This window comes from Elephas maximus, chromosome 16 (assembly GCF_024166365.1).
Source record: "Elephas maximus indicus isolate mEleMax1 chromosome 16, mEleMax1 primary haplotype, whole genome shotgun sequence".
Lineage (NCBI taxonomy): Eukaryota > Metazoa > Chordata > Mammalia > Proboscidea > Elephantidae > Elephas > Elephas maximus.
Window position 1 is genome coordinate 18,927,728 of NC_064834.1, and position 60,948 is coordinate 18,988,675.

At 39.8% G+C, this 60,948-nt stretch overlaps 2 protein-coding genes across 3 annotated transcripts; both read right to left on the reverse strand.

The window, feature by feature from the left end:
- Window positions 1–6,543: 6,543 nt before the first annotated feature.
- KIFBP (kinesin family binding protein) lies at window positions 6,544–29,190 on the reverse strand. 2 transcript variants are annotated; one of them, XM_049855560.1, is made up of 8 exons: window positions 28,709–28,866; window positions 27,807–27,889; window positions 21,838–21,936; window positions 17,090–17,169; window positions 16,583–16,766; window positions 13,732–13,816; window positions 11,948–12,063; window positions 6,544–7,939 (listed from the first exon to the last, which is right to left on the reverse strand). In XM_049855560.1, the coding sequence occupies exons 1-8, from the start codon at window positions 28,773–28,775 to the stop codon at window positions 7,064–7,066; spliced, it is 1,590 nt and encodes a 529-aa protein (XP_049711517.1). In that variant the 5' UTR covers window positions 28,776–28,866; the 3' UTR covers window positions 6,544–7,063. The 2 variants fall into 2 exon arrangements, with proteins under 2 accessions (XP_049711517.1, XP_049711516.1); XM_049855559.1 differs by lacking the exon at window positions 27,807–27,889 and having other exon boundaries at window positions 6,548–7,939; window positions 28,709–29,190.
- Window positions 29,191–34,815: 5,625 nt separating this feature from the next.
- On the reverse strand, window positions 34,816–60,483 carry DDX21 (DExD-box helicase 21). The gene is made up of 15 exons (XM_049855420.1): window positions 60,314–60,483; window positions 57,838–58,287; window positions 56,320–56,395; window positions 55,468–55,646; window positions 53,798–53,915; window positions 49,285–49,470; window positions 48,089–48,234; window positions 47,206–47,355; window positions 46,394–46,555; window positions 44,958–45,077; window positions 43,330–43,403; window positions 41,734–41,893; window positions 40,804–40,938; window positions 38,019–38,063; window positions 34,816–37,426 (listed from the first exon to the last, which is right to left on the reverse strand). Exons 1-15 carry the CDS (start codon window positions 60,398–60,400, stop codon window positions 37,151–37,153), a joined length of 2,364 nt encoding a protein of 787 aa, XP_049711377.1. The 5' UTR covers window positions 60,401–60,483; the 3' UTR covers window positions 34,816–37,150.
- Window positions 60,484–60,948: the final 465 nt, after the last annotated feature.

The following is a 60,948-nucleotide window of genomic DNA, read 5'->3' on the forward strand; positions in this document are numbered from 1 at the left end:
ATATGGATCTCTTCCTGTCAGTTGGCCAGGAAGCTGTCTTCCAAATTTTTTGACGTAGACAAGTGAACACCTCTAGTGCTGTCTCTGTTTGTTGAAACATCTCAGTTGGTATTCTGTCAATGCTTTTGTGTAGTCAATAAAACACAGGTAATTCCTGAATAAACTGAATGCTTTGAAGGCCAGTGTAGCAAGGGCAGGGGTCTGGGGACCATGGTTTCAGGGGACATCTAAGTCAATTGGCATGATAAAATCTATTAACAAAACATTCTGCATCCCACTTTGAAGAGTGGCGTCTGGGGTCTTAAATGCTAGCAAGCAGCAATCTAAGATGCATCATTTGGTCTCAACTCACCTGGATCAAAGGAGAATGAAGAACACCAAGGACACAAGGTGATCACGAGCCCACGAGACAGAAAGGGCCACATGAACCAGAGACTACATCAGCCTGAGACCAGAAGAACTAGATGGTGCCCGGCTACAACTGATGACTGCCCTGACAGGGAACACAACAGAGAACCCCTGAGGGAGCAGGAGATCATTGGGATGCAGACCCCAAATTCTCATAAGACCAGACTTAATGGTCTGAGACTGGAAGGACCCCGGTGGTCATGGCTCCAGACCTTCTGTTGGCCCAGTACAGGAACCACTCCCGAGGCCAACTCTTCAGACATGGATTGGACTGGACAATGGGTTGGAGAGGGATGCTGGTGAGGAGTGAGCTTTTTGGATCAGGTGGACACTTGAGACTATGTTGGCATCTCCTGCCTGGGGGGGAGATGAGAGGGTGGAGGGGGTTAGAAGCTGGCGAAAAGGGCACGAAAAGAGAGAGTGGAGGGAGAGAGTAGGCTTTCTCATTAGGGGGAGAGTAATTGGGCGTGTGTAGCAAGGTGTATATGGGTTTTTGTGTGAAAGACTGACTTGAATTGTAAACTTTCACTTAAAGCATAATAAAAATTATTAAAACAAAAAACACACAGGTAAGTATTTTTCTGGTAGTCTCTTCTTTTGGCCAAGATCCATCTGTCTTCAGCAGTGATATCCCCTGTTCCTTGTCCATTTCTGAATCTAGCCTGAAGTTCTGGCAGTTCTCTGTTGCATTTTTTTAGGCATAATGTGTTTCTGTTGTTTTTTTAAAAGCATAATGCTTCTAGGCCATCATATATTTGATATTTTTGTAGGATAAAATTAAACTAAGATTTGATTTTCCACTGTAAAGGAGCTGTAAATACTGACATATGCATCAAAAAGGTTGGTTTTTATAAGTAAGAAAACTGTCAATGTAGGGTTGCAGTCATTTTTGAATTATCTTCAGCAAAATTTTGCTAGCAAGGTCTGGGCTAGAGGCTGGAACTCTGCATTTTAATAAGTACCTCTTAATGATTCTGATGTAGGTAGTCCTGGCAACTGGCACTATGAAACAATGTCCTAGAGCTTATGCTAATACTATCTATTATTAAAAATGTGATCTTAAGTATAATTATCTCAACTATTCAATAGTCATTAAACATCATCAAATAACTATATAAAAAATGCCAGTCGCGTCAGATTCAGCAACTCAGCATCACTCAGTAGGTTCTGTTTTCCTTAACTTTATTTTTGAACCGTATTTTCAAATACAGCACGAAAAAGGCCTTCTTGTTACTTTCTGTGGACGAAAAATAAACACTGGGTCATGGCCTTCCTGAGAAGGAAGTTACTGGCTTAAAGAGCCTGCTTGGATTACAGCGGTAAAATTTTATGAGAGCTGTACTTTCTCCGGGACTTCTCCTTGACTCAAATCCTGGTTGCTTTCCTGAAATTTTTTCCCATTCCAGGTTTTTTCTAATAATATTACAAATAATAATGAACAATAATAGGAATGGATATAGTGATCCCCAATTGATTTTTTTTTTTTTTTAAAAGATTACATCTCTCTGGAGTGCAAAATAGTCAGACGGCTCATTTGTGTACTACTGCTTATAATATAAATGCATCTATATACATTGGGCCATTTAAAAAGTATTGTTGCCCTAACACATCTCTTCACAACTCACGAGTAGTAACTGATTGTGAAAATAAAAAAGACATGTACTGAAGGGGGCTATGAAAAGTTCAAAAACATCACTACAGCTACTTAGAAACAAAACGAATAATTTTTTAAACATCTATCTGTATAGACCTACAGAGATATAGCTATAAGTATGGTCCGGACGATGTATGATTTTAGGTTAATCTCTTATTGCAGCTTCTGCCTGGCTTACTGGCTTTCCCTTCCTATAATCCATTCAAACTAAAATTGATAAAACCTGGTAGCTTTTTAAGTTTGTGAAAGTTATTTATACTTACCTTGGTTCAAATAATAGCTTTACCACTTCCTAGCTATGTGACCTTGGGCAAGTCACTTAAGTTCTAAGCCTCAGTTTCACATTCTGGAAAACGAGGATAACGGTACCCACTTCATAGGGTTTTTCAGACAATTATATGAGATAACGCATACACCATGTCTAGATACTGCTCAATAATACTAGCTTTTATAATAAGTACCTTACATATAAGGCCTAAACAAACCCCCAAATTAAACCAGTAAAAGCAAGAGTTGGCAAACTATAGCTGGTAGGCCAAATGTGGCCTGCCATTTGTTTTTGTGAGTAAAGGTTCTGGAACACAGTCATTTTCATTCATTTACGTATTACCTATGACTGCTTTCCACAGCTGTCTAATTGTGACAGAGGATGTATGGCCTGCGAAGTGCAAAATATTTACCATCTGGCTCTTTACAGAAAAAGTTCATCAAACCCTGAGTAAAAGAGGAATTTAACTGACCAAAACAAAGAGCATTTGACATGTGGACAAGTCTATTTTCTAATAAAAACAAAAATGTAAAAAGGTATTGCCATGGCTTGAATTGTGTCCCCCCAAAATATGTGTCAATTTGGCTAGACCATGATTCCCAGTATTGTGATTGTCCACCAATGTGATTTTCCTGGGTGTTGTAAATCCTATCACTATGATGGTCCAGGTCCTGGTCCAGGGAACCTTGAGGGGAGGGTCTTCAACATTCTTTCAGGGGATCCATGGAACTATTTTCATAATAATACTAAGGCATTATTTAACTTTTTCACTCTCTTCTTTCACAAATGCACAGTAGAGTTTTTCAAAGGCCATATGACATATCACAACCAAAAAAAAAAATCAAACCCAGTGCCGTCGAGTCGATTCCGACTCATTGTGACCCTATAGGACAGAGTAGAACTGCTCCATATAGTTTCCAAGGAGTGCCTGGTGGATTCAAACTGCTGACCCTTTGGTTAGCAGCTGTAGCACTTAACCACTACACCACCAGGGTTTCCCATATCACAACAGCTGTGAAAATTAAGCTGTCTCCTATTAAACAGACATTAAAGACATTTGCAAAAACGTAAAACAATGCCACTCCTCTATTTTGTTTTTGAAAAATAATTATTTTTCATGTTATTTATATGTCAATGAAATGGGTTTACTATTGTCATTTTAACAAATTAACCTTGTTAAAATTTCTCAATTTTAATTTCAAATAGGGTAAATACATAACTCACATAAACAAAAGCTCTCTGGGGTCCTCAATAATATTAAGTGCAAAGGGGTCCTGAGATTAAGAAGTTTGAGAACTGCTGGCCTAGAACTGCAATGAAGTCCTGGAGGGCAGCTGTCTTTGGGAAGCCATGCACAAAGACAGCAACGTTGGTGGAACGGGCTTTGTGAACAGGGTGTAGGACTGCAAAGCAGCCAGTGAGATGTTCTGCTGATAACTAAAGACAAAGTCTATTTTTTAGAACATAAAGTTTTTTTTGTTTTTTTTTTTTAAAGTGTACTTTAGGTGAAAGTTCACAGCCCAAGCCAGTTTCCCACACAAAAACATATACACACTGCTACGACCCCAACCACCATCCTTACAATGTGACAGCACACTCCCTCCTCCACTCCGGATTTCCTGTGTCCATTCAACCAGCTCCTATCCCCTTCTGCCTCCTCATCTTGCCTCTGGAAAGAAGCTGCCCTTTTAATCTCATGTATCTACTTTAACTAACAAGTACACTCTTCACAAGTATCTTTTTATGTCTTATAGTCCAGGCTAATCTTTGTCTGAAGAGTTGACTTCAGGAATGGTTTTAGCTCTGGGTTACCAGAGAGTCCAGGTGCCATGTCTTCTGGGTTTCCTCTAGTCTCAGTCAGGCCATGAAGTCTGGTCTTTTTACTAGAATTTGAGTTCTGTACCCAACTGTTCTCCTGCTCCGTCAAGGACTCTCTGTTGTGTTCCCTGTCAGAGTGGTCACTGGTGGTAGCCAGGCACCATCTAGTTCTTCTGGTCTAAGGCTGATGGAGTCTCTGGTTTATGTGGCCCTTTTTGTCTCTTGTCCTTGTGTCTTTGGTGTTCTTCATTCTCCTTTGCTCCAGGTGGGTTGGGACCAATTGATGAAGACAAAGTCTTAAAATACGAAAAGTCACCACAGACAGTAAACAACAAATAACTGAGTATGTTGATGGCTATTAGGATAAAGACTGGCTTTAAAAATAGTGCTTGTTATACTTGAATTTTATCTTTTGAACTCAAGTTGAATAACACACAGTTGAGAAGAAAAAAAAACTACCAAGATTTAAGAGAGTATGTCTTACAGATCATATTTTCAGAGCTTAGCACAGTGCCTAACACACAGAAAGAGCTTAGTAGTTCATTAAATGAATGAATATATAAATGAAGTTATGAAGCTAAATAAGGCTGATAGCAAAATGGCTGTATCAAGTAAGTCTTACAACAGGGTGTTTGTTCTAGAATTAGTTTTCAAAGAAAGAGTTGAAGAAATGAGTAGGTGAAATGCAATGCTGTATCATTACCCCACAGAAACCTCCCTTCCCTCTCTGCCTCCTCTTGACCCTTTTTTCTTTCCTTATAAAGTTTGATTATAGGGTCTTATTAGTAATCAATTCACTTCAAGATTAACATTCTAAACTCAACACTATCTAAATAGAACTCTTCATTCTAATTCCATAAACCAAAAAATGAAACCCACTGCCGACTGACGAGTCAATCCTGACTCATATGACCCTTTAGGATTGCGCAGAACCGCCCTGTAGGTTTTTCAAGGAGCGGCAGGTAGATTCAAACTGCCGACCTTTTGATTAACACCTGACCTCTTAACCAGTGCGCCACCAGGGCTCCAACTCTACCTCGTCCATAAAATCGTCCTCCTCCCACAGACTTCCTCAGCATGATTCTTCTTTTCCCTTCATGCTGTACATTTAATCCTTTAGCATGTCCTGTAGTTCTACCTCCAATGCACATAGCAAATGTATCCACTTCTCCCCACCCCTACTCTCCCTCTCTAGCCAAAAACATTTTAATCTCTCACTTGGATTTATCAGAACCTAGCTCATCTCCCTGTTTCCCCACCTCCCCGACAACCTCTACAGTGTACTCTCCTTAGGAGCCAGAGTGGTTTCTTAAAAATGCCAATCAGATCATGCCACCCCCCTTCTTAAAATTCTCAATGTTCCCCACCGCACCTAGAATAAAATCCAAATTCCTTATCCTGATCTATAAAGCTCTCTCCATCTGGACTCCCTTCCCCTACCTCAGCCCACTCCCATCTGCTCCAGCTACACTGGCCTTTCCTACCTTCTAAAACATCAAACTCCTTCCTAAACTCATTCAGCTTGAGGGCCTAGAGTTTCCTGGAACACTCCACCCAAAGACTTGTGCTTGGCTGCCCTTTTTTCCATTTAGTTCCCAGCTCAATGTCATCTCCCACTTCTCTGACCACTATAGCTAAAGCAGCACCCTTTCTCATTAAATGTTTACCATACTACTGTTTTCCTTGTTAACAGCACTTATGTCTAGAAACTATCTTGCTCATTTCTTTACTTGAGCCATGGGAACAGGAACCTTGTTTTTCTTGTTCATCACTGTATCCTCTACGCTTAGAAAACTAGAACAGTGCCTGACCCATAGTGGACACTTAATAAATATTAAATATTGAATAAATTACACATTACTGACACTCAAAAAGATTTTTGTCCTAGCAAGCTGAGGACTATCAAGTATGTAAACATTACAGAATTTTAGAGCTGACCTAGTCCTAAACTTTCAGAAGCAAGTTAATAGGCAAGCCAACACTGAGTTATTTTCCCTACCAAATATAACCATCCTGATGTGTACACTGGATAAGGACTCCATGTCAACTATGTATTTCTTATGATGACTAACATATTATACATTAACAATGTTTAATTATGAAGTACAAAATCATTTTTCATTAGTGCTTACAGGTTTATAAATATACCAGGACCCTGGGATGAGAAACCACAGCCAATAATCATTTCTGGCACACAGTAGTAGCTCAATAAATATTTATTAAATGAAAAGACTTTAATATTTTCTAACAGTGCAATGTTATTGAAGAAATATTCTTCCCTGGCTTCACATAAGTTAATATCTTTGAAGCGTCAAAAAAATAAAACCTATTCTTTCAAGAAAACAAAAAAGAAAACAGAAGTTTTTATTAGTAGAACAAGTCAATTTATTATATTTCCAGCAAGGAATATAATTGAGATAAACTACTCTGCAACACACAAAATAAACATAACTTAGGTTTTATTATTTTCAAAAAGCAAAGATTTCTTTGGGAATTTAGGAAAGTAAGTATTTTGGAAAGAATAACTTCAGAAAGTTACTTTTTCAATTTTAATGTAGTAACAGGCTTGTCTACCAGGTACATTACCCAGCATTTTCCCCTGTAAACTAATCCATTGAGTACTAGCCAACAACATTAGAAACTGAAGCAGTAAAAGTTTATATTTAAATAGGAAACAAGCAATCTGAAACACCAATCACAGTCACTTCATCAAGGCAATTTACATAATTAAGTGTAGATTATTAATTACCTTTACGTTGATTAAGGTCCTAGCAAAGACTCAACTGGTCTGACTGTACCTCAGTTTGAACGCGCTCATCTAAGCTGTAGAGGTAAATGTGACGGGGAATGAGGCCGGTTTGATAAGGGAAAGAAGCGCTTCAATATTGCACATTTCCTTTCTTTAAAAACACAGATTACGTCAGGGCCATCTTGGTTCTGAATCTCTCCATTTTTGTTGGAAGGAGGCTCACCATCTCTTTACTAAGCTCTAGCTCAACTTCTATTTCCTGGGCAGCCTCAGGGTGCCTTTCACAGTAATCAACAATGAATTTGTAATGTTCCAATGATGTTGCCAAATTTTCTAGCTCTTTCTTGGGATCGGCAGTGATGATTTTGCCATAGAGACGGGCAACTCGAAACTTAGCTAGCATGGCAGGGCGAAGAACATCTTCCCCTATATGCTCAGGAAACACTTTATTTGGGTCTCTCAGGGAGTCTAAGAAGAGCTGGTAGTACTTCAGTGCTGACTTATTAAGATTATTAATTTTTTTTACGATGTGTGAATCAGGATCCCTTAACTTGTCCGCAATGGCAACCTTTAAATCCATCATATCATAGTAAGTATGTGCAATTTCAAACTGAATCTGTCTGTTGACCAACAGATAGTACTGTGGATTCAGGTCTACAATTAGGGGCTCTAGCATGGCTATTCTACGTTTATGCATCTTGCATCGTCTCTCCAGGTCAGTTTCAAAGAATGCCAGCACCTTAAACAGAGCACTGTGGTCCTGGACAATTTCAATATGGTCGGTGACATAACCATCAATCTGAAAGAACTCTTTTGCCTCAAAGACATAGTGCTGACCCAGTAAGAAAAGTTCTCTGGCTTCTTCAAAATCTAAAGGTCTCAGATACCTCACTTTCTCTTCCACTGCGGAGATGGCGTCACACAGTTCACCATTTCCAAACTGCACAGCTTTTTTCCTAACACTTTCTTCCTCGTCTAGTTCTTTTTTCCTTAAAGCTCTAAGCTCAGATTGTTTATCAAGATCAAGCTCTCCTATGTTGTCCTGAAAGAAAAAGAAAAAAATTATGGTTTAGTAGGACACTGATCTCCTGCTGGCAAATAATATAAAGCAAGCTTGAAAATAAAGAAAAGAAAGAAAACCCTCTTACTACTTCCCAACCTGGTTTAAAAAAATCAAACTCAATGCCGTCAAGTTGATTCTGATTCACAGCGACCCTACAGAACAGAGTAGAACTGTCCCATATGGTTTCCAAGCACTGGCTGGGAGATTTGAACTGCTGACCTTCTGATTAGCAGCTGAGCTCTTAACCACTGTGCCACCAGTTATAATCTTAAAACATGTTTTAAAACTTCTTACAATTATATTTTTAAAAGGAGGGAAAGTCCTTAAATAAATAAAATGTAAGATAAACTGCTTACGTATTAATCCTCTTTGGAAACTCACACTCACTCACAGTTACTCCTTCAATAAGACAAGTGTATATGGAAGTACTCTGAGAACTGCAAAACATTATCTACATGTAATACTTCATTATTAGCATGTATTCTTTAACATTATAGTAAGAGTGCAATCTTCATCCTAAAAATATTTCACAGGGATGCCACTAAGACTACTAACATGACATTTACGCTATGATAGGTTATTCAGTGCCATACACTACAGAGAAATGCTCTAGGTCTCTTAAAGTCACTAGTGTGGCAAGAGCTACATTTACCATCATTGGTAAGGTTATCAACCCCCTGAGGGGAGGGGCAAAAAAAGAGAGCTGAGATGGTTAAAAAATAGAGTAAGCGCACCTCCCCCTTTCGGGCCAATAAAATTAAACACCAGATCCCTTGACAGTCAGCCCCAAGGCCCTTTTTCCTTCAGCTGACACTGTCTCTCTAGACTTGCACTGTTCAAAATAGTAGCCACCAGCATGCTTGGCTACTGAAGTGTGGGGATTCTAAACAGGTGTGTGCTGTATGTAAAATACACACCCAATTTCAAAGACTTCGTACAAAAAAAATATGAAATGTCTCACTAATAACTTACTGATTACATGTAGAAATGATAATATTTTGGAGATCTTAGGTTAAATACAATGTATAATTAAAATGAATTTCACCTGTTTGTTTTTACCTTTTCTAATGTCTTTTTAATGTGGCCACTAGAAAATGGTCAATTACAGCTGTGGTGGCATTCTCTCTCTATTGGGCAGCACTGCTCTAGACAAGTGATTCCATGCACGCCCATGGCTGCAACGGCTATCCACGGGAAGATGCCTCACAAATCTACAGCTACGGCCCAAGCCCCTCCTCAAGCCCCAGAGCCAAACGGTAACTCCTCTCAGGAGACGCAAAGACACCTCATCCTCAACGTGTCCAAGATGGAACTCCTAGTCTTCTTCAGCAAATCGGCAACTATTCCCGTGGTATTTCAGTGAAGGACAGCCCCATCTATCTGGACAGTCAGCAGTTTAAGAGTTACTGACATGTGATTTCCTCTCCCCTCTTACGCCATATCTCCAACCCATCACCAAGTCCTTTGTGTTGTACTTTCTAAATACCTCTTGAATCCATTCTTTTTCTCTATCTTCCCTGCCACCATCCTAGACCAAGATACCTTCACATCTCATCTGGACTGTTCCAGCTGTCTTCTAACTAATCTCTCTCATCAAATCTTGCCTTCCTTCAATTCATTCTCCATTCTGCTGCCTAAGTGATCTTTCTAAAACCCTTCAAGGCTTCCAACTGCTCTTGGGATAGAGACAACAATCCCTTAAAGACCTCCTTGGTCTAGCCCCTTTCTAACTCTACCTCTATCTTATATCACATTTCCTCTTGCTCTGCTCCAGCCTCTCTGGCCTTTGTTCTCTCTCTTATAATACCATACTCTCTCATGTCAGAGAGCCTTTAAACGTGCTGCTTTTGTTCCTTGGAATGGTGCTTCTCTTCTTCAGTCTCAGTAACTCCTACTCACCCCAGATCTTGCTTTAAATGTTACTTCCTCCTAGTATGCCTTTTCAAGGAGCCCTGCTGGTGCAACGGTTAAGCACTTGGCTGCTAATCGAAAAGTCGGCGGTTCAAACCCAGCCGCTCGAGAAAAAAGACCTGACAATTTGCTCCCATAAAGATTTCAGCTTAGGCAACTCCATGGGGCAGCTCTACTCTGTGAGTTGGAATCGACTCAATGGCACACAACGACAACAACAACATTATGCCTTCTCATACCATGTGTCTCTCCTTTGTGGAATTTACCAAAGTTGTATTTTTACACGAGGTTAAAGATCAGCTCTATTTTTGTTCATCATTGTATCCCTTCCACCTTGTACGATGACAGGCATAGAGTTGGCATTCTGATAAATACATAATTAAACAAAATTGTGTGTTTTTAGGCTTGAATTTAACCAGCCCTTTTAGTCAAACACATAATCAAAGGATGAAGTTAAGGTAACAAAAAGTCAGAAGAAGGAAAATCTGGGTAGTTTAATAGCATGGCAACTCCTTAAGTTTAAACTCAGTAGGTGATAAGTTCTAGTGCCCAGGCTGGAAAACATCAACTAAATGAAGCATAAGAGTTAAACTATAGGGTATTTTGTTTGACACAATTACCTCAAATATGGGTCGTAAGTCTCTAACTCTTGTTTACTTGTTTGCTTCCTGGGCTGCTTGTTTATTTACATTGGTTTCTATCATCAGCCTACTTTTGTGATTCAGTAGTCCCTGCAACCCTCCTTCATAGCCCTCCCTGTCCAATCAAAAGGAAGCCGACAGCTCTCCCCAGCTCCAACTTCTCTAACACATAAAACTCTAGTCCCTTTCCTATTTTGCCTCATCTTTACCTCCTACTACTAAATCCTCTCATCTTTTCAAGACTTATCCTTCTAGAGTTTTGAAGTTTGTCTGTTTAGTAGCATCACAAAGTTCTATTATTATTTATTATTAAAAATGATTATATCTTAATGCATGCAAATAGAAAAAGAAAGCACAATACCTCCTTCAGGAAACAGTCTTCTATGTATCTACACATAGCATACTGCATCCAAATGGTTTATTTTATTTTTCACTTTAGGGGTTAGAAACTAGGATTCAGTATGGATTAGTAACAATAATGATGACAGTGATGATAACATTTATTGAGGACTAATTTGTCTAAGGCACTTTTTTGAGCCCTTCATATATATTAATTTAACCCTCATAACAACACTGTTAAATAGGTATTATTATTATCTCCATCTTACTTGTGAGTAAACTGAGGCACAGAAAGAGTAAGTAAATTGCCATGAATACACAGCTACAAAGTGACAGGGCTGGATTCATACCTAAGCAGTCTGTTTCTAGAGCCCATGCTCTTAACTGCTGTCAGTACTGCTTCTCTACTTGAGCTATTACGTGAGCTATTTCTAAGAAGTCTATCCTTTAAGATTTTATCAAGTTCTTGCTATATGTAAGATAAGCTGCAAAGCAGATAAAAACAAGTAAGAGATATTTCAAGCCTTCTCCATAAAGATTTACAGCCTTGGAAACCCTATGGGGCAGTTCTACTCTGTCCTACAGGGTGCTATGAGTTGGAATTGACTAGCTAGCAAAGGGTTTGGTTTGGGTTTTAGTTACTTACAGTCTAAAAAGAGGCAAAGGAATAAGATAAGAATATGAATATGGATAATACAAAGCAGAGTTTAAATGACTTAGGAAGGGGCAAAAAGTTCTCTGGAGTTTAAAAGGAAGAGACAATATATCTTCGAGGGATAAAGCATTATTCATTCAATAATTATTTACTGAGTACCCTTTATGCCTGGAGATGATATAATATGATATGGATCCCACTTTTAAGAAGCTTATATTCTAGTCAAGGAATGCCTTCAAGGAGAAGGTGGTATTTGAGATAGGCCTTGAATGATGAGTAAATTTTAAAAAGTAGAGGTGGAGAAGACAAATATTTATGAGAGCATTCTGAATGCCATGTATAAGAAGCACTCAGTGAGCCCAGTGAGCATGCTGCCCATTTTAAGCTTCTACTTACATCCTGTTCACTTGAGAAAGAAAAAGGCAACTTTGACGGCATTACCTGCATGGCAAGCTGGGCGTTCTGCATGAGAGTCAAACAGTATTTGATCCAGCATCTTGCTATCTCCCCTTTTCTTTGATGATAAAGCTCTGGTACATCTCCTTCACCTTCAGTAGCTAAAAGTACACATTTGAGTTGTCTCATGTGGTCACAATTGTAATTTTCATTGTGTACTCCACTCTTTTTTTTCTCTTTTTTTTACTGTGGTCAAATGTACACACCAAAACACCCACCAACACAAGAACTTCCACCTTACAATTCAATGACAGATGACATTGTTCACGTTGTGCCACCAGTACTGCTATCCCTGTTCCAAAATATTCTACCACCTTAACATAAACTCGATGCCCCCCAAAAACAAAAACTGCATTCTTTTTTAAATTTCTTTTTCCTGGCTATAAATTTAACAGATCCTCATTGAAGCAGGGGAAACAAAACTCACCCCAAATCTGCCACCCAGAGAGGCACTCACTGCTATTATTTTTGCAGATTTCCTTCTAGTTTTTTCCTATGTATTTTCTGTAGGTAAAAGTTAAAGTCACAATGTATATTCAATTTTAAATCTTGCTTTTTCCTTATGTATTTTACCACTGACATTTTACCCATTATCATTAATAATTCTTCAAAATCATTTTTAAGTATAGCATCATATGCAATTAAATAGATGTTTGATGCTTCATTTAACCATTCTTCTAATACCAGGCATTTGTTTTCCAATTCTTCACTATTACAAACAATTCTAAAAATGAAGATCTCTGTGCATAAATCTTTCTGGATGTTGGGTTATTTCCTTAAGACAGATTCCTAGAAGAGGAATTTACTGGGTCAAAGAGGACACAATTATAAACTTTCGTGACACACACTGCCACATTATTTTCAACAAACACTCCAACCAACAATGTATGATGGTTTTTGATGAAAGCATTTTGAAAACACTGGACATCGTCATTTTTTTTTTCCAGCTTTCTGCTTTAAAGAGCAAAACCAAAATGGATCTCAATGGAGTCTTAATTTTTGTTAATATTTTTTGACTAAATGCCTTTTAGACTTGGGAAAAAAACATTTAACTTGACAATGTACATTCCTCTGACTCTTTATAGCTTCTGTATCCTACAAATCCACAATTAGAGCTTCCACCTGCATAGAAAATGTGATGTTTCAAAATCTAAAGCCTCTTATGTTGGAGACTGCTCAACAGTGAGTGATAGGCTCAAACAGGGAAAGAAAATTGTGAACTTATTACAAACCCCAGTTGATGTGAAATAACTGGCCTGTATTCTTTACAAATGTCTAAGTGATGAAAGAGAAAAAAAAGACCTGGAACTGCTCAGATTAAGAAGACTAAAGAGATGTGACAACAAAATGCAATACACAATCTTGGACAATAATGCCATACTGGAAAAAAATTGCTATAAAGGACATTGTAGGGACACTGGTGAAACAGAAATATGCACTACAGATAAAAGAACTGTTTCAAGGTTATACTTCCTAAAGTTCTAAATTTGATAACAATGCTATGATTGTGTAAGAAAATATTCTAGTTCTTAGGAAATGCCTTTTGAAGTATCGAGGGGCAAAGAGGCCTGATGTATCCAACCTTCTTTCAAATGGTTCAGAAAGAAAAATGAAATGTGATTGCAAATGAGGCAAATATTAAAAAATGGTGAAAGCAGAAGAGCATATGGTAGTTCTTCGTTCTGTTCTTACAACTTTTCTAAAGTTCAAAATTATTTCAAAATAAAATTTTTAAAAAAGCTATATAAACTTGATATATATAAACTTACTGTCTTCTGTGGCTGGGATCTTTCCAGTTTGACCAAAAATGACGTTAGCAGCTGATAAACAGTGCCTGGCCTCCATAAAGCATAGCTGTTGGGGAAATAAACAAGAGTGAATGAGACTATCGACTGCTTTATCTGTAATTAATACTTGCATAAACAGTCATTTAGTATGGGAAAAACTATAAAATCGGGTAAAAAAATGACTACTAAGGAGACCCTGTAGAGTTGCTGAACATTAACAGTGTACAAAAGACATGTTATGGTATTATCTGGTTAAAAGCCATCTCAAAGTTAAAATAACAATGCCCCATTCTCTTAACAACAGTCCAAACTGGCTGAAAGACAAATGTCGATTCAAAGTTAGCTCTCCTCATGTAATCGGTAAGCATAACCCTTTGCCACTGAGTTGACACTGCGACTCATAGTGACCCTATAGGACAGAAGAGAACTGTGGAACAGGGTTTCCAAAGCTATAATCCTCACAGAAGCAGACTACCGTATCTTTCTTCCATGGAGCGTCTAGTGGTTTCGAACCACCGACTTTTTGGTTAGCAGCCAAGCGCTTAACTACTACCCCACCAGGGCTTCTTATCAGTAAGTATACGGCAGTGGTTATCACCCTAGATTCAAACTGCCTCAGGTGGCCCTTTAGGTACAGTCGAAATAGCCGAAGTTTCACGCATGATACATTCTTAGACCATTTACATTCTGTCAGAGGATTTGAAGATTTAATTTTTTTCAAGTTTAGAGACTGCCTTTATAGCCGATAGGAAGAGATTCTGGACTTGTAAAATCTTTGCAATTTACATACAGTGAGCTTCCTATCAAGTTCTGAAGTCAGAAGATCTTCTCTGGTGAACTTTAATGGCATTGCTTTACCAACACACCTGGAGACTTCAAAATTCACATCTGGGCATGAAGATTTTCTCAGACACTTAGAGAGGATCTCCTTATGCATAGAAACACTTTGCATCTGTCATGTAAACTCACAGGGCCACCAGAAGAAGTACAAAGTTAAAGTCCAACTTTTGGTTGGAAGCCACCCTCATTAAACAGAATACTTCATTTTAGTAATATCTGATTTTTCTAAGAAGACGTTAAATGGTTGGCTATGATTTTACACCTCAGCGTGAAATATATCTATCTATTATGGCAAATTCAGAAGGCATCCTGAGAATAGCCAGCTGAGTACCCAGCAGCATCTACAGGTCAAAATGGTGGCGTTAAACCTCCAAAGTCGGAAGTGAGTTACAGTTCACATAAGGAAACCTTAATTGTCTGTCCCTCTACAATCCCTACTCATCATTATCACGTCAGCTTTTCAAAGCTTGGTTCCCTCTGAGCAATCACTGACAGCACAGTGCTTTGTGCCCTCTACGTGGCTGGTAAACGCGAGACTTTACAATCTGACAGGTAAAGACTCACTAAGTATCATTTATGATAATGAGACAAATGATAATTGAATTAAAAAAATCATAGTTCAAACCCCTCTTTTTGCAATGTAACTTAGCAGTTGTAACAAATACCTATAAAACATTTGGGTAAAAAATAAAAATACAGGGTTGGCGAAGGTGTTCATGAAAATTGCTGCATTCTCCATATAAGTAATGCTTAACAACTTTAAATTTTTAATCACACTTTAATATTTAGATATCTTAGTACTATCAATATCTGTGCAGTTTTAAGTGTTAACTCAAATCACAATGAATAAGGAGTTTTCAAGTTGCTAGACAGAATAAACAAGGGGCCTCTGAGGGTTTTTAAAAGGTGCCACAAGCAGAGGCGCTGGCTAACACTCTGTGATGACAACCACGATGAGATGGGTTCATGAGAGTAGATTTAACTGAATGCTCTGATGTACGCAGTGTGTTACTTACACTCTTGATCTTAAACCAAAGTCCTAGACGTGATGCTGTAGTTACTACAGCCCTTTCTCTCCTGCTAATAGCTTTCCTGAATAAATTCTGTGGGACAATACTTTAAACATAGGGTGCATTTACAGAAGCTGCACTGAGAAAAAGCTTAGAAAGGCTACAGGCCCCAACCAAGATAAGGCAGCAGACAACCAGAGAGATGAAAGGAGTAACTCTGATAGGCAAAGAATTACCAACATTTCAGAAAGCCTTCTGAATTAGAAACACGAATAAAAGTAATTTTTATTGCCAGCATCTGGCTGGAAATGATGGCTTAAAGGGCCTTTTAACATTAGAAACTCGTATGGAATAAATGGGTCAATTAAGAGTATTACCAGCATGATTCTGAGCAATTCTGATAAATAACTAAGAAGTTCAAAATTTGTCCCTGTGTAACAGTCCAGAAGTATGCCATAAAGCCCCTAAATTGGAACTGAATAGAAGTACTTCCAACATAGAAAAATTAATATAGAGCATTCTGAAAAATAACTGAAATGTACCATGTGCTTTTATCAAAGCCCACATTTAACAGCCAACTTCCTTAGACAAATTCTCGGTTACCAGATTAACACTGCATAAAGATAAAGTTATATCTACAACAAGATAAAAGCTACGATTTAAGGCAACATCTCACTAAAATGATTTGAGATCGTGTGTCTATGTCAGAAAATAACTGGTTTTAGGAAAAATGAAATTTTACGGGCTATCAACATGTAAGACAATGATAAAACTCAGGACTTTATGATTCAAAAGGACTGATGTCAACAAAAAGCAACCAGGTTTTCATACACTGACAAATTGGACTGCATTTTTCTGTCCAGTTTTATATCATTAAATATAAGCAATTTGTTTTTAAAAAGATGACATTTTCAAAGTAGTATTGGTTCTATTTAAATATTCACTATGAGTACTTGGTTAGATAACTACTTTGAGGAGCTTACCTTATTGATGTAAAATTGTGACAAGGTAGCAGCATTAATGGCCCACTCTACAGGCTGGTAGGCGTTGTGCTCAAGCTGGAGTTTTAGGGTACTGTGGCAATAATGAGCAGCCTTCTCAAATTTTTCCATATGCTGGTAGACTTGAGCCAGGTAATATAAGATATGAGTATAAACCTTCTCAAATCTGTGAAGAAAAAGAATTAATATCTGCATAATAGTTTACAACTTATAAGGAACTTTCATATATATACTTCTCTCAATTGGTCCTTCCACCAACCCTTTGAGTTCGGTATGGCTGTTATATCTACTTACAGATAAGGAAAGTGAGCCTCAGATTTGAAAAAGGTCACATAGCTATGGCAAATGGAGATTTTAATCCACGTCAGAATCCAAATCCCGTACCCTTTTTAAGTACCTCAAAGCAGAAAACTTTGTGCTTTTTAAAATAATCACCCTCTCTACACTAGGTGGAAATCCTTGTAAAGGCTTACTTCTGTACTTACTCACCTTTTTGATCTCTCTTGTTCAGTAAATTTCTCTTCTTCAGGAAGAAAATGCTCACAAGGATCAAGAGGAGGACTCCCAATCTACAATTGAAGAACAAAAGCGTTTTAAAATTTTAAACTGTAAACACCAAGCGCCCTCATCTGGGGGAAAAACGAAAATCAACTTTTAAAGCCCAACACTCTTCATTTTTTACTAGTTAACTTTAATGTCACGCAAGAAGTAAATTTCCTAATCATAAAATCTAAAAGAAACAAAAGGAGACTTCCTACAAGTTCACCTGACAAATTTAAACTGCTATTGCAGTTTGCTGCAAATACATAAAAAAAACTATCCAATGGCTTTAATTAGAGATGTACAATTCTTTAAGTATTGTTAAATCTTAACTTTGGTAAAAAGAGCTCTAATAAGTGTAACAAAGAGGAAAAATGCACACATCTTTAAAGCAATATTGTCCTAAGCTGACCACGAATGAAAATCAAAGTTTTTAATATTTATTCTAATATATTTTTCTCAAGGGAATAAAAAAACCTACAGATTACCTCCTTTCAGTTCAGGGACGTTCAAACCAGTGATTCCACTGTTGATGAACTGATCCCATCTTAAGTCTTCCAAGAGGGCAGAACTGCTTAACTTCTGCATCATTCTACTTCTATGGGGATAGTCCCATCTTCAAGCCTGCTCCTGCTTTAAAGCAAATTCACTAAACTCCAAGTAGCAGCAATGCTTTCTATAAAATATGTGGTCTTCCATTCTGCATACAAACACTAAAAGCATCACGGAGTCAGCTTCCAGAATTGACAGAAAGTAAAAACCACAAACACAGGAAGCCAGGCCCAAGGCAAACACAATAGATAATTCTTCAGAGACCACATTTCCGAAGGCTGTTTAATATTCTTACCCCTGCCTAGAGGAGGAGGATTAGCAATGTACATTTTACTTATTATTATACTTCACTTTATGACTACCACACTGTCAAATCAGCCTCATCTCGAAACTAAAACAGAAATATAATTAAGTGTAGTTTTGCAATGTGTGTTGTTTCCATAAATAAAAAAATGTTTACAGTTGTAATCAATGTGTACGTATCTGTTGTATACATTTTCCATGTATTGATGGTGCAAATATTTACCACTTTAATGATTACATCATATTCTCCTTTATTAGTATGGAAACCCTCATGGCATAGTGGTTAAGAGTTCAGTTGCTAACCAGAAGGTCAGCAGTTTGAATCCACCAGGCGCTCCTTGGAAACCCTATGGGGCAGCTCTATTCTGTCCTATAGAGTCGCTATGAGTCGGAATCGACTCAATGGCAGTGGGTTTGGTTTTTTTTATTAGTGTACCATACTTTACTAACCATTCTCCAGTTATTGGACATGCATACTTTCAGTGACATGTCTGTATTATAGAGATGGCTGAGTTACCCCAGCTTACACATGAGGAGTGGGTGGCACAGAGAATGTGAGTTCCCCCAAGTCGAGCAGTTAGTTATGACTACAAGTGAAGCTAGAATCGTAGGTCTCTTATCTTCATGTTGTGATTTTTTTCCTTTGTTTAGGTCTCTCCTTTACCTAGAACTATATTATCTATAAACACAAAAAACCATCAATGCAATTCAACACCTCCAACTAAACACTATTTTATATTTTTAACTGAAATTCTCCATCAAATTCACAGTGTAATACTGTTGTATTGTTCTTTATGTTGGCTGGGATGGACAAAGTATAATACCATTTGTAATTTCAAGAACTAGGTATGGTTCTAGATGCTCGGGATACAGTAGTAAATAGAGCAGTAAAAAACATTCTTGTCATCAGGGAGCTTACATTCTAGTAGTGGAGATGGGTAATAAACAAAATAAATCGCTAAAATACACAATATGTTAGATAGCGGTAAGTGCTAAAGTGAAAATAAGGCTGGAAAAGCGATAGGAGGTGTTGGGGAAGGGTGGAGAAGTCAGTGCACTGGATGCAGACATTTGAGTCAAGACCTGAAGGAAATGATGGAGTGAGCCATGTAGATTCTAAGTAGGAGAAACAGTAAGTGCAAAGGCCCTGAGTTAGGAGCTTGTCTGGTGTGTTCTAAGAATAGCAAGGAGGCCAGTATAGCTAGAGCAGAGTGGGAGAGCGGAGAATAGTAGAACGTGAAATAACAGAAGTAATGGCAGCCAGATCAGCTAGGAACTTGTAGGTCTTCAAAAGGTCTTTGGAGCCTACTCAGAACGTAGGAAGCCAGTAGATGATTTTCAAGAAAGGAGTGACGTGATGTGATTTACTTCTGAACAGAGTTGAGAACAGACTGAAGGGGGCATGGGAGCAGGAAGACCAGCTGAGAGACTACCGTAATATTTAGGCAAGAGACGATGGTGGGGATGTGAATCAGGATAATAGCAGCAGTCTGAGTCTGGATACAATTTGAAGGTAGAACCAACATGATTTACTGATATATTAGACAGTGCAGGGAAAAGAGAATTCTCCAAGGCTTCTAGCCTCAGAAACTGGAAGAAAGAAGTTCTGTTTACAACACGAAAAACTGAAGACAAGAGGAATTATCAAAGCTCAGTTTTGGACAGTTGTTTCAGAGACACCTACTCCATAAAAAGTGAAAATGTCAAGTCAGCAATCGGACAGATGAGTCTGAGATGAGTTATTTGCAGACAGATGGTATTTACAACAACAGAATGAACGTTTATGAAAGACGAGAGGTCCCAGGACTGAACTCTGGGTGCTCCAGTATTCAGAGGTTGGGGAAGTAAGGGGGAAACACCAAAGACTGATGAGACAGAAAACTAGACAAGCGTGGGATCCTGGAAGCCAAGTAAAAAAAAAAAGGTGTCTGACGGAAGAAAGACTGATCGATTGCATCAAATGGTACTGAGAGATTGTCATGGATTGAATTGTGTTCCCCAAAAATATATGTCAGCTTAGCTGGGTCCTGAGTCCCAGTATTGTGTGACTGTCCACCATTTTATGTGACTTCCCTATGTGTTGTAAATCCTATCACTTCGATGTAATAAGATGGATTAGCAGCAGTTATATTGATAAGGTCTGCAGGATTAGATAGTGTCTTAAGCCAATCTCTTTTGAGATATAAAAGAGAGAAGTGAGCAGAGAGACATGGGAACCTCATACCACCAAGAAAGCAGTGCCGGGAGCAGAGTACATCCTTTGGACCTGAGGTTCCTACGCCGAGATGCTCCCAGATCAAGGGAAGACTGATGGCATCACAAGGACCTTCCTCCAGAGCCGACAGAGAGAGCCTTTCCCTGGAGCTGGCGCCCTGAATACTGGACTGTGAGAAAATAAACTTCTCTTTGTTAAAGCCGTCCATTTGTGGTATTTTTACTACAGCAGCACTAGATGACTAAGACAGAGGTCAAATACAATGACAGCGAAGAATGTACCACTGATTTGTTGTTGTTAGCAGCCACCGAATCAGCCCCAACTCACGGTAACCCCATGTTGAAAGTCATATGGTTTTCATTGGCTGACTTTTCTTCCTAGTCAGTCTTAGTCTGGAAGCTCCACTGAAGCGTGTTCTGCATCATAGCAACACGCAAGCCCCCACTGACAGAAGGGTGGTAGCTGCACAGGAGGTGCACTGGCCGGGAATCACATCTGGTTATCCTGTATGTAAGGCGAGAACTCTACCACCGAACCACCACTGTCCCCAGGCCCAACCACCCCGAGAGGCCTCCACTGAGATGTACCCCCTGGCTCACAAATGAATTTAGCAACATAAAAGTCACAGGTGAACTTGACAAAGCACTGATTTGGAGAAATCTCGAAATATCTCTGGTTATTTAATGGAGTGCCACAAAGAGCCTCAAAACAAAATTCACTAAAATCCATTTTAATTTTAGAAAAGATTGCCAACTGATACTAGGTAAAAGTTTATTAAGGGAACAGATTGTTACCACAGTAGTTTGTCAGACCTGTGTCTCCCGACACCTAAAGTGAGTGTTTTCAATCTAGGCTCCTCAGAGCCCTGGGAGTTCCTACAACAACTCTTTTGATCAGAGTTATTCCGCCCACAGCAGAGGGGGTGGAAGGGATGCATAGTGGATTGGGCTCAACGTCTTTCTGACCTATTTAACCAGAGTAGCTCACTACGTTTTTTTACATACTGAGTTTCAGAAGGGTTTCATAGGTAAAAAATCATGGAAAAACCAATGCCTGTAGTATCTAGACTAGCGGTATCATCATCACTTGGGATCTTGTTAAAAATGTAAATTCTCAGGCCCTACTCCAAAACTAATGAATCAGAGCCTGAGACTGAGGCCCAGCAGTCTTCCAGGGGATTCTGATACATGCAAAAGCTTGAGAACCACTACCTCCAAGATTTCAAGTTTTGTTCAGGTAATTCTTGTTTGCTTTCTTTTAAGCACTGCTGTTCTCAGTGGAAACCAAAATGGAATCTGTAGATTATAAATCCAAACAGCAGTATTTTAGGATAACATCAGTATTTCCTATATGATTCTATCTGGACTCAGGTTGCCATTAGACCCTATCCAAAATTGTTTTTAAAAGCCCCAAAGTCTTTAATATACAATAATTTTAGCTATTAGTTGACCTCCTAGACAGCTCTGTAGAGTAGAACCTGGTCTTCCTGAGTTGAAGGGGAGAATTCTATCACCAAACCACCAACTCTTCAGTGTAGAGTTACACTAATATTATGAATTAAAAATTCTTACCTTCAATTCTTGACCTGTTCTAATCAAAACTTAAATTTATCTGACATGCAACATACCTCTTTCATATACTGATTATATAGAGCTTCTGATGATTCTAGGTAAGCTTGTGCAGTTTCAATTTCTTCTCTTTCAGACCACAAGATACCTAGGTTGTTCTGGAAAATAAAGGAGAAACAAATAATGATAATATAAGCCTTCCAATTAAAGCAACTTTCATGGTTTCAAAATAATATTTACTGACCAAATAATACTGAAGTGTGATTATTAATAATGAATTGATCATTCAAAATAATACTGTCTTTATGTAGTATTGTAGGCAGCTGCTAAGATGGCCCAGTGACCCCTGCCTCCTGGTATTCATGCCCTTGTGTAATCCCTTCCCCCCTTAGTATGAGCTGGATTTAATTAGTGCAAAGTGACTAAACACAAGTTGTATTTCAATAGTCTAGCAATGAACAATCCAAAAAGGAAAATTAAGAAAACAATTTAGAAAAGGAAATTAAGAAAACAATTCCATTTACAATAGCATCAAAAAGAATAAAATACTTACGAATAAATTTAACTAAGGAAACGAGGTGTAAGACTTAAACATTGACAACCATAAAGAATTGCTGATAGAAATTGAAGAACACCTAAATAAAGCAAAAGGAAGAAATGCTGAAGTAAAAAAACTGAACAGAAGATTTCAAAGGGCAGCTTGAGAAGACAAAGTATCATAATGAAATGTGCAAAGACCTGGAGTTAGAAAACCAAAGGGAAGAACGTGCAGAGCATTTCTCGAGCTGAAAGAACTGAGGAAAAAATTCAACCCTCAAGTTGCAATATTGAAGGATTCCATGGGCAAAATACTGAATGATGCAGGAAGCTTCAAAAGAAGACGGATGGAATAGAGTCACTGCACTCCCCGCCCCCCAAAAAAGCTGGTTGACTTTCAATCATTTCAGGAGGTAGCATATGATCAAGAACCTATGGTACTGAAGGAAGAGCTTCAAGCTGCACTGAAGGCACTGGTGAAAAACAAGGCTCCCGGAATTGACGGAATACCAATTGAGATGTTTCAACAAATGGATGCAACACTGTAGGCACTCACTCATCTATGCCAAGAAATTTGGAAGACAGCTACCTGGACAACCAACTGGAAGAGATCCGTATTTGTGCCCATTCCAAAGAAAGATAATCCAACAGGATGCAGAAATTATCGAACTATATTATCACACACAAGTAAAATTTTGCTAAAGATAATTCAAAAACGGTTGTGTCAGTACATCTGACAAGGAACTGCCAGAAATTCAAGCCGGATTCAGAAGATGTAGAACAAGGGATATCACTACTGATGTTAGATGGATCTTGGCTTAAAGCAAAGGATATCAGAAAGATATTTACCTGTGTTTTATTGATTATGCAAAGGCAACTGACTGTGTGGACCATAATAAATTATGGATAACATTGTAAAGAATGGGAATTCCAGAACACTTCATTGTGCTTATGAGAAACCTGTACACAGACCAAGAGGCAGTTGTTCAAACAAAGCAAGGGGCTACTGCATGGTTAATAAATCAAAGAAAGTGGGTGTCAGGGTTGTATCCTTTCACCATACTTATTCAACCTGTATGCTGAGCAAATAAACCAAGAAGCTGAACTATATGAAGAAGAACATGGCATCAGGATTGGAAGAAGACTCATTAACAACCTGCAATATGCAGGTGATACAACCTTGCTTGCTGAAAGTGAAGAGGACTCGAAGCACTTACTGATGAAGATCAAAGACTACAGCCTTCAGTATGGATTACACCTCAACATAAAGCAAACAAAAATTCTCACAGCTAGACCAATAAGCAATATCATGAAAAATGGAGAAAATACTGAAGTTGTCAAGGGTTTCATTTTACTTGGATCCACAATCAACGCCCATGGAAGAAGCAGTCAAGAAATCAAAAGATGTACTGCATTGGGTAAATGTGCTGCAAAAAACGTACAAAGTGTTAAAAAGCAAAAATGTCATTTGAGGACTAATGTGTACCTGACTCAAGCCATGGTACTTTCAACTGCCTCATATGCATGAGAAAGCTGGACAATGAATAAGGAAGATCGAAGAACTGACACCTTTGAATTAAGGTGTTGGTGAAGAATATTGCCTATACCAAGGACTGCTGGAAGAATGAACAAATCCGTCTTGGAAGAAGGTCAGCCAGAATGCTCCTAGAAGCAAAGATGAGACTTCGTCTCACGTACTTTAGACACGTTATCAGGAGAGACTAGTCCCTGGAGGAGGACATCATGCTAGGTAAAACAGAGGGTCGGTGAAAAAGAGGAAGACCCTCAACAAGATGGACTGACACAGTGACTGCAAAGATAGGCTCAAGCATTGCAACGATTGTGAGGATGGCACAGGATTGGGCAGTGTTTCATTCTGTTGTTCATAGGGTCACTATGAGTTGGAACTGACTCAACAGTACCAACAACAACTAAATAAATGGAAAGACATCTCCATGTTCATGGACCAGATGACAATATTGTTAAGATGACAATACTCAAGGTGATATAAAGATTCAACGCCACCCCTATGAAAATCCCAACAGCATTTTTTGCAAAAATGGAAAAACCGATCCTAAAATTCATGTGGAATTTCAAGGGACCCAGAACAGTCAAAACAATTTTGAAAAAGAAGAACAAAGTAGGGGACTCAAACTTCCTGATTTCAAGATGTACCACAAACATATAGAATCAAAACAGTGTGGTACTGGCACAAGAACAGACATATAAACCAATTGAACAGAATTAACAGCCCAGAAATAAACCTTCAAATCTATTCTCAATTGATTTTTTAAAAAATTGTACATTAGACGAAGGTTTACAGAACAAACTAGCTTCTCATTAAACAATTAGTACACATATTGTTTTGTGACATTGGTTGTCAACCCCAGGACGTCAATGCTTTCCCCTTCTCGACTTCGGGTTCCCTATTACCAGCTTTCCTGTCCCCTCCTGCCTTTTGTCCTTGCCCCTGGGCTGGTGTTTCCATTTAATTTAGTTCTGTTTTATGGGCCTGTCTAATCTTTGGCTAAAGAGTAAACCTTAAGTGTGACTTCATTACTGACCTAAAAGAATGCCCAGGGGCCATACTCATGGGGTTTCTCCAGTCTCTGTCAGACCAGTATGTCTGGCCTTTTTTGTGTGTTTGTGAGTTAGAATTTTGTTCTACATTTTTCTCCAGCTCTGTCCAGGACAACTCTATTGTGATCCCTGTCAGAGCAGTCGGTGGTGGTAGCTGGACACCATCTAGTTGTGCTGGACTCAGTCTGGTGGAGGCTGCTGTAGTTGTGGTCTATTAGCCATCTGGACTAATCTTTCCCTTGTGTCTTTGGTTTTCTTCATTCTCCCTTGCTCCAGACAGGGTGTACACTCAGTCGATTTCTGACAAGGGTACCAAGACCATTCAACAGGGAAAGAAGAGTCTCTTCAACAAACAATGCCAGAAAAGTGAAATATCCACAGGTAATAGAATGAAGTTGGACCCTTACCTCACACCTTATACAAAAATTAACTCAAAATGGATCAAAGGCCTAAATTCAAGAGCTAAAACAATAGTATCTCTTAGAGGAAAACACTGGGCCAAATCTTCATGACCTTTTGATTTGGCAACGGTTTCTTAAATATGACACCAAAAGCACAGGGAAAAAAAGAAAAAATAGATAAACTGAACTTCATTAAAATGAAAAACTTTTTTGTCTCTAAAAACATTATTAAGAGAGTGAAAAGATAACCCACAGAATGGGAGAAAATATTTGCAACCATATATCTGATAATGGTTTAATGCTCAGAAAAGATGCTCAATATCATCAGCAAATGACAGCATCAAATCAAAGAATCACACTCATTAGCATGACTTAAAAAAATAAAAAAGAAATGTTGGTGAGGATATGGAGAAACTGGAACCTTTGCCCATTGCTGGTGGGAATGCAAAATGGTGCAGCCATTGTGGAAAACAGTTTGCTGGTTCCTGAAAAAGTTAAACATAGGATCTCATCTCTAAAATCTGTAAGATACTCCAACACCTCAACAACAAAAGGACAAACAATCCATTTAAATAATGGGCAAAGATTATGAAAAGACACTTCACCAAAGAAGAAATTCAGGCGGCTAACAGACACCTGAGGAAATGCTCAACATCATTAACCATTAGAGAAATGTAAATGAAAACTACAATGAGATACCATCTCACCCCGACATTAATGGCATAAATGAGAAAATAACAAGTGTTGGAGAGGTTGTGGGGAGATTGGAACTCTTATGCACTGATAGTAGGAATGTAAAATGGTGCAACAACTAACAACTATGGAAAACGATATGGCACTTCCTTAAAAAGCTAGAAATGGAAATACCATACAATCCATCAATCCCACTCCTAGGAATATGTTCCAGAGAAATAAGAGCCATCACATGAATAGACATAAGCAGACCCATGTTCACTGCAGCATTTTTTCCAATAGCAAAAAGATGGAAACAACCTAAGTGCCCACCAACAGATGAATGGATAAACAAATTATGATATACACATACGCTACACAATAAAGAACAACGATGAATCAGTGAAACATCTCACAACATAGATGAATCTGTAGGGCATTGTGCTGAATGAAATAAGTCAAGCACAAAAGAAAAAATACTTCATGAGACCACTATGTGTAAACTCAGAAAAAGTTTACATACAGAAAGAAACAATTTTTGACGGTTATGTGGGAAGGGAGAGAAGGGGAGGGGAGGTAAAACCATGAACTAGACAATAGATAAGCGGTAACTTTGGTGACAGGTAAGACAGTACACAATACTGGGGAAGTCAGCACAACTTGACCAAGGCAAAGTCATAGAAGCTTCATAGACACATCTGAACCCCCTGAGGGATCGAATTATTGGGCTGAGGGTTGTGGGGACCATGGTCTCGTGGACATCTAGCTCAATGGGCATAACATAGTTCATAAAGAAAATATTCTACATCCTGCTTTGATGACTAGCGTCTAGGGTCTTTTTTTTTTTTTTTTTTTCTTGTGCTTTAAGTGCAAGTTTACAAATCAAGTCAGTCTCTCATATAAAAATTTACATACACCTTGCTATATACTCTAGTTGCTCTCCCCCTAATGAGACAGCACACTCCTTCTCTCCACCCTCTATTTCCATGTCCATTCAGCCAGCTTCTGTCCCCATCTGCCTTCTCATCTCCCCTCCAGACAGGAGCTGCCCACATAGTCTCGTATGTCTACTTGAGCCAAGAAGCTCACTCCTCACCAGTATCATTTTCTATTTTATAGTCTAGTCCAATCCCTGTCTGAAGAGTTAGCTTTGGGAATGGTTCCCGTCTTGGGCTGACAGAAGGTCTGGGGACCATGACCTCCAGGGTCCTTCTAGTCTTAGTCAGACCGTCAAGTCTGGTCTTTTTATGAGAATTTGAGGTCTGCATCCCACTGCTCTGCTGCTCCCTCAGGGGTTCTCTGTTGTGCTGCCTGTCAGGGCAGTCATTGGGTATAGCTGGGCACCATCTAGTTCTTCTGGTCTCAGGCTGATGTAACCTCTGATTTATGTAGCCCTTTCTGTCTCCTGGGCTCATAATTACCTTGTGCCTTTGGTGTTCTTCATTCTTCTTTGCTCCAGGTGGGTTGAGACCAATTGATGCATCTTAGATGGCCGCCTGCTAGTGTTTATGAGTGTCTGGGGTCTTAAAAGCTTTCAAGCAGCCATCTAAAATACGTCTATTGGTCCCATCCCATACGGAGCAAAGGAGAATGAAGAAAATCAAAGATGCAAGGAGAATAGTAGTCCAAAGGCCTAATGGACCACATGAACCACAGCCTCCACCAGCCTGAGCCCAGAAAAACTAGATGGTGCCCAGCTACCACCATCAATTGCTCTGACAGGGATAACAATAGTGGGTCCCAGACAGAGTGGGTGAAACACACACACACACACACACACACACACACACACACACAAAACCAGAGTTACTGGTCTGACAGAGACTGGAAGAACCAACCTGCACTATGGCCTCCAGATACCCTACTAACTCAGAACTGAAGCCATTCTCAAAGTTCACTTTCAGCCAAAGATTTGGCAGACCTATAAAACAAACAATAACACACATGAGGAATGTGCTTCTTAGTTCAATCAAGTACACAAGACTAAATGGGCAACGCCTGCCCTTTAAAAGCAAAGACAAGAAGGCAGGTAGGGACAGGAAAACCGGAGGAATGGACACCAGGAACCCAGGGTGGAAAAGGAAAGAGGGAGAGTGCTGACATAATGTGGGCATTGCAATCAATATTACAAAACAGTTTGTACATAAATATTCGAATGAAAAACTAATTTGCGCTGTAAACTTTCATCCAAAGCACAATTAAAAAGAAACTTATACAGAAAAATAAATAAATAAGTTTTGGAGCAACAGTAAGGAAAAGCCCAAGTAAGCTCCGTCCCCCTCTTCCCTTCAGCCACTGCTCAGGTGTGATGCCTGCCCATGTCATTAAAAAACAAACAAACCTTAATTAACACAGCCTTTTGTTTTTCTTCGCAATCAGATTTTTTTTCTTTCTTCCTTTCACAAGGGAAGCTGGTCTTTCATATTAAGTTGAATAATGTCATAAATTAGACAAACAGTATGTGCAAAGACGAAGAGAAACAGTGCATCTTACCTAAAGAAGTGCCTGGAAAAGGCTGAAAAAGCATGCTAGAATTGCTGTATTTTGATTGTTTAGACTTAGGTGTTGGCATTATTTCTTGGAGAAAAAAAAAGGGACTTATAACATTTGCCTTTGGCCTTTGCAAGGCAAGCGTGTTAAGCCCCCACATCCCTTGCCTCTCGCCGACGGGGACCGGCCTGCATCCGTGCCGGGGTCCCCGGCTCTGCCCCGCAGCCGGCCAGCCAGGCCTCGCTCTCACCTGCGCCTGGACGTAGAGCGAGATGCAATCGTGCGAAAGCCGGTACTTGCGCAGCAGCCTCAGGCATTTCACCAGATGCTCCTCTCCAGCCGACGGCTCCTCCGTGTCGATGTGGTTCACCCCGAGGTGGAACTCAATGACCGCCCGCCTCACCGCCCGCTGGGCCACGGGCCCCTCGGCCTCCACCGCTTCAGCCGGCAGCCCCAGGGAGCTGTCCCCCGCTTCCAGGGCGTCGTCAGCCTGAGGCCGCTCATCCTCCTCCTCCGGCGCGGGGCCGAGCAGAGCCTTGACCTCTTCCAGCAGCGCTCGGGCGCTGTATTTGGACTTGTACGGCTCCTTCTCCGGGTTTTTATGCAATTCCACCCGCGACAGGGCCAGCGCGGCTTGGAATTTCTCACCGATCTCGGCCCAAGGAACGTTCGCCATCGCTGCCTCTACGGCTTGGGTTTCATCAGTGATTGCAGTCGGGAATCCCGCCTTCCTTCTGTTTTACGACACTTGGTTTACGACATTCGGCGGCTGGACCCCTGCGGAACGCTAACCAATGACGTCCTCCTAGGGAACTGCAACACGCTCGCCAGTGACCAATGGGAAGGAGCAGTGGTCACCACGGCACCCGTTGTCAGGAAAGTGAAGCTGTCAATGGGGGCGTCCCCGCCTTCAGCCCCGCCCGCTGCAGTGGTACGTTCATCTTTTGCTTCTTCCGGAGGGGATAATAATTTCTATAAAAATATGTTTAACGTCTACTTTCTTTACGGGAACATTTCAGAATATTGTTTACACAGCTAATTCATTCTACTTGCGCTGACTGACACAATTCGAAAGGCGAAAACTTTTTGACATCGGTGTATAGCCCAACCCATCGCTGGGTGAAAAAAAAAATTTTTTTTAAAGGCTCTGAAATGTAATAGGGATTTCCGAGTATACTACTAATAATGTATAATATTATTAATATATAGCCTCTTACCTGAGTGAAAGCCATGAATGTAAAAAGCATTCAGTGATAAATACTTTCACTTCAACCCTGAAATACAAGTCGAAGGGATGGCATTCGACTTCCCAGGGTAACCCAAGAGTTAAACTACACAGCTGTGACAGCCGCCTCAGCTTTGTAGCCACAGGGTTTCTTTTGGGGCAGATATGGAAACTTTCAGGTAATTTATGCAGTGCTTAAACTCGGAATTTGAAAGCTCGAGCTCATTCTTTTCTTTCCCCACTTTGTCCAGTGCAATTAGGAGCAACCAGCTATACTTGTTAGTTTGACACTTGCCTCTTGTAAGTATTTGATTAGGAGCGTCCAGTGGTGTGGGGAAGACTGAGAGGAGCAGGTTTGGGGAGAAGATCAGGAGCTCAGTTTTAGATCTTTCTAAAAGGCAAACCTGAACACATCAATCTCCTGCTGAAAATCCTTCCGTGATTCTCCATTACTCTCAAGATAAAGTTCAAGATTACTTGCAAGAAGCTTCTGGCTTCTGCTTACCTCTCCATTTTCTCATCTTGACACTCCTCACTTGGACTGTGCTGCAGCCAGACTGTTTCCATCACACTATAATGTGGTTTTCTCTTTCCTTGTCTGTACCCTCCAATAGACTGCAAACCCTGTAAAAGGAGCTTTGGTCCATCTCATTCACCGTCCCATCGCCAGTACCTAGTCCTAGACATATAGAAGGTACTCAATATATATCTGCTGATAAATATGAAAGTGTTGACATATGGTTAATACTAATTACTATGAGCCAGGTAATGTTCAATCATCTAACCCTCAGAACAACTCTGGGAAATACTATTATTATTCCCATATTGCGGGTTAAGAATTGAGGACCAGAGAGATTAATAATTTACCAAAGGTTGCATTCAATAAGTAAGCAGTCTTTTTTCCCAGAGCCCACAATTTTAATCATTATGTTATATATACTTGTAGTAGGAGCTCAATAAATAGAACATCAAGACACATGGTGCTGACTCTTAAGAATCTAACTGGAAGAACACAGAATACCCAGATGAAAATTAAAACAGAAGAGATTTTTTTTCCTTTAAATTTTTATTTTATTTTGTTGTTGTTGATAATATACACAGCAAAACATACACCAATCCAACAGTTTCTGTTTGTACAATTTAGCGACATTGATTACATTGAGTTGTGCAACCATTCTCACCCACTTTTTCTGGGTTGTTCCTCCCTCACAAACATAAACTCACTGCTATTGTCAATTTGATCCATTATAGATAGTTCTTAAAAGAGTGTAATGCTCTAGGCTGAACTTTTTTACTAGTTAAGCTAAACTATTGTTCAGTTTTAAGAAAACTTCAGAGGATATTTTTGGCTCAAGGTTTAAAGATGATCTCAGGGCAATAGTTTCAGGGGTTCATCCACCTTCCATGGCTCCAGAAAGTCTAGGGTCCATTAGAATTTGAAATTCTGTTCTGCATTTTTCCCCTTTTGATCAGGATTCTCCTATGGAGTCTTTGATCAAAATGCTCCGTAACAGTAGCCGGGCACCATCCAGTTGTTCTGGTCTCATGCAAAGGAGGCAGTTTTCATGGACGCAATCAGCCACATATTCCATATCCTCCTCCCATCCCTGACTCTCCTTCTTCCTCTGTTGTTCCAGGTGAATAGAGATAAATCATTGTGCCTTGGATAGCTGCTTGCAAGCATTTAAGACCCCAGACACTACATAATGAACTTGGAGGGAGAACAGAACCTCTAAATACATTATTAGGCCAATTAACTGGGATGTCCCATGAAACCATGACCCTAAACCTCCAAACCAAGGAACCAAACCCATGAGGTGTTCGATCATACATAAGCAGCCTCAGCAGCTACTTTTTGTCATTGTTGTAAAATATCCATCACATAACTTTTGCCAGCTCAACTTTTTACAGATATACAACTAATCGACAGCAATTACAAAAATCAGCTGTCCAACCCTATCCTTTATCAGTGCAACTTTTCCATCTCTGTTAACTCCCCTTCCCCGCCTTCTTCCACCCCTGGTAACCACTAATAAATTTTGGTCTCTACACATTTGCTTTTTCTTTTTATGTAAGTGAGATCATACAATATTTGTCCTTTTGTGATTGGCGTATTTCGCTCAGCATAGCGTCTTCAAGCTCCATGCACACTGTAGCATGTATCAAGACTTCCGTTCTCCTACTGGCTGAGTATGTATGTACCACATTTTGTCCATCCATTCATCCGTTGATGACCATTTAGGTTATTTCCACATTTTGGCTGTTGCAAGTAGTGCAGCAATGAACATTGGTGTATAAGTCTCTGTTTGAGTCTCTGCTTTCAAGTCTTTTGGGTATATACCTAGGAGTGGAATTGTTGGGTTATATGATAATTATGGAAACCCTGGTGACGTAGTGGTTAAGTGCTACGGCTGCTAACCAAAAGGTCAGCAGTTCAAATCGACTCAGTGGTGATGGGTTTGTTTTTTTTTCCTTCCCACTTTGGATGGTAATTCTGTGTTTGGTGTTTTGAGGAACTCTCACTGTTTTCCACAGTGGCTGTACCATTTTGCATTCCAGCAATGGATAAGTGTTCCAATTTCTCGACATCCTCACCAATATTTGTTATTTCATCTCAGACATCCTACGGGGAGTGTAAAAAGAGAAGAGATTTTTTAAAAATCCTCACGCAGACAGACCTAAGAAACACAAAGACACAGGATTAGGAAGCCTAGGATGGAAGAGCTCTGGCTCTGCCACGTGGAGAGCATATTCCCTCTCGTGGCCAGCTGCTGCATCAGTATGTTGAGGGTTGAGCTAGACCTTCTTAGATCCCTGAGACGTTACAAAGCCGTCCATGTGGAATTTGCTCTATCAGTGGGGTAGAGTATAGATCATGTAAAGCAACAGTCTGAGATCTATACCATGGAACATAACAATTAGAAGGGACAGAAGAGTGTCAGGCATGTTGTAGTGAAAGAATTAACATATCTGGTTAGAGTTCAGCTATCTACCAATTATGCTCATTCCAGTTTAAAAAAAAAAAAATCACAGTAATAACAGCACTTACTTCTTTGTCTTTTACAGAACAAAGCTGACTTAACGGTAAATTCAGAAACAAGACTGAGGTGACCGTATCATCTTTACTAGTCAATATGGGTGTGAAAGTGAGAATACGTTTTTGTATAGTTGTGATTCGTAAAATCAATTAACTGTTCCACATACCTCCAAACATAATTAAAATTAACCTTGACACTTGTTAAGTGTACTGGTCAGTTACTTTGTCAAATGTTCCTCTATTTGGGTTTGTTTTTACATGATTAGATTGAGGATACGCGTTCTTGGCAAAGATACCAGATGTTGTGTCCTTCTCAGTGCATCAGATCAAGGGGTACGTGAGGTTGGTCTTAATACTGGTGATGTTAACCTTGATCACTTGATAAGAGGTATCTCCAGTTTTCTCCATTGTAGTTACGCTTTTCCCCTTTGTAACTAAATATCTTGGAGAAGGTATTTTGAGACTGTGTAAATATCCTGTTTTTTCTCAAACTTTCACCCACTGATTTTAGCATCCACCAGTGAATCTTGCCTACTATAGTTATCACTTTGAAGAGTGTCACGGTCATAAAAGAGAAAAAAGACTATAAGACTGAGACACTATCTCAGGTTAGGAGGAGGCTGAAGGAGATATGATGACTAAATACAATGTTGAATCCTGGATGATATCCTGAAACTGCCAAAAGGACATCAGTACAAAAATTGGTGAAATTTTGGTTGGTAGTTTAACAGTGTTGTACCAATGTTAATATCCTGGTTTTGATAACTGCACTATGATTACATAAAATCTTAACATTAGTGGAAGCTGAGTAGAGAGTATATGAGAATTCTCTGTATTATTTCTGCAATGTTTTTAAGTCTAAAATTATTTCAAAATAATAATGCGTCTTGGAGAAGATACCAAGACACATTTTAAATGTGTCAATTCTATGCAACTCCAATGGAAAGAGACATAATACAATTATTTTAAAGTTCAAATACCTTTTGGAAAAAAAAAAAAAACTTGATAAAATACTATTTATTAAATGGTGCCGGACTGTGAGATTACCATTCACTTGGGGAGAAAAAAAAAATTAGATCCCTACTTGATTCTCACACTAAACTCCAGAGGAATTAAAGATTGAAATATAACCCTAAGAGTCCAGGAAGGAAGCATGGGTGAATATTTTTATAACCTTGGAGGTAAATAATTTTCTAAGCACAACAGGAAAGCCAGAAATTACAAAGGAAATGACTGGTAGTTCCAACTGCTTAAACATATAAAACTTTATATTAAAACACCCTACAAACATTTAAAAGACAAATTGGAACCAGTTATTTAGTACATAACCTGCTCATCGCTAATATACAAACAGCTTACAAACCAATGAAGATCACAATAGAAAACTGACAAGATTAATGTATAGGTTATTACCAAAAACAATACAAATGGCCAGTGTGTGATGTTAGTCCTCAATTTAAAAGATGCAAATAAAAATGATGAAATATTGTCTTCCATCTAAAAAGTGGTAAGGGCCAGGTAAAGTCCAGTGTCCCAGTGATGTGGAGTGACAGGTTCTCTCACACGTTGTTGGGTGGGACAGTGCATTGGTACGGCTTTGGGAGAGCAACTTGTACCAGAATTTAAAATACACACTCACTTTGACCCTGAAATTCTTTTCAAAATTTATCCTAAGGAAACAGTCAAACAGGATATGCAAAGATTTATATACCAAGATATTTATTTTAGGGTTGTTTTTAACAGTGAAAAATTTGAAATTGCCAACATGGCTATCCAGAGTCCTGGTTAAATATACATTGGCATAGCTATACTATGAAATACCATGCACTCATCAAAAAAATGTCATTGTAGATCTGCACTTACAGGCAAGTGTCTACAACGTATCAAAGGGATAAAAGCAATTCATAAAACTGAATGATTCAAATTTTGCAACTGAATACCTGGAAGAGACACTCACCAAAATGTTAACATGAGATTTGGGGTGATTTTTACTTATTTGTTTTTTTGTTTGGATTTTTACATCTAACATTTGTTATTTTTGTAATAAAAATCTCAAGCTATTTTCATTTTATAACAAGACACACACACACACAAATGTAAATAGTACCAATGTTTTTATTATGGCATAAACCTGTATCTTATGTTAACTCAACTTTACAGTAAAGACACTGCATTTTATGTACAACTGTAGAGAAGGCGCAGTACAGATAGCTCCAACTTAAAAATGGGTTGTATTTTAAAAGTCCATTGGACTGTTTGATAAATATACTGGAAAATATTTGCTTTATAGAAAACAGTAAAAATGGTAACATTTCCCAGACTGGCCGAAGGCTATTTAAGCCTAAAAGTAGCTAAATTATACATTTATAAATATGGTTTGAGTTCTGGGATCCAGGAAAATCTTCACTTATTCCAATAGCCACATTTTTCTTAAAAGTAAGGTGCATCAAGTGAAATCCCTAGAAATTTTCCTTCTTATTCTTGATTTATGTCGGATTTTTCTTTCTTTAGGCTAATTCACATCAAAGTTTTGGCTGTCCATTCCTATAGGACAGGTACCAGGCCCTTTTAACCTGCTGAAAAAGCACCCATCCCTATCCAAATCATGAAATGTTTTGTATTATTAAAGCATGTCCCATATTTGGGCAAAAAAAGAATCTAATAAATTATATTATACAAGGCACATGTGCTGAGTGATCACACACCTTCCCTTGCTTAAAGGGAGACCATGAAGGATGGGGAAGAAATGACAAAACTGACAAGTAGATCGAGGAATAAAAGCCAAAAGAATTTCTGAGAATAGAGTGCAAGAAACATGCCGTCAAGACTGAAGGACAGAAATGAAGTTCAAATAGAAGAAGGATGTTGCCTCAAAGAATCCAGAGTCTAGCTGGCTATCAGAGTCCCTCACTGTGACCAAGTAAGAGGGAGTGAAGACATAAAGATCGGACTAAGTGACAGAAGTATGAACCTAAGAAGGTTTTACTTGTTTGTGATTCGTTCAAAATAATTAAATTCTCCTATTATGGTTTGTTCCCTGAGACTCCCAGTACTGAATTTCTAGAAATTAAAGGGTAAAATACTATGCCACTCTTTAAGCTCCTGGACCATGGAGACAGAACATTTCCCAGGGAAGTAATATCTGGGAACAAAGTGAAGCGTTACCTGCCCTGGGGCTACATTAAGTGTTTCAGTTCCCTCTTATCAAACAACTCAAAATAACCATATGGTTAGTCTGAAAAGGAAGTCGTAAAACTTTTCAATGGAGTAGCAGTTTAATTTAAAGAAACAGGTCCTATGCTGTGGGTATAGGAACCAGCCCTTTGAGAAACTAAATTGGATCATTACACCTAAAAACCCCACTGTGTTCACTATGTTAACCTTAAAAACAATGCTCCATTAAGTATTCACTATTAAAAGAATGCCTTATCATGCATTTTCACTTCTTTTTTCAAATCTGAACAGCTATGAATTTAGTTTCCTTCCTGTGTGTGAAAAATATTTTCAGTGGACTTTTGGACATAACCACCTGCAGTGCAAACCTGTGCCCCCTCCTCCCTTAATTCCTTCTTGGTAAATAATGTCAATCTTCCAATAGGAAGAAGTGGAGTACATTACCATTCAAGCACCAGTTATCCAGCCTCCTTACTTACACAGGAAGTTCTGGAGTCATCTTAAAACACCTGGAGCTCCTTAGAGACACCTGCTTTCCATTAAAATGTACATCTTTATATATGTATGTGAAGTAAGATTTCACTGAAGTAGTATGATTCCCCGTAGGTTGAAAAGCTTAAAATCATATCAAAGTGTACACAAAAACTACAGCGAATCTATGTATTGTCTTTTTTCCCATGTCCCACCATCCTCCAAGTCTAAAGCACACCTTGGCATAAACTGTATCACAAACCCAGCTAAGTCTGAAATCCTGCTTCAAAATATTGCTCAGTATTAACTCTCAAAAGACATATTATAGGATCACAGGAGCAACCGTTGGGCATGTGGCCTACAAATGCCAGTTACAGAACAAAGCTTTGATTGCTCAGAGTGGGTTTTCCGAGATTGCTGCATTCCCTCAGGTATTTAGAGAAGGACACCCTCAAGAGACACTTTCCAGTATAAAGACAGGGCAGCTTAGAAAGCATAGGCAGATACATGCTTGACTTTATCTTGTAATCTACAGACAGTCCGTTAGAATAAAAACGTAATAAATTTATACACCTTTTCAAAAGGATAACCTGATACAGAAGTAGTAACAGAGTTACAAGTGAGAACGATCAGACAGACAAAACAACACAGGTGAAGCCCGTCTCCTTGATGGGCAAGTGGTAGAAGGAAGCACACTGTGCTTTTAACTATGCATGAAAAACGCCAGTTCAGTTCCATGTTGCCAGATACAGTTTTCTTTTGTCATATAAATCCTCTACTTCCAATTACTGCCCAAATGCTTTACTAAAACTCCGCTTCTGGCCTTTGTTTTGGAATCTGTTATTTCTGTTGCCACCTCCTGATCGCTGTCCCCTGAAGCCTCCTCTGCTTCCTTCCCGCCGTCCTCTGAAGCCTCCTCTGCTTCCTTCCCGCTGTCCCCTGAAACCTCGATTGCCTTCCCGCGGCCCCCTGGAGCCTCGATACCCTTCCCGCGGTCCTTCCAGTTCTGGTTGCTCAGTGGCCACAGAGAGCTGCCAGCGCCGTGAGTCATGCCATTTTTCCTGTTGGAAGAAGGTTTTATTTTCACCTGCTTTGACTTTTATTGAATTTCACTTAAAAAGACTTGAGAAAGACAAGATTTTTGCCTTTTCTCCAAAGAAAAATCATGACAATAAGCTAAGTGCTCAAAGAGTGCTGGTCAAAAGTACTACTGACTTCCGTAGCCCAAGTTTCACTAAGAGAAGTAGCCTTTATCTGTGTATTGGTTATTCAATTTAATTGTTACAGGGTATCCAGTTGTCATCAAGGCACTAAAACAAATACATCACGCACAAACAGTTCTCACAGCACTGCTGACTAAGATGCAGCAATTAAAGATGTCTGTGATGATCCCGGTAACATTTAGAAAGTGTGTGTGTGGGGTGAAGTAGGTATTCTTTAACAACTCAGAAGAAAGGAAATCAGGCAAACTCAACAACAAAAAGATGAGGATAAAAGGACTAGAAGAAAAATATACCAAAACTGAATTCTCAACTGTCTTTGAGTAATGGGAGTAGGACTATTATTTCCCATTCTATTATTCTGTATTTTCCATAATAAACATTTTTTTATGTTTAGTTCAACTTTCAAGAAAAGAAAAGAAAGAAAAAATACCTGTATTTCTGTTACTGCTGCAGTAGGGACATCAAAACAAACACCCTAGAAATCAAAGCAAATGGAAGTTAATTCAACCTTAGGTGATATTAGAAAAGACCAGGTATTATGTACAAACAGCACCAGGTATTAATTTTAGATGAACTTTAGACCCAGGCCACTACACTATAGCTCCTAACAGCACAACAACAGGAAGCCAAGGAATATCTGTGTGTGTTTTTTTTTCTTTAAGTTTTTATTGTGCTCTAAGTGAAAGTTTACAAATCAAGCCAGTCTCTCATACAAAACCTTATATACACCTTGCTATATGCTCCTGGCTCCTAGTTGCTCTCTCCCTAATGAGGCAGCACACTCCTTCTCTCTACCCTGTATTTCCATGTCCATTTAGTCAGCTTCTGAGCCCCTCTGCCCTCTCATCTCCCCTTCAGACAGGAGATGCCCACATAGTCTCATGTGTCTACTTGATCCAAGAAGCTCACTCTTCACCAATATCACTTTCTACCCCATAGTCCACTCCAATCCCTGTCTGAAGAGTTAGCTTTGGGAATGGTTCCTGTCTGAACTAACAGAAGGTCTGGGGACCATGACCTCCAGGGTCCTTCTAGTCTCAGACCATTAAGTCTGGTCTTTTTTACGAGAATTAAGGAATGTTTAAGAACAAAAACAAACAAAACCTCAACCTTAAAGCAATTTAAACCTTCCCAAGTGACCAGAGATCATTCCTGGCCACCACACTGTGCTAATCCTCCAGTAGCTACATTTTACAGCCTTGGGAGGCTAAGCGACTCACTTGAGGCCCCACAGCCAGTTAGTGGAGTAGGTACTGAAAATCTGGTCTTCGAAACCTATGGCCTAAAATCATTACAACACACTGCCTTCCACCAGAAAGGAGTATCAGCGATTCAGGATGACCTAACTTAAAGCAGAAAAATAAACAGCCTTCTACTCTTAATTTCCCAGTTTTTTGTAATTCAGTCTCCTATGAAAGTCTGGAGAAAAAAAAGGTAAACCTTAAAGGACACTACCCTTGATAATGAAAAGCATCATCATCTCAAATCATGGAAGGCCTCCTGTCTCACGGTCTCCCCAAACAGTCGAATGACACCTGTAACTGAGACAGGCACTCCTCTTTCTTGGTGGTCTTTAACTGCAACCGTGTGAGGAACAGCCCTCCCCACCGCCCAACACCTGCCCAATTATAACCACAGGTAGCATCAGGCACTGATGGATTTTGCTGTCCACGTGAAATCTTTAGTCATTCACATATTTATTAAGTACTTAGAGTATAATACCAGGCGCTTACTACTGGGGACAGAAAACTAGAAACTGGTTTTGCCTTTGCGTGGGTCATATCATTCTTGAGCCTACCAGTAAGAAAGCACAGGAAGGTAAAATTTACTTGAATGAAATTTACACAAAGTAGAGATAAGGATACTCCCTGGTAAGGCCAGGGAAAGCTTCACAGGGAGACTTAAACTGAGTCAGGCCATAAAGGACACAGTGGAAGGAAGGGATAGTGTGAACAGCGGGTTCAGCACGTGATAGGATAAGAAAATGCCTGGTGTACATGACATGACCGGAGTAAAGGGTATTGGTGGTGATGAGGCAGAGATGAAGCTGGTACAGGGGGCAGGAGTCAGCTCATGAAGGATCTTATCTTCCAAATTAAAGAGTCGGGACTTATGGTTATGTGGAGTTGCTTAAAAGATTATACAGACATACAGTTTTTATAAGATTATTCTGGTAGCAGAATGGAAGTTTGGAGGGATTCAGACAAAAGGCTAGTGCATGCCCCAATGTGGAAGTGACAAGGGCTGTAGCAAAGAACTGCTGGTAAGAGGAGACCACATTTAGGAAAGTGGCTCCAACCAATTATGGTTACTGGCTGTATATGCAAAGGATTGAAAAAAAGTGTGATTTTGGTCCACTAGGCTAGCGTGGCCCAGAGATCCCTGGAAATCTGAGACCTTTTGAGGGTTCCATTCACTGTCATTCTTCACAAGGAAACAGAGGCATTTCCCTGACACCATGTAACATGTGATGCCATCACTGCTCTGATGAATAACAGAATGTGGGCTTATATATTCTTATGTATTCAAGAGTTTCCATTTTAAATTTCTAATATGGTAAATATTAATACCTATAACCCACATAAACAAAAGCTTTTTGGGGTCCTCAATATTTGGCAAGAATGTAAAGGGACTATGTATGAGACCAAAATGTCTGAGAATTGCTGTGCTAATCTTCTGTGCCATTAACTGAGAGAGCAGGACTCAGAAGAGCGAGCGTGAGATTTTTAAATTTGATTAAGTTTGTTTTTAAGGTACTTAATAAGCTACGTACCAAGTGGTTTGAGATCAGCTGCTAACCTAAAGGTTGGCTTTTAGAACCCAACAAGTAGCTCCGTGGAAGAAAGCGTGGCAAACTGTTTCTGTAAAAGTTATAGCCAAGAAAACCGGACGAGATAATTTTACTCCATAACACACGAGGTCATCATGAGTTAGGATCAAGTCAACAGCAACGGGTTTGGAGTTTTTAGTTTAATAAGTCACATAGGTGGAGATGTCAGGGAAGTGGTTGGATTTCAAGTCTGATGTTGCCTGCGGAATGGTTCAGGCTGGAGATACAGATAGTTGTCACTGAGTCATGGCTGAGACTGCCCAGAGAAGAATACAGTGAAAGATGCGGCATCCCCACACAACAGGGACAAGCTACCATACTGTGTTTTCCTGACCACAAAAACTACCAAACCAAAGCAAGGTCACGACAGGGGGCCCAGCCTTACCAGCTTTCCTTTGAGGAAGACCATTCCCTTCACTTTGGAGTCAATGTCTTCACCCAGCTGCTCTTTAAGCTCTTTCCAAGCATAACTAATATTTGACATTTCAATTGAGCACTTCAAGATCATGGTCACAAGGCCCTTATGGAAGCAAGAACACAGGATTAAAGCCTCAAAGGCAAACCTAATTAATAAACACTTGCCCTCATGTTTCTAAGAAATTTCAAGAAAACTTCTTCCTAGAAGCGTACACATCTTTTTCACACATACACATGCAAACGAATACAAGTAAAATGAAAGAGCGTACTCTGAATAAGACTGCTGGATTGTGTCAATGTCAATATCATGGCTGTGATATTCTATTATAGTTTTGCCAACTACTGCCATTGGGAGAAACTAGACCAAGTGTACAAAGGATCTCTGCACTGTTTCTTATAGCTCCATGTGAATTCATAATCATCTCAATTAAAATTTCAATTAACAAAAGGGGAGGAAAATGCATACACCTGCTAAAGCTTCTAGGTGTTACAGGCGTGTGTTTAGGATTAAAAAAAATTGGATATAATTCATGTACCATAAAATTCACCACTTTGAAATACACAATTCGGTTGTTTTTAGTATATTCACAAGGTTGTGCCATCATCATCACTATCTAATTCCTGAACATTTTCATGACCTCAAAAAGAAAACCCGTACTCATCAGCAGTCGCTTCTCATTCCTCCCTTCACCAAGCCCCTGGCAACCACTCATCTGCTTACTGTCTCTATGGTATTATCTATACATACATATCTGTGTGTCTAAACATGGAAATACACAGTTAATACCCTCTACCTTCAAGACAAAGTTAAAATAATTGGAAGTTTAAACAGAACCCTTTCAAATTCCTGCTCAAACTCCCAATTATAAATTGTCAGGGATCTGACATGGACCCTCACCACATCCAAGCTGATCAAGGAGCGCTGGTCCACCGCTGTGGCGCCTGAAATGTGGGCCAGTGCCGCCGCCAGGGCTTCCACGGCTCCCTTCTCCTCTATCAGTTTCTCAGCTGACTGCTTGAAGTAGCTAATGGCAGTGGGAGGCACAGAGTCCAAATACCTACGGTTTGATTGACAGTATGTTTGTTAAGAAAAAGGATGGTAAAGTGGACAGGTTTCATTTCCCAGAGCCAAACTTTCACATATGTTAACACCGACTCATTCTGATGCAAAGCACACGATCTAATTCTTATGGTAATATGGTGTGACAAAACCTGTTTTTTTTTTTAAATCATATTTATCATACATTTATTCTGTCCATAAAAATAGGCTTTGAGGATATATAGCAATATAATTACCTCTAGTGGTAGGATTATGCTGATTTCCCTTTTTACACCTTTCATAATATTCAGCATTTTTTATCACGAACGTGCCATTTTTGGGATCAGAGAATATTACGGCTATTTCCATTTTGAAATAAAGGAAAGAAAAAGTCTCCAAAATCAGGTAAAAAATGATATGGACCTTAATGAGACTATACATCTAATTAAGGAGCCATGATCTTGGTGGTAATAAACGTCACACCCCGAAGTTGACAGAGACCATTCAGTATGTAGATTAGCAAGACTATACAAGGTGCCTCTTGTGGCAGGGGTGTCCCTCTACAGAGAATCTCTAACACACCACCAGCATCTTTGTCTCCTTCCTCCTTTCTGGCCATCTAATCCCAAATTTCCTTAACTGGCATCCTAGGGAACTCTGTCTGACCGCTACTTTAAGTATTCCCGGCTAAAATAAACGGGAGAACTATAGTTAAAGTTTCTTTCAACTGAATAACTTTCCAGAGCTATTAACTGATATGACACTACCCAATACTTCCTTGAATCATGGACGCCCCCTGCCTATTTTTTAATAAGCATTTCCTGTATCTGTAATAGTAATCGTGGAAAGCACTCTAAAAATGATGTGCAAACTCTCCACCAGGGCTGCAGCTCTCTGCTAGGAGGCATCTGGAAATAAGTTAGCACCTTTTTGGTTGTCATAATGCAATGTGCCATCCCCTCCCCCCACCCCCCAGGATAGGACACTGCACAGAGGCAGAAGTTAGGGATGCCAAAAAGCTTCAACATCCTTAAAATTGTAGGACAGATAGTACCTCACAATAAATAAATGTCTTGCTCCAAATGCTTGTAGCACCTCCATTGAAAACCACTTCTAGTGAACTCCATCTTCATTGTCTAGATGTTTACTACTAACTAGGAAACCAGAATTTAAGGAAATAACCCTCATTCCTACTAGGTGGGGGACTGGGTTAATGAAGGCTTGAAGTATAATATGTGATCCAACCTAGTCAATCTCCAAATGAGAAACAACTACACCGTATCAAAGGTACTGCTCACTTTTCCAAATTATACTTCAGCAAAGTTTGAATGTTTTTCTAACAAGCAAGGTGTAAGTTTTTAAGAACAATAAAGAAAACAACTTTCAAAAGCTCAAATCTCATTATTGCACAAAGCAGAGTCTAAAAACAGACTCGAGCAGTGATTGGGAGCATACCTGATGGCATCTTTGCTGGAAGCTTTTACTATTTCTGTTGCAGAAGGTACACCTATTCGTTTAAATTTAATTCCCTGCAAGAAAATGAACCACAATTTAATGTACACTGTTACCATCAACGATTTCCATTGAGATTAGCAGCCCCTGAATCTTTTTTCTACATACCAAATGAATTTAATGAACTCTTAATTTTAAAATGGTTTTGGATTTACAGAAGAGCTGTGAAGACAGCACAGAGCTCCTGTGTACCCCGCCCCTACCCAGTGTCTCCTGTTGTTAACATCTCACATTACTATGGCACATTTGTCACAACTAAGAAGCCAACATGCTAACATTACTATTAACTAAACTCCAGATTTCACTAGTTTTCCCACTAATGTCTTTTTCTGTTCCAGGATCCCATCCAGAATACCATATTACATTTAGTCGTCATGTCTCCTTAGGCCCCTGTGGGCTGTGATAGTTTGTCTCTCCTTGTTTTTCCTAAGTTTTAAGAAGTTCTGATCAGGTATTTTGTAGACTACTCCTCAATTCAAGGGTGTCTGAGGTTCTTCTCATGGTCAGACTAGGGTTATGGGTTTTGGGGAATAACAGAGGTTAACACTGTTCTTCAGGGGTACATGTTTTTCACTGATAAAGTTAATGCCTATCACCTGGCCCAAGCAGTATGTGGCAGGTTTTTCCACTATAAAGTTGGCCCCATCCCACCCCTTTCCATATGCTATTCTTTGTAAGCAAGTCACTAAAGGTGGGGGTGGGGGGTGCCAGGAGGGGTGGAGAGATTAAGCTCCATTTGGAGGATGAAGAATCTACATAAATTATTTAGAATTCGCCTGTAAGAAAATTAGTCTCTTCACTAGCTTTTTTTATTTGTTCAATCATTTATTTATAAGTATGAACTCATGAATATTCATTTTACACTTTGGTATATAATTTCATATACCAAAGTATTTAACACTAGAGTACAATGCAGCACTATTTAAAGGAGCCCTGGTGGTGCAGTGGTTAAGCGCTTGGCTGCTAACCAAAAGATCAGAGGTTTGAACCCACCAGCCACTCCATGGGAGAAAAGATGTGGCAGTCCGCTTCTGCAAAGATCACAGCCTCAGAAACCCTACAGGGCAGTTCTACTCTGTCCTATAGCGTTGCTATGAGTCAGAATCAACTCGATGACAACAGATTTGGTTTTTAATGTTATTTTGTTGCTCAAATTGTTGTAGCTTTGGCCACTGGGAGCTCCTTCTGGTTGGCTCCTGTGTCCCTTTGCCACACTTCTATCTTGTTGGTCTTTGAGCAATTCCTGTAGCCTCTTTTGTTTAAATATTTTTGGTATTTTCTCATTGTCATTGTCTGAAACCTACCTTGCAAACATCAAAACATCCCTTCCCAGTGCCCAGTGCCGTCGAGTCGATTCCAACTCATAGTGACCCTACGGGACAGAGTAGAACTGCCCCGTATAAATATGAAAAAGAAATATGTGCTTTCGAATGTGAAGCTATTTCAAAATTAGCTTTATATTGAGACAACATACAGAACATTTAAGGTTTAATAGAAACCGAATAACAAAATCAAAGATTGGCTTTAGAAGTCAGTATTTGTTGAAACAAAGCTAAGACAGTTTTACCTACCGCTTTTTGCTCCACTTGTGCCAACTGATATTCTTCCTTATACTGATAAAAGCAGATGCAGACTCCTGTCCTTCCAGCTCTACCCGTTCGCCCAGACCGATGAATGTAGGACTCCACATCCTGTTGAAGTAAAATACACAAGGGACAATGAACAACAAAGAGACAAAGCCCTGAGCAGTCTAACTGGCTAACATGGCAGTTATATACCTGGGGTGGGGTGTTACTATCTCAGTTTAAACTAAAGAACTATGATAAACAATTTTGCAAAACTGTCTAGAACAGCGGTCCCTACCCTGTGGGCAAATGTGTAATAAGCAGTGTTGAAAGCAGCACTGTTCAACAGAGCCATGTATGTAATTACATCTAAGTAATATCTATGTAAGTACTAGCATTTCAACGCTATGTTAGCAATGAGATACTTCACATTCTTTTTTTATTGCAAGTTTTCAAGACCAAGTGTGTATAATACACTTAGAGCATCTATCTCAATTCAGGCCACACTGCAAGCCCAACAGGTACATGAGGCTAGTGGTTACCATATGGGACAGCGCAGGTCTACAGGCTCAACAGACAATGTGTGTATCAACACTGAAGGGGCCTACTTTAAAAAATTATACAGATTACCACCGCTAGCAAGAAAAGTGCAATTTAATTTAAAAGAATTGGTGAATTCATAGTTGTTGGGTGCCATCAACTCAATTTTGACTCATATTGACTATATGACAGAGTAGAACTGTCTCGTGGAGTTTCCTAGGCTATAATCTTTATGGGAGCAGATTGGCAGGTCTTTTGTCCTACGGAGCTGCTGGTAGGTTTGATTTGCTGACCTTTTGGTTAGCAGCTGAGTACTTAACCATTGTGCTACCAGGGGTCCTTGAATTCGCAGTAATAAAGTATTTTTTCCATCCGTGTAAACAACCTTTAAATGGGTTGTCAACTTGGGGGGATTTTATTGGGTCTTCATGTATGAAGTAATTGGAACAGGTTCCTTTAGACTGACTTTTATTTATGTGAAGCATTGTCCACACCACATAAACTATGCTTCAGGGCCATCCCTGAGAAACTCCCATCACCCACAACCCTAAGCACCTCTTATCTGGATGTTGGTAGCTTCATGATACTTTTTGTGCCTTCTCCCTTCTATCCTACCCTTGCCCCATCCAAGCTGGACGCACCCATTTTTCAAGATCCAGCTGGGAAATGCACTACCTCTGTGAGGCCTTTCACGACTCCCTCTAATTGGAAGTTATGCTTCTAACATTTCCACTCAACTGTCAGCCCTGAAGGAAGAGGCTCACAAAAGGTTCATTTGTAAAATCACCTACAGCACTCCAGAACTCAAGAAATAACTACTACTAATCACATGAAAATAAATGATATGACTTGTAATTTGTTTTAATACTCAAGAGAAACAAAACGGAGTATAAAATACGTACCTTTGGTGGAGAGCTTTGTACAACCAGATCAACTTCAGGGATATCTAACCCACGTGCAGCGACATTGGTTGCCACCAAAACACCAAAAGCACCATTTCTAAAACCTTTCAGGGTGATTTCCCTTTGCTTCTGTGGAATGTCACCGTGTAGTGACTGGGCATCCTGCCAAAGAAATAAACAGGCATAAGGATACCAGATATAACCCAAACCAACCAAACCCGTTGCCATCGGGTCGATTCCAACTCATAGTGACCCTAAAGGACAGAGGAGAACTGCCCCCATTCGGTTTCCAAGGAGCGCCTAGTGGATTTGAACTGCTGACCTTTTGGTTAGCAGCCGAAGCTCTTAACCACTACGCCACCGGGGTTTCCCTGGATACAACAAAACAGGCCTAATTACCAGTTAGGCCTGTAAAAGACATTCACATTTTGGTGATACTCCCACTGAAAATTTTATAAAGGGAGAAACATGTGCCTAAAACGAACAAGCCTCACACCTATTTCCAAATTCTCACTTCCTAAATTATCAACTGTATCCAACTATACACACCAAGGTACATCACAACAACACAGGGATCAAACCTACTTTGTCTTTGCAACCTAGGGTTAGAGCTACCCTTTCCTCATGTATGACGCAGACAGGTTAGATAAGCAATAACATGTACACTCTGACGACTAATGGAAAGAGCTTCCTTCCTTTTCCAACCTAAACTGGAAGTTACCGAATGAACGAAAAACGACCTGACAGCAGGTATGTCCAAGGTGACGCTTTGCTGATGGCCTAGTTTTGTGGGCACGAGGGGAAGGACCAACCTGCTTTATGGATGCATTCTGCGACAGCTCCTGGGCTTCTTTCTTGGTTTCACAGAAGATGATCGTGCGCCCGTGATAACCACTATACACCCGGATCACATCCCCAATGACTGTTGCCCTGTGAGTCCAGTGGCACTTGATAGCCAGATGCTTATAAAAGAAAGAAAAAAAAAGGAACTATTTATTAAAGCCTCGTTGGAATCTGCTATCACTTGGTCAACACTAATGGTCTAAGATCATTGGTACTAGAAGCCCAACTATAGCAGACTCCTGCCACAACTCCTTAGAGAAAAAAATTAAACCATTAAAGCAGAGAGCAACACGGTTTGTCCCTCTGCACCGCCCCTTTCTCCAAAGAGCATCTAGCTTCTCTGTTTTCTGACCTAACCAGGAAAATACAGGAAAAGAAATACTGTTCCCTAGATTCCTACAAGGAAATCAAGTAACTGACAAGTATTTGTATTATTTTGTCCCTACATCTACTTAGAAAACACAATCAATAGTCAATTATTGTATATGCCCATTCCTCAGGTGAGATAAATTCATCTAGGTACCAAACCCCAAGACGATGACAATTTCAACATGAAGCACTGGATTTCTCTGCTGCCCTCTAGTGTTTAAATTTTAAGTGTAGTTTCCTCCTGTTCACATAATTCAAACAGATTTAGGTTCCAAAACACTCTGAAATCAGGCTACCAGATGATGAATTTAGAAAACACAGATAATATATAAAACTCAAATAGATTTATATCTACACTTGGCTTTTCACACAGATTTCATATTTACCTGGGAAATGTTTATATTTGCCAGTTTTGGTACTATTAGACAGGAAAAAATTACACACAACTTATTACCAATACTGCCAACTAAATAAATCATTTACCTCCACAGTTATTGCAGTTTTCTGAGTCTTCTTCCCAATCAGGTCCACCTGCTCATATGTAGATTTCATGTATTTCTTAGCAACATTAAATACCCAATGAGGGCAAGTTGCAGAAAAAAGCAACGTTTGGGGATTGTCTTCTGAATCTTTGAGGAGGAAGAAAAGTCAGTATGAAAATAACCCAAACAAGCCTACACCATATGTCTCCTCACTCAGTACCACCAGGGCCCATCAACATTCAACAGCAACTACTTGAGGCCAAGCTCTGGGCCAGGCTTTGAGGACTCAAAAAGTGAAAGAGTTTTCCCACTGGGCAAACAGAAGAAATACTGCTGAAATAATTTATGTAAAGGGTCCCCTCATACAACCCCAAAAGAATTTTAAATTTATTGTTTCCTGACCATTGGTCTTTATGAACCACAAGGACAGAGGAGAACTGCCCCAAAGGGTTTCCAAGGGGGGTTAGAACTGCTGACCTTTGGGTCAGCAGCCAACGCCTAACTACTATCACCCAGTAACTAGCCTACAAGAAACATCAGAATAGGTTCTATACTCTCCCTAGCATTTCCTCAATATTTTGTGAGGTTAGAGTCCCCCCTCCCTTTTATTAGTTTGCTACAGAGTGCCACTGCATTGTCATATATTTCAAATGGCAGAGTCAGCTGGTATAATCTTTTTGGGCAGCAATCGGACAATGTATACTGAGGAGCATGAACTATTTATACCTTTTAATTCAGAAATTCCACTTCTGAAAATCTCTCCTAAGGAACTAATTCTAAATATTGACCGAGGTGTGAGAGAAGTATTCTGTATAAAAGTGTCTACAGGCAGAATAATTTACAGACTAAAAATTGGAAGGGCGACAGGCAGATGGTTGAATTAAATCACAGCACAACTACATCATGAACAATTATGCTGATTCTTTATATGTACAGTAAGATTATAGTTAACACACACGCAGACAGAGATACACTCAAAGCAAAGTATACTGAGATGGTAAAATGTGGAATTTTTGCTCCTACTTTCCCAATTCTTCCCCATTGCAGTTGTAAGATAATCATGATTTATTTTTCTTTTGTAATTCAAGTTTTCCCGAACAAAATAAGTCCCTTTCAATTTCCTAAGGCTTCATTTAACTGTGAGAAGTCTGCCCGTCCTCCGGCTCCTTTTCTCAGTTCCTTGAATTGTCTGTTTACCTTTCTTGTACGCCACACTTAAAATCTCTTCCACTTGATCAGCAAAACCCATGTCCAACATCTGGTCAACTTCATCCAGGACAACATGCTTAAGTTTGGTGAGGTCTAGCTTGGCATTCTGTAGGTGGTCTTTGATACGACCTGGTGTCCCAACCAGGATGTCAATCCCATTCCGCATGCGTTCAACTATAAAGAACACCAATGATAAGATTTTCTGGGTTTTAAATAAGCCCTTTTATTAGTGTGGGGCACTAATTAAATGCATTCTTATTCCACAAATATTTAACAACTAGAAGTACAAGGTAATACGTTAAGTAATGAAGACAGAGACACTTGGGGAGCTCTTAACCTAGCGGAAGAAACATGTAAGAAAGGACAGTGCAGTGTATTAAATGCCGTAGTAGAAAAATGCACCCATGAGGGACAGCAGCACCAGGAAAGAAATGACTTCCTTCATCAGTGGCAAGTGTCAAGATTTCACAAAATGAGAGTTTTTAAGAATCTTAAGGAATTTAAATTTTTTCTATATAAAGTGAGCAGATACAGGAAGAACAAGACAAGATAGAACAGCAAGTATTTCAAGAAGGTATTTAGTTGCCATCAATTCTGACTCATGGAGACCCCATGTGTGTTACAGTAGAAATGTGCTACACAGGGGTTTCAATGGCTGATTTTTTTCAAAAGTAGATTGCCAAGCCTTTCTTCTGAGATGCCTCTGGGTGGACTGGAACCTCGAATCTTTCTTTATTTTATTTTTATTGCGTTTTAAGTGAAAGTTTAGAAATCAAGTCAGTCTCTCAAAGATTTATATACACTTGCTATATACTCCAAGTTGCTCACCCCCTAATGAGACAGTAGTCTTCTTCCCTCCACTCTTTTTTTTCGTGTCCATTCAGCCAGCTTCTGACCCCTCTGCCCTCTCATCTCCCCTCCAGACAGGAGCTGCCCACACAGTCTCATGATGTGTCTATTTGATCCAAGAAGCTCATTCTTCACCGCTATCATTTTCTATCCCACTGTCCAGTCCAATCCCTGCCTGAAGAGTTGGTCAGATCATTAAGTCTGGTCTTTTTACGTGAATATGGGGTCCGCATCCCACTGCTCTCCTGCTCCCTCAGAGGTTCTCTGTTGTGTGGAACCTCTAATCTTCTGGTCAGTAGCTGAGAGCATTAACTGTTTGCACTACCCAGGAACTCCCGAAGAAGGTAGGTAAAACTCCATATGGAATGGAAAGAGTCCCGAATAAGTAAAGCATTACTGAAAAAGAAGAACAAAGTAGGAGGCCTCAATCTACCTGATTTTAGAACCTATTATACCGCCACAGTAGTCAAAACAGCCTGGTGCTGGTACAACAACCGATACATGGAAGAGAACTGAGAATCCAGACATAAACCCACCCACATATGAGCAGCTGATATTTCACAAAGGCCCAAAGTCAGTTAAATGGGGAAAAGACAGTCTGTTTAACAAATGGTGCTGCATAACTGGATATCCATCTGCAAAAAACTGAAACAAGACCCATACCTCACACCATGCACAAAAACAAACTCAAAATGGATCAAAGACCTAAATATCAAATCTAAAACAATAAAGATCATGGAAGAAAAAATAAGAGACAATGCTAGGTGCCCTAATACATGGCATGAACAGTATACAAAACATTACTAACAATAAAGAAGAGAAACTAGATAACTGGGAGCTCCTAAAAATCAAACACCTATGCTCACCCAAAGGCTTCGCCAAAAGAGTAAAAAGATTACCTCCAGCCTGGGAAAAAGTTTTTAGCTATGACATTTCTGAGCAGCGCCTGATCTCTAAAATCTACATGATACTGCAAAAACTCAACTACAAAAAGACAGATAACCCAATTAAAAAATGGGCAAAAGATGTGAACAGGCACTTCACTAAAGAAGACGTTCAGGTGGCGAACAGATACACGAGGAAATGCTCATGATCATGAGCCATCAGAAAAATGCAAACGAAAACTACAATGAGATTCCATCTCACCCCAACAAGGCTAGCATTAATCCAAAAAAAACCACAAAATAATAAATGTTGGAGAGGTTGTGGAGAAACTGGAACACTTATACACTGCTTGTGGGAATGTAAAATGGTACAACTACTTTGGAAGTCAATTTGACACTTCCTTAAAAACTAGAACTAGAACTACCCATACGATCTAGCAATCCCACTCCTTGGAATATACCCTAGAGAAATAAGAGCCTTTACATGAACAGATATATGCATACCCATGTTCACTGCAGCACTGTTTACAATAGCAAAAAGATGGAAGCAACCAAGGTGCCCATCAATGGATGACTGGATAAATTAATTTTGGTATATTCACACAATGGAATACTACACACTGATAAAGAACAGTGATAAATCCATGAAACATTTCATAACATGGAGAAATCTGGAAGGCATTATGCTGAGTGAAATTAGTCAGTTGCAAAAGGACAAATATTGTATGAGACCACCATTATAAGAACTCAAAAAAATAGTTTAAACAGAGAAGAAAATATTCTTTGATGGTTACAAGAGGGGTGAGGGACGGAGGGAGGGAGAGGAGTTTTCACTAATTAGATAGTAGATAAGAACTATTTTAGGTGAAGGGAAAGAACTCAGTACAGGAGAGGTCAGCACGACTGGACTAAACCAAAAGCAAAGAAGAACCCTGAATAAACTGAACGCTTTCAAGTCCAGCATAGCAGGGGCAGGGGTTTGAGGACCATGGTTTCAGGGGACATCTAAGTCAATTGGCATAATCAAATCTATTAGGATAACATTCTGCATCCCACTTTGGAGAGTGGCGTCTGGGATCTTAAATGCTAGCAAGTGGCCATCTAAACCAAAACCAAACCAAAACCAGTGCCGTCGAGTCGATTCCGACTCATAGCGACCCTATAGGACAGAGTAGAACTGTGACCCTATAGGACAGAGTAGAAGTGCCCTGTAGAATTTCCAAAGAGCGCCTGGCAGATTCGAACTGCCGACCCTTTGGTTAGCAGCCGTAGCACTTAACCACTATGTCACCAGGGTTTCCGTAAGTGGCCCTCTAAGATGCATCAATTGGTCTCATGCCACCTGGACCAAAATGAAGAAGACCAAAGACACAAGGTAATTATGAGCCCAAGAGACAGAAAGGGCCACATAAACCAGAGACTACATCAGTGTGAGACCAGAAGAACTAGATGGTGCCCAGCTACAACCGAAGACTGCCCTGACAGGGAACACAACAGAGAACCCCTGAGGGAGCAGGACAGCAGTGGGATACAGACCTCAAATTCTAGTAAAAAGACCAGACTTAATGGTCTGAGACTAGAAGGACCCTGGAGGTCATGGTCCCCAGACCTTCTGTTAGCCCAAGACAGGAACCATTCCCAAAGCCAACTCTTCAGACAGAGATTGGACTGGACAATGGGACTGAAAATAATACTAGCAAAGAGTGAGCTTCTTGGATTAAGTAGACACACGAGACTATGTTGGCATCTCCTGTCTGGAGGGGAGATGGGAGGGTGGAGGGAGTCAGAAGCTAGCCGAATGGACACAAAAATAGAAAGTGGAGGGAAGGAGTAAACTGTCTCATTAGCAGGGGAGCAATTAGGAATATATAGCAAAGTGTGTATAAATTTTTGTATGAGAGACTGACTTGATTTGTAAACTTCCACTTAAAGCATAATAATAATAATAATAAAAAGGAACGTGGAAGCGAGTGAACTTGGTACGTTCAGGAAACTAGAGTTCACCGTAACTGGGACGAGATGGGAATAATGCAGCTTTTACCGGAATTCCTTTTGAACTCTTGGGATACTGGGCACTTTACATACATTTTCCAATTCAATCCTTACAGCACCTGCAAGGTGAGTTTATTAACTCTGTTCTACAGATGAGAAAACTAAAGCTCAGAAAAATTAAGCAACTTGAACTTAAGAGTCCCAAAACTACCCTATAGAGTCTAGAATCAAACCGAGGTCTTTTAGATGCCAAAACCTATGCTCATTCCACCAAAGAGTCACAAGCCTTATGTGTCAAAGCTAAGACCTTTTTTTATCCCTTATATACCTTTTGAATTATGAATCTGCTCTACATAATAAAGCTTCCAGGTCTTGAACTGAGAAGTAATGGATTATGGGAGCAAAGGTTGCACATCTGGCCCTTGGGCCTAGAGAAAAGGAAAGCCTGCCTGCAGCAAAAAAGGAGGAAAGATGCATAAGGGACAGAGATCCAAATTCTTGGAGAGAGAATGTGTGTTATCTTTGATTCTGACTTTCCAGTTCCCAGGGCTCAAATGGACTTTGTCCTCATTTAGATAAACAGATAATAAGAAGTCTTAAAGACTGTGTACACGATTTGGCACATCATCAAACAGGACCATGTTCTTGACCATCTTCAAACAATAATGGCAAAAGAAAAATGTCATAAATGACTAGACAGATGTCATGATCAGAAGAAATCCAATCAGGATATTCAACAATGGAATTTCTCTTCCCTCACTTCTGGATTTACTTACATTGACCTCCATAGGGCGTTCCACCATAAAAACAAGCCACTGCCAGCTTTTTTGTGATGTCACTGAAGTCTCTGCTTACTTGACTTGCCAACTCCCTTGTAGGTGCTAGAACCAGTACCTGAAAAGGAAAAGCTAATAATTGAATTAAAAGTATCGTGTGGTGTTTGTTTCTTAGCAGAAGGCTCAACAGAATTTACCAAGTATTTTCAAAACATTATGCGCTTTGTAATGTACTGTGTGTGTCTGTCTAGAATGATCATAAATTTAATATGGTTCCTGACAAATATACTCAGAAGAAAATGTACCAGTCAGAAGAGAAGTCAGATGCCTAAATGTGTGGTGCTCCAAGAGGCTGGATGGAGCAAGTTGGGAGAAACTGGAGGAAGTTTCATGGAGTTCCTAGTCTTTAAAGAATAGGATTTCAGGAAAAAAAAAAAAAAAAATATGAGCAAGAAGTAATGCTGATAATAGCTAATGTTTGAACCCTTACAATGTCTCAGGCTCTACTAAATTCTTTTTATGAACACCTTTTGAGGTACGTATTAAAGATGAGGCAGAGCCTGGATTCAAACTCAGGCAGTCAGGCTCCAATACCTGTGACCTTAACCTTTTTACTATACTGAATCTGGAGTAGAACAGCCAGGCAAGTAAGGCAGGGTCGACACTGTATTGGGCTTTGAATCCTAAAGCTGTCAGAGTTTGATTCACAAGGGCATACAACAAGAAACCACTATAGATCCTTGAACAGGGAACAGCATGAAACAAACTTCCTTGAAGAACAACAATCTAATGCATTCATCCAACAGACATTTACTGAGCATCTACCATGTTTAAGGCACTCTTCTAGGTGCCAGGGCCATAGAAGTAAACAAGTGAATTAATGAAAGGGAAGCCTGGACACTGGAAGGCCAGTGAGCAAGTGAGGTCAGGACAGAAAGACAGGTGTGAGACCCCACAGCTAAGATGATAACGGGGTAAATAACTCGACCAGAGTCACATACCTCTTCTGCAAGTATAGTCTAGAATCAAACCCAGGCCTCTATGAAGCCAAAGCCTATGGTCATTCCTCCATAGTTATTCAGTGAGGTTAAGGTTTGTCAAATGCCAGGCTCTCCTGAAATGAGCCTAACAAGCACCATCCTAATAAAGGGGTTGGCCTCTTCCCCTCTTTGAGTGCCTCTTTCTAGTCATGCTTCCCTACTGAAAATGGCTTCTCTAGAAAGGTCAAAAACACATGACCCTCAGGGACAGGGAACATGAAGAGGATTAATAATACAGGTGATCACAATCAAGGGATGGATTACAATATTTAAATACAAGGTTTATAGTCAATAAAACCAAAACCCATTGCCATCGAGTCAATTCTGACTCACAGTGACCGTATAGGACAGAACAGAACTGCCCCATAGGGTTTTGAAGGAGCACCTGGTGGATCTGAACTGCTGACCTCTTGGTTAGCAGCTGTACCTCTTAACCACTACACCACCAGGGTCTCCTTTAGAGTCAATAGTCGATAGTTTAAAAAAAAAAAAAATTCTATCTGCAGGAGATAGAATGGGTGACTTTAAAGAGATCCAAATAAAAAATAAAACGTATGTAAACAACACTAAGGAGATGTTTTTTGTTCCCCCCTATGACAATGCAGAGCCCTAGAGATATGTTTTAGTTACCTGAGGGGGACGGCCTCTCTTCTTGTCTTGCAGTTCTCCATGAAGTTTCTCAATCAAGGGGATGGCAAAGGAGAATGTCTTCCCAGTTCCTGTCCGTGCCTGTGCAATTAAATCCTTCCCACTATAGACATGATGAAATGTCTTCGCTTGTATAGGAAACAGGAAGTTCACCCCACGAGCTGTGAACACATTAACCTTGTTACCTGATATAGCAATTCTTAAAATACCAGCCATACTGAGGCAATAAAGTAACCCATGTTTCTGATCTTGAAGAATTAAGGAATTTTACTTTCGGGTCAAATTTTGAGTTCTACAAAGTCAGCTTCAAATATATTCTGGTAGTAAAGAACCTGCTCAACTGAAAACTATCGATAAACTCTAAAGCACAAAATATGGTAAATATTTGTCAATTTAAGAGATTGCATAAGTCACTTATTATGAAGTCTTATTTGTGTTAATATGAAAATCAGGTGCTTTGCAGTCCAAACTGTGCTGCACTTAACAATTTAGAAAATACCTATAGTCTAGCATCTGTGACTAAGTAGCTAGTGCACAGGCAGACTACTAAAGTTCTCAGTTAGGCTGGCGTCATTAACCTAGAGGATAAAACAGAAAACACTACCATGACATTGCTCATTTAATCTGACCAGCAACATGAGTCATTACACTTCTGAATAAATGTTGTTTCTTTAAGAGGCAGTAAAGGCCATCGCAACTACAGTCCTATACTGAGCAGGCAGGAATGCCTCATTACATGGCTGCATAAGAATATATCTTGGGTCACTCCCACAAAATACCAGAGCATTTCAAAATAAGGTTTTATGTATGGATATAGTATTTCCAAAATATTACCTTTGAGAAGTTTAACAGTTGCTTCAGATATGGGAAAATTAGAAAAAGCTCCTTCTTTCTGTTCCACTGGTATTTCCTATTGGGTAAAGGGGGACAGCATTGGAAACAGGAAATCAATCACTCTGCCCCTACAAGTTAACAAAGAGAACCCTCCTAAGGAAGATGAAGGAACCTATTCTAAAACATCCCTTGTAGACATAATAATTTAAAGTCAACCGAGCAGACACAAAAGGCTTGGTTGGTAAATCAAGTTCTGAAAAGGAAATAATCTATAAAACCTTAACAAAAGAAAGAATCTACACCAAATATATACTGCACATAAAGTATGCACGGCTGGCAAAGGGAGACTCAGTCTCGACTAAGAACTATCCCATGGCCGTTCCAAATGAATATGACTGTCAACACCCTGTTGAACAAGTCACCAGCCCTTTTCACAGCAATATCACTCATAGACATCCAGCCCTTTTCACAGCAATATCACTCATAGACATCCATAGAAAACAAAGAACATTTTATGAACAAAGATGGTCCTTGTGGCATTATTTGATAGTAAAAAACCTGAATGCCGATTAAATAACCGAATTTCTAAACATTCGTCTGATAGATTATATAGCCATTAAAAACTTTAATTTAAAAACAGTTGTATATATAAAGAGTACTACATAAGGAAACAAAAAAAAAATTAGTAACAGGTTACCACTGTACCTTGAAAATGCTTAATATTTAATAAATGAATGAATGCTGAAATTATAGTGATTTTCTGGGGGAGGAGGGCGGAATTTATGAATTTTTCAAATTCTCTAGATCGCGTATTTGTTATAATCAGGAAAAAAATTTTTTAAACATTCATCTTCTGATACATGGCACACAGAAAATTGCTTATTATGTTTTTCTTTGATAACTGAATTTCTGAAAGGTAGTAACAGAATTAGCTTCCAAGTTAGACAGAAATTTACTCATCTTGTTGATGGCAACCAAACCCATTGCCATCAAGTCGATTCTGACTCATAGCGACCCTATAGGACAGAGTAGAACTGCCACATAATTTCCAAGGAGCACCTGGTAGATTCAAACTGCCAGCCTTTTGGTTAGCAGCCATGGCAGTTAACCACTATGCCACCAGGGCTTTCAGCTAGTTAAGAGCCTGAACAAAAGCATTTCTGCAATCAAGCAAATACTTTTTCAGGAGTTCCACTTAATCCTGATGAGGTAAAACCAGGGAAGCTAGGTTCCACCTGTACAAGATCTCTCCTATTGATTTACTGATTTGCAAATAAGGAGAGAAAACTTTCCCCAAGCTTAAACAAATCTGCTTATTTACAAAGGAGGCATTTTGATCCTATACAATTTTGAAAAATGAGATGAAGTTTCACTCTGTATGTAGCTCAAGGGACCGCTATGAAATGCTGACACAACGAATTTCCTACCACTTATGAAACAGAATGTGTAGGAATTACCTACCTTTTAATCTGAAACAAGAAGGAAAAATACACCCTATCTATTAAAATACAAACTTACCTGTTCTAGTTCACTATTACTCTCTTCACTTGTGGCTTCACTGGAGTTAGAGGCAGGTCCAGAATGAGGAAGTCCATTCTTCAGTTTGGGCTTTTTCTCTCCAATTTCTCCATTCATTTCCTTTTCTTTCTTTATCTTCTTAGGCTTAGGAGCACCCATTTCTTTTTCAGAAGGCTCCTCATTTTTTATCGCTTTTTTGATTTTAGGAGACCCAACTTGATTTTCAACAGGTTCCTTTTTCTTTTTTACATTTTTGGTTTTAGGAGACATAGCGTCATCTTGAGATTGCTCTTCTTTCTTTTTTACCTTTTTGGATTTGGGAGAATTAATTTCAACTTCAGAAGGCTCTGCTTTCTTTTTCATTTTTTTAGCTTTGGGGGAACTAGTTTCCTCCTTTTCGTCTGCTGACTCTTCAGTCTTATTAGATTTTGGCTTCTCTTTCTTAGCTTTCTAAAAAAATTAACAGAAATTTGAACATTGAACGAAGCTCCTATACATCTGCATAATACATCACTTCTGGATGACTTTAAGATTACTGATAATTATGAAGAATGAAAGTTTCTTTTTGGCATTTCAGTGTTTGTACTTTTCATCTTACAATAAGGCAAAGATCAAACTTAGTATTTTTTTTTAGCACCACTTCTTAGCTATATGAAGCTAAGTATACATCCGTAGTTTCATTAGCTTGGAAAATCAAGAGTGGCTCTTAGTAACTATTCAATTCATGCTGGTCGTACAAGTCTATAAATCAAATGTTCGTAAGAGATTTGGGATGCTCTAACAGCTCTAAACTAAAGCAATCGAGTACATTCAAATGTAACACTGACAGAATAACAGGGTCCTAAAATGCCTATAGATGGATGTTAAGCAGATTTCTTTTCTTTGTACCTACTAGAATTCCTCTACAGGTAAACAGGGATTAATAATATCTGCCTTGCCTATCTATTTCAAGTGCAAATGAACTTACATAAAGATACTTTATGAACCAAAAGGCTGTAAAACCCCACAACTTATCACCCCATGCATAAAAATGATGTGCCTAAATTAAAGTAAAACAAAACATACGAAAACAGCACATGTTACAAATAAGTGGAAGGGATGAAACCCTAAAACCAAACTAGACAGGTAGATATGGCTAACTGAAATTTGACCCTAACCTTTCACATTATTGAAAACTTATTACAGTCAGACTTTGACAGGTGTTGTAGCCTGGCACAGCCTCAGCACTATTATACTGAGTTGATATCTTCCTCCCTTAAACTCCAGGTATGGGTTCCAGGCCTGGCCCCTGTTCTAGAATCACGGATTAGGGGTAACCTCTCTCTCACAAGATGGTACTAGGGGGTGGGAATCTGGTCTCTAAAGGCTTCTTTTCTCCAGTCCTTTCATCCCTTCTTCTCACCAAAAGAGTGGGTTTCCCATCTCAACGAGCCTCTTTTGGAACATAATGGAGTTTGGTCGTGCCCTCCTAATTTGAGCATCCCACACTGAACACACTGACTGAGGCAGAGTAAGCAAACCAGGACCACTAACTCCCCACTGTGAAGAAAAGTTTGTGCTCCCTTGTCTTCCCACAATGCCAAAATGCTGATTCTGTAAGAGCTCCCCATCAAAAAGACTCAGAAACAACTGGGAAAAGGTACTCTAAGTCATGTACAAAATAAGTTCAGGGCCAATCTGCATTCCCACTGACCTTATCTCAGAACAGAAACTCAGGCACAAATTAAATCACTGTGTAGAAATCGACACCAAAAAAGCAGACGCTGTCAAGATAACTAAACACTATTGCACTGCTGGCCTATATTAAAAAATGGTGTACAGTTAGCACCACAGCACGGCTCTTTACATTTCCACGGAAAATCTGATCAATAAATATTAGGAGTAATTAAAATGCCTGGTCTTCAAAGGGCTGCTTCTCAGAAAACAAACTACTTCCCTTAACTACGGCAAAAAAAATTTCACTGCTAACGCTGCCAGCATTTGCCGGTCCTCTAAAGATCCCTCCCCACGTGGTAGATAGGTTTAAGATCTCACAGGTCAGTCCCTACTGCCTGGACTTAATTTACAATTCGCCTTCGAGCACGCTAACACCCGAATTAAGTCTGAACCAACGGGGTCCTGGCGGTGAACTTCCGACTCCGCGCCATCAGATGCGGGAGCCCAGACTCCGGGGACCACGTGCGACACCCAGGCCGCTTTCCAGCTGCGATCTGCCCGGGCCTGGCTGCCAAAACTCCCCAGGACTGGTGGATGCGTCCGAGCTGAAAGGGAGAGTTCGGTGCGCGGCGGAGACGGCTCCATCGGGCGGGCAACACCTTCCCTAGGGGCTCCCTTGCCGAGATGGCTGCCCCGACTCCGGACGCGCCAGGTCCTCGCCGCCCAGCCCGGCCACCTCCCCGGATTCCAGGGCCCCACCGTCCTCAGCGCCCAGCCCCTCGCCCTGTCTTGCTCTGAGTCCCTCAACCCCCCGCGGCACCTTCTCATTTTGCTTTGGCGGTATCTCCAGCTTTCCCATGGTCGTGTCTGATTCCAAAGCGGCGTCACTAAGGAGTTTTCCCGGCATCACTCAGGACAACCTCGATAACCCAACCGGGCTCGTCAGCCGCGTGGAGAGGAAGAGACAGAAGTACCTCTTTAGTCCACCCAGCTTGCGTCACTTCCGGTAGCAAAGCATTTTGGGCGGAAACTGGTCGCACAGCGAGGCTGAGCGGACCACGTGGTAGTTTTATGTCACCAGCCGCAGACATTACCTGGGGTTACTTAGGGAGTTGACCACGTAATGCGGCTGGACGAGGGGCACCTACAAAAGGGTAGAGCTGGGAAGGACCACAAAGGTTAGCTTTGTATTTTCTTTCAAACACTGTTCTCGCCAACCCCAGCCTGATAGATGGAGACTTTTCAGTGCTCTTCTGTATACTAAGATCGCAGAAATTTGTAAAGCCCTTTCACATACAAACGCGCGCGACTGATCATCTCTGAAGACTCCGAATGGTGACGCCGCCACTTAACGAGCCTAGGTAAGCGCCAGAATTTATTCATACGTTCAGTTCACTTAACAAACATCCCCTGAGCATTCACTGTCAGGTGTGCAGAGAAGGGCTAGGATTCAGA

What these genes read in the sequence shown, in the direction of transcription:
- KIFBP (XM_049855559.1), bottom strand. Translation starts at nt 29,134, where the DNA reads ATGGCGAACGTTCCTTGGGCCGAGATCGGTGAGAAATTCCAAGCCGCG. An exon ending in GAACAAGAGAGATCAAAAAG is followed by an intron (nt 16,767 to 17,089) that starts GTGAGTAAGTAC and finishes TTTTCTTCACAG; the next exon opens with ATTTGAGAAGGTTTATACTC. An exon ending in GATCCCAGCCACAGAAGACA is followed by an intron (nt 12,064 to 13,731) that starts GTAAGTTTATAT and finishes GTGTACTTTTAG; the next exon opens with CTACTGAAGGTGAAGGAGAT.
- DDX21 (XM_049855420.1), bottom strand. Translation starts at nt 60,400, where the DNA reads ATGCCGGGAAAACTCCTTAGTGACGCCGCTTTGGAATCAGACACGACC. An exon ending in CGCCAAAGCAAAATGAGAAG is followed by an intron (nt 58,288 to 60,313) that starts GTGCCGCGGGGG and finishes TAATTTTTTTAG; the next exon opens with AAAGCTAAGAAAGAGAAGCC. An exon ending in TACAAAGCTCTCCACCAAAG is followed by an intron (nt 45,078 to 46,393) that starts GTACGTATTTTA and finishes TTACTTCAACAG; the next exon opens with GATGTGGAGTCCTACATTCA.